Below are 71,439 nucleotides of genomic sequence, written 5' to 3'. Positions count from 1 at the left end.
CCACTTTGATTCAGATATAGAGAGCTCAATCTCCTACCAACACCCTCCACACCTAGTGATGCCTGTTCTTCTCGCTAAGAGCTCCATGCTTGATGTTGATGCCGTTGTTGCCGAGCTTGTGGTCAGGAATGTTGAGTATGACTTGTTGATGCACGAGGTTGGTGTCATGGAGAGGAGGTATTGTGAGTCCTCAAGAAAAAGTGAGCTACAAAAGAGCCTTCTTGAGGTGTTGGAATCTGAGAGGATCGTTCTGTTGAATGAGAATGCTAGTTTGAGTTACAGAATCAACACTTTGGTGGAAGAGAACAAAGAGCTGGCATCTGAATCAGTTTTTATCAAGAGAAAGGCTGGTGAGCTGGCAAAGTGTGTGCTGAAGATGAGGGAGGATCATAGGGTGTACATGCTACACAGGAAAATTGAAGATCTTCAAGCACAGATACATGGTTTGGAGAAGAGGAACAAGGAGTACTATGAGAAACTTCTTAGAAGAGATGGTCAAGATGGTAACAAAGGGAAGAGTGGGGAGGGGATAGCTTTGGAGGTTTGTGTTCAGATGGATAAGTTTAGGAGGTTCAAGTGGAAAGATGGTAATTCTTCTAGGAAGAGATTTGATGGGAAGAAATCCCCCAGTTTGTGGAAAAAGCTGAAGAACATGGATTTGTTATTGTGTGGCACTAATCCAACCTGTGCTTGATTAGTGTGATGACTGGTAGTTTTTTTGGAGTCCACAAAAGTTCTATCAAAATTTATATGCATACTTTTTGGCACTTTAAAGGTAGCAGCAGTAGCCTACTAGGTTTACTTATAAGCCAAGCCATGGTGTACATTCCAACATGAGGCCTTTCAACATAGAAATGCATGAGGATCCTCTAGCTGAATCCATGACAAACTAATTGTAGATCAGTTAACATCATCTTTGTAAAAGCTAGAGTGTGTCTGTACCTTTGCCTCCACTATTTAAGTTCATCAATTCTGCAATATTATGTTATTAGTTAACAAAAAGTATGAGATCCATCTTCCATCAATGGTGTAAGGAGTGATACAAGAGCTATATAATAGTTCAAGCACCAAACCAGCTTTGATGCCATTTTATTCATCATTTTACTTTTTCACTTTTCACACATTTAATAACTCCAACTTACAAGATGAAGAAGATCACAACACTAGTTTTACTTCAATAAATCAAACTTAAAACATGCATTCCATAACAAGTAACAACTGATGTATATCAGTGCACTTGAAACTCTTTAAAAATGGAAATTTGGTGTGTGCAAGGATAACCAAATTTCTTTAGTGGTTAGCTGGAAACATGCGTTGGATTGCGTCATTGAATTGTGTTTTGGCAAGTCTTTTAAGATGGTAGGGTCGTTTGCGTGTTTTGAAATTTGAAGTTGCTACTATACCTTGTTTTAGGCTTCATTTTCCAACAAAACGTCAATTTCAACTCTCACACAGTGCCCTACTTCAGTAAAATGTTATCATTTTCTATCAAACGTTTGTTTTGTAAGTATCTCTTTTTCAAATTTCAATTTGATCAAACCAAATCAAAACCAAATCAAAACCAATGACAGTTTCCATGCTAATGATAAGAGGCATATTTCTCACATACCCCACAATAATAATAAAAAATCACGTCACTCGTTACGTAATGAAAGTGAATAATGAAATTGTCTCCATTCATTTCTTCATAAGTCAGTCGTACAATCAGTATAATAGATTGGACTGAACAACGTAAAAAAAAAGAGTAAATTGAACAGATAAAATTAAAAGCGTATGAAAATCTTCTTATTTTTTTATTAACCAGTGAGCTTTATTACATTATCATCATGGATGCTTATGAAAAATAAATAAAGGTTAGACAGTTATCTTTTAGTCTTCGAAATATGATATTTGGATATTTTAAAATATTAAGAAAATATTTTAAACAAATATGATATTTAGAAGTAGATACTGGATAGGTGTTTCATACAATGGTTATGAAACTATAAGATATCTTGCACAAACAAACAAAATTATAATATGTAAACAATACTTTTTATAACTATTTTTATCATATCTATAATGTACAAAAAGTGTTGAATACTTTATCTGAAGTTATAATTTTTCTAACATGTTTTGTTAACTATCTAGACATTAACACGATATACGTGACTACCTAATTTGTGACATCAGAATGTTGTGAGACACCAATGTTTGGTGAATTATGTTATTTCTTATCCTATGCTCGTTTCTCATATTGTAGTCTCTTAACATTGAAAAGAAGAAAAGGAAAAACAAAAGATGGGTGTTGAGGCTTATAATTACTCCAGTGTAATCATGTTCTATCTTTTCCTCATAACCTCCTTCATTGTGCCTCATGCAAAGGGAGAAAATTACATTGTTGGTGACAGTTATGGTTGGATTGACTTCGTAGATTTCAACAACTGGTGTGATGGAAAAGAGTTTCATGTTGGTGATGTTCTAGGTAAGGGTAGAGTTTCACATTTCATAATAAGAAATATGACTAACATACTCTTTCACATGTTGTTCTATTATCATTCTTTTTATTCTTTTTTTACCAGCATTTTCTTTTTGTTAACATGTTCTTTTTACTGGTAACATTTAGGACATAATACAGAGAAGCAGAAAAGATTTTATTGTCACCAGTATGTTTGGTTATGCATAGGAAAACACCAATATATTTGCTTGATGTCTTTGAAAATAGTGTCAAACATGATTGTGACTTATGAGTGATTCATTGTTTAATGGAGTAAAAAGTCACTTTAATCTGAAAGAAACATTGGTATTACACTTTATGGTGACTTTTAGTAAGAAAAAATTATTGATTCATAACCACCGACACTCTTAATACTTTTGGTTTCATAAAAGTTTAAAAAGCCTCATGATTTTATTTTATATTTTTTGAGTTAATCTAAGAGCATAAATACCTACCTTTACCAATTACATGTTTAAAAGTTAGATTTATTAAAATTGTCAAGAAAACATAAATGACTGCATACAAACTAAAATCAAATTTGAAGAGTCAATAACATAATAATTTTGCAAAATAGAATACACACATTTTACCTACATCTTCGCATTCATAGCATATTATCCCGAAATATGGCATTTTTTTGTATATTTTATTACACGAAAGTTGAACATTTTCACTAGCAGTTATATTGAACAAAATATATATAAACATGTTGATACTTCTGTTACCAGTGTTCAATTATGACAGCAGCCAACATAATGTATTGCAAGTTGATTCCACAGTTTATGAGAGTTGCATAAAGGACTCATATATGAAAAAGTTGACCAGTGGCAACGACTCAATAGTTTTAGAGAAAGGTGGAGCATGGTTCATGTGTGGAGTTGATGATCACTGTGAAAATGGGCAGAAGCTCCACATCAATGTAACTCCTTAACTGATAATCATGTTTGATATTGGTGTTTTAGTCACTTTAATTGCTACTTTTCATAATATTTCACATTTTATGAATCTTCTTTGAATGGAATCATCATCGTGTTCAATCAACCAACTTCAGAATTTATTTTCTAAATATTGAAAAAAAAAATTATATAGTGATTTTTAAAGAATCTTATATTTTTGTTCTTGCCAGTATTATTTACCCAACAGAGTCCTTTTGGTTCGAGTAGATGATCATATCAGCTTTCTAAAAACAGATCATATAAAGAACGGAAAAGATAAAATGATGTAACCACCATACTTTCCCCCAACGTGGTTAATCTTATACAAAATAAAGTGGTAGTTAAGTTATCAGATCAAACCAAGCCATGATCATCATATTGTTCCTCCGTTAATCCTTGCATCAATGCACAAACACCGGATCTAGGATGTAATCAAACCATTGCTTAATTTATTTATTACTTGGTAGAACTAAAGTTATAATCATGGTTAAGAGAAGTTCTATGTCCCACTTAATCATTTTTAACTGACTATCAAAGAAAGATGCTTAAACACTTTTAATGAATTAGAGAACTTATAAAACAAGTTGATCTCAAGCAAGGTGACAGCTCTTTAGGAAGAATTGCAAGATAAATTCCAAAATTGAAAGCAACACTATTGTTGTAACCCACTTTGGAGAATGGTCAAAATAACTATCACAACATAGTGCTTACTAACTTAGTTCTTACTCCTATGGATGACCATCACAAGTTTCATTGCCAAAAACACTTGTTTGGTTAAGTTCTCTCCCATTATGAGTAACAAGTGACACTTTAGTGCATAAATATGATCAAAATGGATGTACATATATGATGTCCAAAACTAAAGAAGGGTTCTTCTCTCCCACAACTGAGAATGAAAAAGCTCACTGCTATCTATAAATAATGTAAGTACCCTTACAGATCAAGGGCGAGCACGTGGCGACATTTCGGCTAATCAACTGTTTTGTAGTCATCATTGTAAATTAGATTACTGTTCTTGTCCATAACGGCATTTAACTTCTTCCCCGTCTAAAAGCCTCTCCACGGCATCTGAAGGAAGGCCAATCATCTCTAATGTCTTCTCCCACACTTCATATGATGTTTGAACACTGTGTGCTTCTTCTGATGGATTTGCTGGACGACAATCTTGAGAAATAAAGGCACAAACGGGCCACTCGTCTGCTTTCAACATGTCACAATACTCCGGAACTTGAGGATCGGTGGCAGCAAAAAGAGCACTCCTTGCACCTGCATTGCAGCACAAGTGACATGTATTCAAAGTCAGTCTTGAACATCTTTTACTTCTGGAAAAACATTCCATCAAATATATGGTAGGACAGTTGATTATAGCATCGGATAATGTTTACATAATACTATGCTGCCAATAGTTAACTAAAGGAAAGGAAATGATTTCAAGAATACAAAAATGTCAGAACCAAAAGAGAAACGGAAAAGGGAAAGAGAGATCATAAGATTCATCATGTTTTCTAGAACAATGGGTTCCAAATCCAATCACAACTCAAATATTACAGGGAACAGTCATGGTAATTCGTGATGTCTTAAAAACTCAAGATTGTTAGGTTGTTATTGCTCTAGTTTGAATATATTGAAGAAATAGACCTTCTTGAGCACTAAAGATGAAGTAAGGGATCAAATGATACGCAGCTTGAACCAGTTTTGGAAGATCTCTTGCCTGAAATAGATAGAGTAGAAAATATAAGCAAAAACAAAAGCTTGATTTATAAAATGGCGCAGAAAGATCACGTAATCAATGACTGCATATATCCCATCATGCAACAAAGAAATTAAAAAGTCTCACTTAACTACAGAGTAATGGTAAAATGGAAGGATTGGGCTGAACAATCAGATAAAATGTACAGTTTCAGACTTTGAATTTTGAGCCCAAATTAACCCTAAAGCCTTTTCAGGCTTAGTCCTCTCAGCCCAAAACATTGGGCTTTCAACATGCTTGGACAACATTTAGAAGCCAAAACTGAAACCGGGACTTTTTGGCCCAGCCAACCCAAGCCAGCAGCTTTCATCAGGCTGAGTGGCCCATTTTTTCATCTCTATCAATTCCTGGGATTTACAATCAGCTATATTAATCCACAAATCACATGATAACAAATTATAGCCCTGAATTATCCAAACCAGATGAAATTATTTTTGGTCAATTCCAAGAGGACCCCAAGAGTGTACTTAACAAATCATTTCAGCTAACTTATTTCTCTGGCTTATACGTTTGTCAAAACCAAAATAAAGGTTTGGTAATTGAGCTTATCTTATTAACATATGGCGTTTTAGTGTTTTTTTAAAATATTACTTGAAGTAATGTTTGAGACTTCATCCTTATAGCTTATTATTAATTTTCTATACTTATCCACAATTTCATAAAATTCTTCATCTACCTGCTCCTTTAATGATAGGTAGATAATCAACACAACACATCTATGAGGATCATAGTTTATAAACCATTTATTTTCTACCTAATACCTTCTTAATCCGTTTTCCTATTGGCAAAGGACATGAGCAAATTAACAGGTAGCAAATTAACAGGGCAATTAATCTCTTGCAGAAGATGATTCTGAAGGTTTTCTGTAAAAGTTATATTCAATTTGACAGATATTTGTAAAAACAAAACTAGATATTGAAAGATTTAGAATAAAATCATACATGTTCCATCCAGATACATTCCAAGTTTTAAAAAGACTTACAACATTGGTCTGGACAATTCCAGGCGATACACACAATACACTGACGCCAGATTCAGCAGGGAGTCGTTTATTAAGAATACTACTAAACATAATCTGCAACAGAAAATGCCGAGTCTTGTTTCATTCACAACTTCAAGATGAGAGGTAAACCAAGCAATTCATCTTCTTCATGTGATTTTGCAACATTTATTAGTAAGAATAAATATTAGAAGTCAATATTAATAACCAGAATTTAAGAATCAACACAAAGGAAAAAACACAGGGAGAACATGGATTCCATCTATCAAAAACTAAACAAGACACAAATATACCAGGGTAAGAAGTGCTGAAAATTTATATTTTAAGTAGGCAATTTACCAGCATGTGATTTGTTGGCTAGTCCGGCTAAGAAATTATTCTTGTGAGTAAAAAGAAAATACCAAAGTCCTTGATTCTGAATGCATGTGTTTTCAGTGCTGCAATGTGTGTGTGTGTAAGGAAAAGACATTAATAAAACATTGCACATAAGTATATTTTACATTGATATTCATTTTATATAATCGGTTAATTAGTAATGTAATAGAATAATTTAATACAAAAAGAAATGCTCCACAATAAAAAGGGTATAAAAAATAGGAAAATAGGAAAGCCAAAGTGAGAAGATACAATACAGAAATATTCCCAAATGAATAAATACACCATCAATGTTACAAAAAAATTTTATTAATCCATAATTGTTTTGTACTCCAGTATCCTAAAATTAGTGTACATTATTATACACTACAATTTTTGAACACTTGTGTGTAAAATCATTTAATGGTGTGCTTATTTTTGTTTCAATTCTACAAAAATTAATATGCAAGATTGAGATTAGTAATAATGAAATGGTCAACATTACACACACAGAGAAAACATGCATTTAATTTGCATCAAGACCAGACACTATCAGTTGAATTGTGGACGACAAATAAGGCTGAGTATATATGATTTAGCAGTGACAAAAATAACTAGGGATAATTGTGCTAGTAAGTTCATTAAACGAAAAACTTATATATAAATTGTAAGCCATCAAATTGACAAAAACATTTAAACCAAGTGTACCTCTGCCAACTTGCTGCTTGAGTACCCTACCAAACTAGAAAATTTCCTTTTTCCAGATGTGACATTCATGTCATCGGTGTCGACAAAGCCAACATGATGCATCTACAGAAAAAGAGGGAAAAAGAAAAGAACGCACAATTTTGATTTTCTTAAGGTCAGAGAGTAGTAAAGGTTAAAAAATAAAAAATATCAAAGTTTATAACAACAAAATACTTTTTTTATTTTCCAGGAATTACTTCACCCACTGTGATGACAGCAGAAAAGTTATCAGCATTCAAAAGTTAAAGTTCATAGAACAGTTAAACAGAACAACAATAATATTACAGAGAATATTAAATCCCTGCCAAATATCAATCTACAGCCTTTACTTCTGCACTCATTACTTACTTGACATGTTTCCTTTATATTATGCATCCAATTTTTTAATTCTTTGGAATACACCAATTAATCGATTGTCAACAATTTTATAAGCCAAACTCATGTCCTGTTCTCTTTTTCAAGTGTTCAAATAAATGACTTATTCTATATTTGAATTTTTGGAATACAATTATTTCATCCAGCAAGGATCACACACATATACAAAGGGAAACCTCAGAAATAGCATTATATATTCACAACTAAACTGTTTATACTTTTGCATTGAATAGCAAGATACATTTGAGTAAGAGTATATAATGATATTGTTGTCTGAAGCTAATTAAAATGTCAAAAAAAGTTGATAATATACCAGAAGAAAATTCAGTAACTCGTTAATTTACTGAAAAAGTAAAAGAAAACGAACTACCTCAATTAATGAAACAGTACATATTGTAGGGTTACAAGTGTCTCATGGTTTTTACTCAAAATCAAATTTCACTGCCCCAAGAAAAACGCCTAAACAGAAGAAAGAAGATATCTTCCAAACTAACTTAACCTTTCATAATAAGTAATTTCTACTAGATTTGAATTCTAGAAATCATTAATCCTGAATTCCTCATCATTGCAAACAAAATAGCTCTAGATGATTGATTATGTGAAGATCAAGCATAAAAAACCAAAAGTAATAAATGTTGAATTAGTCAAACCAACCTCTAGCCAAAAAAAAATAAGTTTTCATGCATATTAGTATAGTACAAATCAAAGGCAATAACACTTAATGGATTATATGGCAGTCCCAAAGCCACAATGATGTGTTTATATGGCAGAATTTTGGCCTCCCATCCACCGCTGATAATAACTCAGGTTAAATCCTATGGGCTATGACATATAATAATATGCTCACAGAGTGAGAGACTTACTACGGAATTCACATTAACAATGCGACTAGGAGAACCCCTAATGAGGGATGGCAAAAGAAGTATAGAAAGCAACGCAGGAGCCAGATGATTCACTTGCAAGTGCTGTTCATAACCATCTTTCGAAAATTTTTGCGGCTCTGAATATGAACAAAAACAGTGGATGGATTAGTTACATTTGTGATCAATGAGAACCAATCAAGAAGATATTATAATTAATTCTAATAATTTTGTCACAACAGTTGATGAAAAAGAAAAGGAAAAGTATAATTACTTGAAAGTACTCAAACCATTAAAGGATTGTACCAATAGTTGGTGCTGTTTCCAGTTCAGAATGATTGACAACAGAAAGACCAAAATACAGGAACAGCTTTGATTGATCAGAAATACCAACCTCCAATGGAAAAAATTCCAGCATTATTGATGAGAACATGCAAGGGTACTGAGCGAGCATTCCATGCTTCAGCAAACCTCACAACAGAGTCCAACGAGAGAAGATCAACTTGCATTACCTTCATAAGCCAAAAGGAAATGTCAATGACGAGAAGTAATCCCAAAACACTTTGTTAATTAAGCTTATCTGGCATTTAAAACAAATATTCAACCAAAATCTTTCCTCAGAGCGTCATGTATAAAAGCTTGTAACAAAATAAGTTAATCCAAACACAGTTAAACACATAAGAAGATCCACGGATCATAATCATCATAGATGATTTACCAAAGCATGCTCAAGATTGCGGATTTAATGTTCCTCACACAATAATGAGTAATGGATATACAAGTTACCTCAACATTAAGAGGAATACTCAATCCTAAAGAGTCAATCTGCCACTTCTGGATCAACTCCTGGGCTGCTTTTGTGTTCCTGACGGCCATAACAACATGAGCACCTGACTGTGCCAATTGCCTGCACGATGTGAAGAACAACTAAATAAATGCATCACTCCATTTTTTCTGAACATAAAAGCTCACACTTCATAATGTCCAATCTAGAATTTAAACAAAAAAACCCATACACTTTACATAAGAGCCAGTTTAAGAAACTTCTGAAGAAGTACTTACAGAAAGAAAATAATTGAATTATGATAAATCAAACTTTACAGATAAATTAAAATCAATACAGATTTGTTATCCACTAGTTAGCGCATCTCCAATGATACATTTAAAGTGAAGGTTCATAACTCACTTTTAGCAGGTCTTAAATGTTTCACCAGATTTAAGAATTTTCTACTCCAATGATGAAATCATTTAAGCACTTGTCTCATTATTTCAGAAAACGATTTTTTTAAAGGTTAATATCTTCTGGTCTCTACATATGATAAATCAAACTTTACACATAAATTAAAATCAATACAGATTTGCTATCCACTAGTTAGCGCATCTCCAATGATACATTTGAGGTGAAGGTTCTTAAGTCACTTTTAGCAGGTCTTACATGTTTCACCAGATTTAAGAATTTTCTACTCCAATGATGAAATCATTTAAGCACTTGTCTCATTATTTCAGAAAACGATTTTTTTAAAGGTTAATATCTTCTGGTCTCTACATATGTGTCAACTTCAGTCTCTAAGAGCTTTACCATTAGGTCCCTGTACCAACCAATTTTTGCACTAGTCCCTGTTAGTGTTCTAGAAGTATTAAACTGACACAAAATGGAAACATAAGGACTAAAACATAAAAAAATTGGTAGTATATAAACTAAAATAGAGTTTTTTTTAATACAAAGATTGAAAAAGTTGGCACAAGTATAAGGACCAAAAGATTAATTAAACTATTTCTGGTCATAGGACCAGATTGCTTCTATAAGAACCAATTCTTACAATTGGAAGTCATGTCAGCCTCCTCCAAACGATCACCTGGTTCTCAAGTGAGAACCTTACAACAGGTGAAGGAGATTCTCCTGAAGAAACAATTGAAAACCTCTTATAAAACTACTGCAAGCTGGTCCACAGTGGGCCAAACAACCTAGCCATGGTAAATAAGGCTCACTTCGCACAGTAAGCAAAACGGTAAACATCATTTATAACCTATCTCCAAAACCAACAGCAAAGGTCCCTCCTTTAAAACCGCAACCACAAAACCAAGACAGACCCACTTCCCAAAACCACCCTTTCACCAATGATCACTCAACAACCGCCCACCCCAGACAACCCAAGTTCATCAAAATTCCAAAACCTCGAGTTTTTACACCCAAAAACAAAACCCCGTCATTTAAAAGCATGAAAATGTTTTTAAAGGGAAGTGAACCTTGCGATTTCGAGACCAATGCCACTGGTGGAGCCTGTGACAATGCAAGTAAGGTCGTTGACGGGAGGGAGCGGCATGGGGTTGTGCAAATGGCTGGCCATGATGCGCTGAAAGAGCATTTCATAGATCAAATAGAACCACCCTCTTAACCACTCTATCCAACCCAAACACTCCTTCTTCATATTCTTCGTCTCCGGCGCTTCATTGCTTGAAGACGACGTCGTAGTTGCCATCTCCCTCTCTCTCTCTCTCACTCTCTCTCTCTCTCTACGTTAGCGTACAGAATCTGAGATCTGTCTCTAGCAGGAGGAGACGATGATGTTACTTTTTGCTTCGATTCTATATTAGTGAGTGAGAGACGAGTTTCTGTTGACTTGGCTCGGTGAGTGGACTCACCCGAGTTCTAAAGTAACTCCGGTGCCGGCTTTTATAATTCGAGAAAAAGTAGTTCTTTTCCAACAATTACTGAAAATGGAAGATTTAAGTTTCGGTCTATAATTTTACTTTATAGTTTTTCATTATTTTAGTATTTAAAAGTAAAGAATTATAGTTTCAATCTAATTTTTAATTTTGCATTAAAATGGAAAATTGCATGTAGTCCTCCAAATTAACTTTCCCTAAGTGAACATTTTTATAAAATGTTGTTCTGTTTGATACTATATATATGTATATATATTTAGATAATGATATTTTGCAATATTTTTGACTATATTTTACATGAAATAATTTTGAATCAATTATAAAATGATAGATATGTAATGTTAAAATAATGTTAAAAAAAATGTTGTAAAAAAGTATCATTATCTTATATATTTCTTACACTTTTCTTTTAATTGGCGCATCCATCTTATTCTTTTACAATTAGCGTTTGACTTTTTTTTAATGCGTTAGGTAATAATAAGATATGACCAAACATTAATTTGGACCAGAATAAAAATGCTAATATTTTTTTTTTCTTTAAGAGAATGGAAAATTGTTAGATCAAAAGTTGAACAATGACATTTCAGAATTTTCATGGAGACAAATTAAGTTTGAGTTTCTTTTATAAGAGTTTTGATAAATTATGCTTGCAGTCTACAAGAGTAATAAGCTACAAATAGCTCAAAAAGTTATATAATTCACGTAATTTTTTCATTCTTTAATTTTTACAGTGTAATAGTGTGAAACTCGTGCAAAGGTACTGGGCGATTTTATTGTTTTAAACCTAAACCTTATAGTAAATATTATTGTTTTAAATCCTAAACCTTATATTTTTCAAAATGTGAACAAACAACTTACAAAAAATATTAAGGGATCAATTTTAGGATGTGATTTTTATGGAAATAGATTTACGAGAGAGTAACACATGGATTTGAAGTTAAAAAATTTATATATCTTTTAAGAGATTTAAAAATAAAAATGAATCTGATTTAAAAGTAAATTTTATGAAGTTTACGTAAATAAAAAATAAAAGTTTAATAAATTAAAATATAAAATTAATATTTTACCTTTATAGTTATAATTAATATACTATTATTATTGTTTATTATTTATTATTATTAATATTTAATATTATTAATATTATAATTTATTATTTATTATTATCATTATTATTACTATTTATTATAATAAGTTGCATGTGGAGTGACAACCGTATAAAATCGATTTCCTCAAAGTGAATAATCGATTCCAACAACATATAACTGATTCTCTTATATATTGAATTGATTTCAAGACATTCAAAACTATTCTCAACCTTCCAACATCCCACAGCACCATCCTTGTTGTTGAGGGTTTTTCACCATCAATCATACACTCAGAAAGCTTCTCTTCAGATGTTGGGACTAAAAGCATGATACAAAACAATGCATGCACTTGAAAATAACTTTCTTAAACGAGAGGTATTATAGTAAAAAGACATATATTACTTTCAAATATCTTCACCTTAAGCAGGATGAAACGTGGTGAACATCCTATAATATATGCCTTTCTTTGCTCACAAATCGCTAGAAAAAAAAAGACGTCTCTCTTAGTCTTTATGAACAGCTAATTCGCATATGAGAACAAAACATTAAGATCAATTTGAAAATTGACAAGTTTTTTTTCTTTCTTTCTCATGTTAGATTTTCATGGTAAATAAAAAACAAAAACAAAACATGATCTCTCTTCATAAGTTTTCTTTTTCTTTCACTTAAAAAAATTGACTTTATTAATAATCAATACTGCAAAAATATGTCAATAAAAATTGTTTTTTAGTGTTGGTAAAAGTGTTGTAGTATGATTTACTGACAGATTTTGTCCCTCAATGATTATCGATAGATATATTTGATTACTGATTATTTGGTTGTTCATTTCCAAATTTTGAATCTTTTTGTTCCAATTAAGAAATTGATTTTTATTGTTGTTCTTTATATATTCTCCTTAGTTAATTCATATTTTTCATCCCATAACAAGAATCATAAAAAAAGTAAAACATATGACATAAAATTAATTCACACATTCATAATTATAAAATAAAGTCAAGGAAGTTTCCATTACCATTCTTTAAGTCCATCAACTATCTTTGCCTCATGTTTTAAACCAAAAAGATTCACACAAATTATTTCCGGATTGTAACTTGTAAATCCAGCAAAATAAAATAACAAAATACAAAGAGTTATCTCCAACACTGTTCACCTACACAAATCCATGCTTCAACCAAAAATCAAAGATTCAATCATCTCCATCACTATTTGTCGCAACCAAAATCGCGACGGGACGACGATCCAAAAAGAAACGGGTTTTAAAAAAAGATTTTGGAGTCGCCACCATAGTTTATTCTGGAAAACTACGGAAAAATCATAAAATAATAAGACACGGTCCACGAAAACCAGATTCTGGGTTCGGGAGTCGGTTACGCGTAGGGAAGGTGTTAGCACCCTAACACGCCTGCCATAAGGCAGTACCTTTAACTAAATGCACAAATATGATGTGGTTTTCAAAATGTTTAACTATTCCCTAAAATAAAATTCTAAATAAACAAAATATATTTTTTTTGTTTTTTGGGCCCGACAAGGATTGACCTTGCTCCTACGTATTCTCATTCAAAATGAGAAATCAGGGTTACGTAGTTCTTTCTAAAAGATTGTTTGATGTTTGGAAAAGCAGATGTCTTTAATTTTTGGAGATTTTATGTTTTTTTTTATATTTTCGAGAAAAAGAAGGTAACGAGTACTAGGCCGACGCGAACGGTCGCACGAGTACTCATACCTTTTAAAATGATATTTAAATATTTTTAATTATTTTTGAAAAGAGAGATAACGATATTAAGCACTAGGACGATGCGAACGATCACACGAGCACTCATACCGTTATTTACTTATTTAGGATAACTTAAGAGTATTGAGTGCTAGGCTGATGCGGACGATCGCACGAGCACTCATACCCTCGTTTAATATAACATAAATAAGAGAGAAAGGTATTGAACACTAGGACGATGCGAGCGATCACACGAGTGTTCAACCTTTAAAACATATTTTTGAAATTTTATTTAAGAAGAAGAAAAGGTTTTTAGCACAAGGACGACGCGAGCGGTCACACGTGTGCTTAACCTTCAAAACGTATACTTTTTGTATATTTATTTAAGGAAGAAGAAGAGGTTTTTAGCACAAGGACGACGCGAGCGGTCACACGTGTGCTTAAACCTTTAAAACATATTTTTGAAATTTTATTTAAGAAAAGAAGAAAAGGTTTTTAGCACAAGGACGACGCGAGCGGTCACACGTGTGCTTAAACCTTTAAAACATATTTTTGAAATTTTATTTAAGAAAAGAAGAAAAGGTTTTTAGCACAAGGACGACGCGAGCGGTCACACGTGCGCTTAAACCATTAAAACTTTTCTTGTAAATTCTTTTTATTTAAACTATCAATATTGTATTATTAAATATATATTTTAGGATAAGTAAATGTCTAAAATAAATAGATAAAACAAAATAAAATAAGACAATAAAAGAAAATAAAATGAACAAACAAAAGAAATGGAAATGCCGAACGGACGCTGGGAAGAGATTCAGAATAACGAACGTTCGTTGGGGGAGAGGACGAACGTCCGTTGGGGAACATAACGGATGCACGTTTAGAAATGTGAGCTGAATGACGAGCGTTCGTCGAGAGAGATGACGAACGGACGTTAAGAATAAAGGCTGAATGACGAACGCTCGCTGAAGAGATGGCGAACGGACATTGAGAAATTGAGGCTGAGTGACGAGCGTTCATTGGGCAGATGGTGAACGGACGCTTTGAACGAAAGCAAAATAACGAGCGCTCATTGTGGGGAGATGGCGAACGAACGCTTTGAATGAAAGCAAAATGACGAGCGCTCATTGGTAATGGCGAACGGACGCTAAAATACGAAAGCTTGATAACGAGCGCTCGTTGTGGAAATGGCGAACGGACGCTAAAATACGAGCGTTCGCTGTGGAAGTGGCGAACGAGCGCTAAGTAACGAGCGTTCATTGTGGGGAGATGGCGAACGAGCGCTCGTTGGTGAGAATGTTGAACGAACGGTCAAAAAAGGCTTAAGGATAACGAGCGTTCGCTCGTTTGGATAACGAGCGCTCGTTCGTTTGGATAACGAACGCTCATTGGTTCACTACTAGGCTTGGCCCATAGGGGTAGTTTCTAACCTAGAATTTTCCTAGGGGTTCAGCCTTCCCATTCTCATTCACTCATTCACGCTGTTCTTCTCAGATGAGACCAATGTCTCCTTCTCTCTGATCAAAAGGGTTCACTCTGTCACTCAACGGCCACGTCTTCTTCCAATTGACCACCGCAGACCAGACTATCCACCGCAACGAAGGTGGCCACCGTATCACTGCCTCTACGGACCAGCTACCATGCCATCATCTCTCTCGATCTAGCCACCGCGCCATGCCACGCCACACCGCGCCACTGCTTCCTTGTTCTTATCTGCTCTCTCCGACACCGGCAACCCAGGGAGGGGTTCGTCTCTGCCAGTTCAAACACACGGGCCGCCGCTTCTTCGTCGAGCTCTCCGCTTTTCACTACCGAGACTGCTCTTCGTTTTTCGATTGTATAATGGGTTTTGGATTTTGGTTTGTTGAGATTGGCCGTGAGCGTGGGAGTTAGGACAGAGAGAGGAAACATGGTGAAACAGAGAATGAATGGAAGGGGAGATTGGTGATGAGGGAACTCATGATGTTCAGAGGAAAAGCATTCATGATGGAATAAGCATAAGAAGCAGTTATGCAGTAAGCGTTCACTATGGGTCTGGAAGCACAGTGACTTACCTGCTGCTACGGTGGCTGCTATCGTTCGCTGCGTAGCCGGCGACCTCTTCTCACCCTTCTCTTTCTCTGCCGGTGCCGGTGCCAATGACAGCTATGGATGATGATACCAGATAATCGTTCCTCGTGCGCCCTCCTTTTTCTTCTTTTTCTCTCCCTGATCCCACCAAAAACCTCTCCCTCTAACCACCTGGTCCCCCCTGCTGAGACACGCCTCCCACATACCCCTTTTCCACGTTTTTTTTATTTCCTTTTATTTTATTTATTTCAATTTTATTTTATCTTTTAATTATTTTCAGTTTTAATTTTATTTTTTCAAATTTTTAATTAATTCTATTAAAACAAATTGAAGATAAGAAAAATAGAAATTGAATTAAAAGCAAAAATCTAAATACATAAAAATAAAGTAAAACAAAAAGGTAAAATAAAATAAAAAAATAAATAAAAAAAACCAATAAAAACACATTTTTTTCAACCCGGACAAAATTGAGTGTTGACACTATTATACAAACAAAAAAACATTGAATAAACCACAAAGATATTGCTTTACGGTGGTTGTTCGAGATGTTAGGTCTATTGAAGATGAGGTTCACTGGAAAGATACAACACCAATGAGATATAAGCCTAATTACATAAGGAATTGACATCACTCTCTACCCAAAATCTTAAGACAATAGATTAATAGATCTTCACCTTTATATAGTGTTCTACTTTCTCATTTCTATCAAATGTAGGACTTAGACTGACACTTGGAATTCTAATAATATCTCCTTTCAAGGGTGAGTCCCTTTCATATTGGTATACTCCCCCTCTAGTGAAAGCATTCGAGTACCACTTTTCGTACAAACCATTGACTCTAATACCAATTGTTGGGTCTATCGATGAGGAGGTTCATCGGAGAGATACAACATCAATTGACACCACTCTCTACTCAAAACCTTTATATAGTATTGTACTTTTCATTCCTATCAAATGTGTGACTTAAACTCACTTTGAATTTTAACACAAGAGAAACCAACTGGGAAACAAACACTCACACAAGGATGAAGACGGAGATGGTGTCGGCGTGACCAACCGACACTGCTTTCGATCACGGAGAAGCCAATGGCGAAGGTGAGATGTTGTGTTAGAGGAGTTGAAATTCATGAAGAAAAAGAAACCATCGCGTTATGGAATAATAGGTAAAATAGGCAGCGACAACAAAGGGGATTAGGGTTTTGTGATTGTGCTACGACGATGCCTCATGAAGTGGAGAAAAGACAACATATAAATTAGAGTTTCTTGATGAAGAGAAGACAATTAGGATTTTCTGTGCTCGTGAACTTTTGTATTAGACTAGTCTTTCCTTTCCAAAACTATTATAACTTTATTATTATTAGTCCTTGGTATTTTAAATTTATAAATATTGAGTTTAAATAAATGGAATAAAATTATTGATAGATTTAATATATCAAATAATAATCACGAAATTTATACAAGAAATAAAACTATAGGAGTAATAATATGAATTAATTAATTAACACAAAATTTAAAAGAATAATAAAATATCAATGGTGAAAAAAATCTTATACTATAATGTTTTAAGATAAATGTTTTCCTATAATTAAAATTATTTTTATAAAAATAAATAAATAAATTAATTAACACAACAATTAAAAAAAGTAATAAAATATAAATAATTGATAGTGAGAAAATATTATACTATAAAAAATTTGAGATAAATGTTTTTCTATAATTAAAATTATTTTTATCAATAAAATTTAAATAAATTTTAATTCATTAATCCAAAAATTAAAAAAGAAAAAATATCAATAATTGATTGTGGAAAACATCTTATACTATAAAAGAAAAAAAAGGAGATATATGTTTCCATACAATTAAAATTAGTTTTATTAACAAAATTTAAATGAATTAATTAATTAATTAACATAAAAATTAAAAAAGTAATAAAATGTCAATGGGACAAAATATTATACTATAAAATGTTAAAATAAAATCGTTTACAAAACTTATATGTCTAAACGCTTTTGTATGCTTTAAATTTTAATCAAATAACATTAAACGAAATGAGAATATGAAGATGATATAATTAGAATAAAAGATAAACAGAAACATAAGTGTTAGGCTCAAAATCCCTAATCTTCACTGAAAAAACCTTAGAAAAACACTTAGACATAAATGAAATATAAAACAACCAAAGTTAAGGCATTCAGACGCAACATCAAACGACTTCCAAGTCAAAACGTCTATGAGAGTTAAACTAAACAAGAAATTTATATTATACTAAAATATATTTGTTGCATGCACGTCTACTTTATTTTATGCAAATAACCTACTACACACATCCACCTGCTATATTCGAAATATATCAGAAGTGGATGTTAGTGACAAAAAAATAATTCACGTAATGTTCTCTCCATTAGAAGTCGTGTCAGAAAATTAGTACAACCTACTTCTATCAAAGTACTGAAAAAGCAAGTATGCTCTGATAAGTTAACTTTAACCAACGACTGTTTCACATGAGAACGCAGAGAAGACATAAGATCCAAGGCAAGAGCTCAGTCTAACATATATCTGTAGAAGAGCCTTTAAATAAAAGATGATTCAAAGAAAGAATAAATATGATAACTTATAAAGAGAATATCATCATACGAAGAGAAGGAACATCGTTTAGAGAAAAAACACAGAGAAGCTCAAGCTCAAAGATAATATCTGAGAAGAGAAAAAAATAAGTTAAGAAACACTCTCAAGCATCATTGTAATATTAGCTTACGATTTGTAAGTGAAGAGAAAATAGAGAAACATTCATCGAGTCTGTAGACTGTATTATATTAAACATATATCCTCTCTATGAGAGTAACCGTCTAATGAATTGTAAGTAATCAATTGATGGCAAATTCTGAAGAGAATTAAAACACTTGTTGTTAACTAAAGCGGGTTAAGGATTACTAGGGAGCATATCAAGTTGATACCAGGATTGTCTAGTGGAAATCAAGAGTGGGTGAAACTTAACTAGACGATGTATCAGGGGATACCAACAACGTTTAGGGATAACAAAAATGGTGAAGAATACTACACAACTAGGAGTGGGTGAAACTCAATTAGGCAACGTATTAGGTTGATACCATGATTCTCTAGGGATACCAAGAATGAATTAAGGATTTAGTAATGATAAGTTTGCTTTTTATCAACTAATTAAATGAACTTCTATATACACATTTGCACCCCTTGCATTTTCAAATTCACTTTGCATTTCTCTATTTCTTAATCTCTTGTTTTGTGCATTCCGGTCGTGGTCTCGGTGGTGGTCCTAATGGTGATGGTGATGGCTGTCATTGGTGGTTTTATTTGTTGAGAAACCGACATTTGATGTAAGATTTACATTTGGAACCCTCAACCGTACTTTGAAATAGAGTTAAAGTCTCACCGACGTTCAAAAGTCGGTTGAGGCTTCTCGTATTTTGAAGTATGTCAAGGCCTTAACCAGCTTTCGAACGCTGGCGAGACCTTAACCATATTTCGAAGTTTGGTTAAGGCCTTTGAGCCTCATTTTACAACATTGCAGCACATACATGTTTGAATTTAATTCATACGATCCATCTAAATCAATTCATATAATGCATCTAATGCATACATTATAACAATGAATCCAAATTAGCAGAAGCCATTTAAATGAGTAGAAAGGTCCAAACAAAACATGAATGAGAAGAGGAGGAAGGAGATCAACATTTAATAACACAGAAAAAAAACACAAAGAGGAAAGGAGATCCATTATACTACCACCACTAATGAAGACCTGTAAAACCAAAACAAGAGAAAGAATGCACAAAAGAAAAGAAAGGAGAAAGTGTGGATGAGCCAGGAAGAATAGGGAGAGGGGAGGAGGCGCGAGAGAGAATAAAAGTGAAAGAGAAGACTGGAGAAGAAGTGAAAGTGAGAGAGAAAGCCTAAGATAGAAAAAAAGGATAAAAATGCAAAGACAAAGAATAAGAATGAAATAAATGGGTGGTTTCCATTTTTAAATTTGATATAAAATATTTTTTGGGTCCAATATTCTTACTCTATATAGAGTATATGAACGAGTAAAATTGATTTTTTTTAATAAAATTGGAGGTGTAGAATGAAGTGATGGAATTGCTACAAACTAGCATTACTACTTCTTACCATTATAAATACGGTACGGCCTTTTAAAAACCAATCAATATAAGCACACGTTGAACTTACGTGTCAGACAAACTAAAAACTTGACAGAAACTTAATTTATATTTATAATTGCAATAAAATTGATAAATCCCTTCCAAAAATATCAAGCACCGCATAAGACAAGTAAGGACTAAAATGTAATTCCACTTCACACCTCAAATATAAAAATCAAAACGGAGCATCGGCGACGACACCGTTTTTTGCGCTTCAAAACCACTAACGCATACACTCTCCCTACGAACAAACTCACCATTTCATAGTTGAGCTAGGGCACGCTTCTCTCTCTGCGGCCTCTTTTCTCCCTCGCCGCCGCTACAACAAAGGTTAATTTCTTCGCCAATTCCAATCTCCGATTCCGCAATTGCTATAATCCAACTCTCGATCGTTCTCATATTTATATATTTCGATTTTTTGTTCTTTATTCTTTCGATCGCTTATGGTTTCTCGCGCTGTCGGTAGTCGTCATCATTCCTTTTATTATTTTATGGTTCTTTTGTCTGGATTGATCGATTTAATGGTCATATACTGCTGTTAATGGGATATGATATGCCCTGATTTGTGATGCTTTAGAGGCATGCACGTGCGTGAATATATGTGTGTGTTAGTGTTAATTTGTGTTATTGCGAATCTGCGCTTGTGGTTCGTTCTATTTTAAAATTAGCGTCTTTGTTGTGAATTTTATGGTGTGAATATTTTATTTGCAAATTGGCACGAGGGAGAAGGTGAACATGGAGGAGAGTGAGAAGAAAAGTTGTTATCATTATTTTAATAATAATAATATTATTTTATTATGATTTAAATCTGTCTGAACCTCACATCTTAGTTTTTTTATTTGTTTCTGCTGCAACTTATGGGGAAAGTAGCGAATATATGGTGGGATTTGGAATTGTGAGTATATGAAAGTGCTTTCAAAAGACTGTTTGAATGTTAATATGATACGATTGTATGAGAACCTTTCGGCCGATTTGTGTGTCAAAAGAAATGAGTGGAATTTTGAGTCTACTTGTTGCTTTATTCATTAGTGGATTGTGTTTGGGGTTTTGTGAGTTTTCGGAGAAATGAAGGTGAGCTATGATAAATGGGATGAGGCCTTGGTGTTTTTTTTGTTTTGTTTTTGAAGTATTCCTATGTGGTTTGTTCGTATTTGTCCTTGGAACTGGTATATTCATCTTTATGCCTATTGACCCAAAGAAATGGATGTTTTGGCTTTTATCTATAAAGAAATGAATGTGACTTATTTGTTGTACTTTTATTTGTTTCAAGGTTTTTGGTTTATTATTGTTTGAAGATGGCTGACGGTCATGAGACTGATAAGAACATTGAGGTGTGGAAAATCAAGAAATTGATCAAAGCTCTTGAGGCTGCTAGAGGAAATGGGACAAGTATGATTTCACTTATTATGCCCCCGCGAGATCAAATATCTCGTGTCACTAAGATGCTTGGTGACGAGTTTGGAACTGCTTCAAACATCAAAAGCAGGGTGAACCGACAGTCAGTTCTAGGTGCTATAACTTCTGCTCAACAGAGGCTTAAGCTCTATAACAAGGTTCCTCCAAATGGGCTCGTGTTGTATACTGGCACAATTGTGACTGAAGATGGGAAGGAAAAGAAGGTCACCATTGATTTTGAGCCTTTCAGACCTATTAATGCATCTCTTTATCTCTGTGACAATAAGTTTCACACTGAAGCTTTGAATGAGCTCCTGGAGTCGGATGACAAGTTTGGATTTATTGTCATGGATGGTAATGGTACTTTGTTTGGGACATTGAGTGGTAACACAAGAGAGGTGCTTCATAAATTCAGTGTGGATCTCCCAAAGAAACATGGAAGAGGAGGGCAATCAGCTTTGCGTTTTGCCCGTCTTCGCATGGAGAAGCGTCATAACTATGTCAGGAAGACAGCAGAGCTTGCTACCCAGTTCTATATCAATCCTACCACCAGTCAACCCAATGTTTCTGGATTAATACTGGCTGGTTCTGCTGATTTCAAAACTGAGCTTAGTCAGTCAGACATGTTTGATCCTCGACTTCAGGCAAAAATACTTAATGTTGTTGATGTTTCATATGGAGGAGAAAATGGTTTTAATCAGGCTATTGAGTTGTCTGCTGAAATTCTTTCCAATGTAAAGTTTATCCAGGAGAAACGATTGATTGGAAAATACTTCGAGGAAATCAGCCAGGATACGGGAAAGTATGTTTTTGGGGTTGATGATACCCTGAAAGCGTTGGAGATGGGTGCTGTTGAGACACTTATTGTCTGGGAAAATCTGGATATGAACAGGTATACCTTGAAAAATGGTGCTACCGGAGAGATTGTCATTAAGCACTATAGCAAGGAACAGGAGGCCAACCAAAGCAATTTTCGGGATCCTGAAAGCTCTTCTGATTTTGAGGTTCAGGAGAAGTTGTCTCTTTTGGAGTGGTTTGCAAATGAATACAAACGGTTTGGTTGCACTCTTGAATTTGTCACCAATAAATCTCAAGAAGGTTCACAGTTTTGCAGAGGTTTTGGTGGGATAGGTGGAATCTTGCGTTACCAGCTTGATATGCGAACATTTGATGATTTCTCTGATGATGGAGGCGTCTATGACTCTGAATAGCAATCAATGAAATACTTCCTACTGCTGGTGCAGGGAAGGGGAGCCAAAATACCTGCACCAGTGTTGGAGGTGGTTGCACTCGCTGCTGCACCTCCTCCATATCTGTCCGTGGTGTTGCTTGGAATGTTTGATTGTGAATCAAGGTTTAATTTTATTACCCTTTTTCTGTTTCATTTTTGGAATAGGTTTTAGATTACTATATTGTTCTGTTGAAAATAAAGCAAGTTTCTCTAAGTCTTTTCTTAATATGGTTTTTTTAGATGCTTTGCCTCTGAAGTGCCTCTTTCTGATACGAGTTACTTTCTTGTTCTCCTATCTTGCACACTCTGGCTCCACAAATTTCTACAAAGCTTCTGGCAACACCTGGTGAAAATTTAGCATATCCTCTTACATGTAGTTTATTGCTATTATTTTTACTTAATGTGTGCATAATAATTTCTCTAAACATTGCTGGTTTTTGTTTTCTAGCTCCCCAGCTCTCTACTGCTTGCCCCCAGAAAAGCCAGAACAAAAATATGTTCCTCAGAGAAACACTGCCTGGAATCAAAGAAGGTCAGTACTCATCAACGAACATACAAAACCAAAAATCTTTTATTCCTTTGGACATTTAATTTTAAACTGCTGAAAAGCAGAATGTAGACGTTGAGCTGTTTCTCATGCTTTCAGATCCCTCACACTGGCCGCCATCTTTTTCATATTCTATGCTATGCTAATACACTTTTCTTGACCATAGATCCAGTGTGTCAAGAACTTATTTTTCTGGCTTAAGAATTGACCGACTGTTTCTTCATTGTTGGACATAATTGATGCCAATAACATTGTTTTGTAGAGACTGTATGTTAAAGATACATATTCTAGTTGGATTATTCAGTGAAGGATTTTTTTTATTTAAATACCGGATATCTAAATTTTAACCTTATCTTTTCGGTTGTCTTTTGAATTTGGAAACGTATTTTGTGGCTCTAGTTAATTTTGTCTTATTCTCCGAATATATATCTGAGCTTAGATTGCAATCTTTGACTATAGTTTTTTGTATTCTGGTGTATTCTTTTTTATGGTACAAGATTTCAAACAAATTGAAAGATTCTTTGCATTGTAGTTTTTGTTGAACTTCTAGCTGTCCAAAGTTTATATTTAGAACCTTACTTTTTAAGTTATTCTGCCTTAAGGTGCATTTTTACTTTTACATTTTTTAATTGAACATGATGGCACATACAATTCTTTGTTTTTGTTGAATAATACAATGTTTTTTTATTAATGATAAGGTGGCTAGTGGATTTTTTGGTGCTTTTCCTTTAAAATTTTCTACCAACATATTTTGTCTGCGGATATTGATTTCTAGTTGCCATGATTATGTGTTTTTTTTAATCTATATATATATATATATATATATATATATATATATATATATATATATATATATATATATATGAATGGCCGGTTGAGTGTTAATAATGATTAGCTAATAACGTCTTATGATTAATTTGTAGGATGGTTGACTAATATTCTTCTCATCCCTGCTCCATTTCCATTTCACATCAAGTCATTTTCGCATTGTCAATCTGTCTTCTGTTATGACTGGGGTCTACTACTTCATGCTTTGAGTGGCACTACCCCAGTCATTAGGATAATAGTCGGTGCATAAATGTCTTTTACTTCTCATATTTTCGCGTGCTGGCTGTGTCTTTGCATGGGGCTGCATATCTGCCATCACTCACTACTGCTGTGAGGGTTTTATTTGTTTCATGTTCTGAGTTGAGTAATGGTTTTGTAGGTGAACCCAGATGCTTCGCTGAACGCAGTGTTCTGAAGGATGCCCAGCATATAGGGCACCCGGAGTGCTCGAGTCTGTGACCATACCTTTCATGCATTATGATCTATCTTTCAAAACTTTACCCTGTTGAACTGATGTTAGTTTTGTTTTCCCGGTACTTGAAACATGTGATTCTAGTATGACTTGTATTTATTTATGGTACTACTTAATGGTATGGTGATGTGTTTTTTATGAAAATTTCAGTTTGTTAATATAAAATGGTATAAGCACCGATGCCCAATGATGCCACGTGTTTTATAAAGTGCTGGGTTTGGGTTGGGTACTTAATGGGCATGTTTGATTGTGCTTTCATAAAAGCACTATATATGGTTTTCGAAACGATATCCTTCTCTCTAAGTTGTGATATGTTTGTAGTTTTAGAACATTTAGGGCTGCTAATGTTTACCTAAACTACCATCTATCTGCATCGAAGGACAGAAGTTTTACTTGGGGTTTTCAGTTGACGCTGTAGCCACCTGCCCTTGATGAAGGTGGCTTTGCTAGGCAGTGAGTTTTAAAAAAGTAGTGCGTTGGTGGAGTAGTCCAAGTGTTTTTTTAGAATTGTTTTCTAGTTAAAATATATTTTGAATTGGTGTCTGCAGTGTAGGATCAAATGTTGCATGTCTGTGTTTGCTGTGTGGAAGCTTAGCACCAGTATTTTTGCATGTATAAAGAATCTGAAAATATAACTCTTTTTAATTTACTTTTTGATAACCAAACATTTAGGTGAAGGAGGGTTAGGTTTAAGATTAATAATATTTAATAAACCAAGGATTCCATCAGATTAGGCATTCCAAATGGTTTATTCGGTGGAATGATTTTTATTTAACAAGAACGGTTTATATAAATTGATTGTTAGTACAAATTGGTATGCTGTTTAAGGAAAGTTATGGTTTTGGATTGATATGTTTAAGCTTTGATTATTAGTTATATCAACTATTACCTACCATGTTGGGGAGTCTCGATTGGTTGCGAATAAGTTATGGTCTACCCGTTTCTTGGCCCAATCATGTATGCTAAGGTTTATTTGTCGATTCCTATAATGTTGGATTTAAAAAAATGTGCATATGTTGATCTTCTGCCTTTCTCCAATACTGTTTTCACACTGAGTTTAGTGTAGTTGTTCACACAAGTTTGGTAGGCTAAATTATCAAGAACCAATACATTGTTTTTTTAAATAAATACTTTTATGCTACAAATGTTCATACACATTTTCTTAAACAATATTTATGCATCATCAATTTTTGGATCTAATTAGTACGGCTCGAATAGCCATATACATAATCCAGGATTTCTCTATTCAATCTGTTATGGAATGCTCAATCATAGTCCTGTCCATTGGCTTATAAGAAAAATGATATAATTTTCTTTTATATTAAAAACTAGTAATTTTAGTTGGCTATTTTTCGCCACAGAGAAATCGAAGGAGAGGGGAAAATGATCCCTTTCCAAGCCTTAAACACGGTGCACTTTTTAGGGAGAGCCTACATCACCACTAAAGTTATAGACAATGTTTCTTTTTTATAGATCAAAGGATACACTTTAAACGCAATTGCTGTATGGTTTTGCTGCAACATCGTCATTGCAGATCCAATAAAATGGTTAGAAAATAGATAGAAAAAAAGCAATAATTGTTGTTCACTAACAAGCACAATTATCCAAGTTTCTTGCAATAGTTGTTCGTACTAAATAATACTTTTTCAGGGACATGCTACGTACATTCGATTATTCAGGAAATAAAAATGAGAATTTATTAAGAACATTTGTATATGAAAACACAACTAAGAATTTTTAGAAAATATTTGCTTGAAAGAATTAAATAACTAATACCTTTAAGTACTCGTTAATAAAACCTGACACGTATACTAATCCTCTTAAAAAAATTCAAACGAAGAATTTACAAATATGATTCAATAAATAATTAAGACAGATGATTGAAGAATAACAAATATTAATTTCTTTTAGGTAGGGAACAAGACCTTAGCTAAGTCATTTCTTTTAAAGTAATATAGCTACTATAATAGAGGATACTTAATTAGAAAGCAGAACAAAATTGTACTTATCCCAAATAATAAACACTGTTCTTCTTCTCCTTGGAGAGGGCCACCAAACTCAGCACAAATCCATATTTTATCAGTAACATCATGGAACCCTAGGACCACAATTATACGATTTCCAAGCATTGATTCCATGTACTGATCTCCACTTTTAAAACGAGTCAAAAAAATAATGTTTATGATATTTGAATTTCATGTTTTTGAAACATAACCAAATTGAATACTTCAAAGCTATGATGGTTGACCCGTTTGGGTGCAAGTACAGCAAGGCATGTTGCAATCAAAATCAAACAAATTTCAATATCATTGTTAAGTTGACATCTCAACTGTTCATCATGGCCCCCTCCCACATATAATTAACTGAACTTAATCAACAAAAGTTTCATTCAACATGCAAACCCATGATCAAGATATTTGGTCAAGTCCACATGAAATACAAGTGTATGTGCTACATCTTTGGTCCAACTTATAACTCAAATAGCAATCAATAATAATAATAAAAAGAATATGTTGAAGGTGCCTTGAAATTTCTTAGAAACAATAAAGTGCTATTAATCAAACATAAAAAAATATTCTTTGACACTTATAAATTTTTTACATTCATTTGATACTATCATTTCTTATTTTTTATTCTTCTTTTAAAAAAATACAAAAACTTAATTTTTATGATCATTTTATCTTATAGTGTGTCTCAATTAAATGTAAAAGTGTGTCATGATACCACTACTCAAACATATATATCCAACTTTTTTTTAGCTCCTAATAGATGAGGATGTAAGAGGGTATGAATATTAATAAGTTCTAAGTATTCAACCAAAACATGACATTTTTTTTTGAAACAATTGACATGAAACCGACAATATCATGTGCAAATTCGATTATCTATTGGATTGAAAATCACTTTTGATACTCACATATCCATCTCCCTTCTGTCTCATGTAAAATTGTGATGGAGATGTTTGAGGCCATCCATTCAGAATAATATATAATAAGAAGATGCCTTAACCTCTCTTCCTCCAATTTCTTTTGTTCCTTTTCATTTGTCCCATTCACTCACAATTTGAATGTTTAATTTCCCATTTTTTAGATGCTTCCATCAACTTTGAATTACCCTTTTTCCATTAAAAAAAAGAAGCTAATAAACATATAACGAAACGCGTAGAAGATGGGGTACACACCAATATAATACACAAATCCTTTTGAGAATTGAGGGCATCATCACAATATGAAAGTTTATACTTTGAAAGTGATGCTTTTATGGAACATTTGGAAAGTTTGAATTTAGGGTAACATTATAGTTAGGTAATATATAAGAGAATCCCACCCAACTCTCAAACCATAGCATGTTGTACAAGTTATTCAATTTCATTATGAAACTTAGATTAAATATACTTTTTCATCACTCAACTTTGAACCTTTTTTTTTCTTCTCCAAACCCAAAATTGATATATCTCTGTAGTTTCTATAATTGAAAAAAAGTTTGTTTTTTTTTTAATTTTTACATCCAAACTATGTCAAAATATATATACCCTTTGGAAGAAAAACACACATGCCATGGACTTTTCAATGAAAAAAAATATATTTCTCATGTAAATAGTCTTGTCACAAGAACAATTTTTGAAATAAAGGTGGGAATTTTCCTAAAGAAAGAGGAAGTACAACAAGAATAAAGATGAGTGTGGAGGCCCAAAGATTGGCCAAGGAAAGTGACATTTATGGCTTCACTTTGAAGAAGCAATTCAGGTGCCATAAGCTTTAATCCGAAGCTATATAAATACACATAAATTTGATCATTCTTCCATGACTGTAAATTAGAAAAGTATCTATATATACTAAGCTTGATATTTTATGAAATATAAATTGGTTATAATCTTAAACTTAAAGTTAAGGCATGAACTATGTACAGTGGTTAGTGGTTGGATTTGGCCCTACCCACTTTGAGTATGTATGTATTTATTGATGGCATGTGTTAGTGGATAAAATTTCCTTTTAGGTACCGAAAAAAATGGCTTTTGTCCTCTGCCTTTAACCCACCTAATAACGACAGGGCTGTGCAAATGCTTTTTCATTCTTTTTTCTACATTTAATTCTTTGTTTATGGCTACACATGCATCTATTACAATCAATAATAACATTCATAATTCACAAACAATACCATCAAATATCATCAATCTTCCAAGAAGAATTAATCATGGAGATTCAATAATAACAACCAAATTTTTTACTTAAACCTAAGATGTTAAAATGGATTAAAATACATTATTTTTCTTTGGGTTAAATATGATTTTATTTCTTTAACTTTAAGTAAAATTTAGTCTTTTTTCAAAATTTTAGATAAGTTTAGTTTTTCATTTTCAAAACTATGTAAATTTAGTCTTTTTAATCAAATTTTATTAAGTTTATTTGATATTTCAAATACGTTTTTTAATTAACATTGAAACAAAAATGTGTCAAAATAAATCAAATACTATCATGAAACATGTTTAAAAAAATCAAATAAACCTAAAACAATTTAGTTAAAATTAAATCCACAAATTTTTAAAATTCGAGAACTAAATTTGATCAAAATTTTGAGAAGAGACTATTTTCAATTTTTATTGAAAATTAAGAAACTAAAAAATATTTAACTTTTTTTATTATAATTTTTTATCTGAGATATTATTTAAGTGATTTGAGCTAAATTCCATTTGAACTATAAGGGAATGTTAGTTTATAGAAGTATGTAATTTTCTAGATAACCTTTTCTGGAAAATGTATTGTTTTTAATAGCTTTTAAATTAGTATATTTAATTATAGGGTTTCTAAAATAAAAATTGGAGACTGTGCTTATGACTGGGAAATGGTACATGGTATTCATACAACAATTGAACATTGAACATCCAACTTAGCTACTTTTTTTCTTTTAATTTGTTTTTAGTAATTGAGACATCCTATCTTTCCAAATAATGAGGGTCTGAATGTGGTTAATTTCTTTATGAGACCCTGCATGGAAGCAAACCTATAGATGAACCTCATGGCCTAAACATAAAGGTAAGGCCAAATTAACCAAAATCTTGTACCATGAACATTAGCTAATTTAGCAATATATGCAGAAAGTTAGGAAGAAATTGCTGGTTTAAAGGGTCAACTGTAACAGTTGAAGCCTCATCCACTATTCTGTATTATCTTTGTCAGTCACTCTGCACATAGTAAGACACCAACATGTATCACCAACTCATTCATTCTTCTTATTCATATATCCTTTTCACATCAAATTTCTGCTTAAACATTGTTTTTCATGATGGAGCTTCTACATTGAAGTTTTTGTGAAATAGTTTCATTAATGATTGAGCAAATTAAAATGACTGAGAAGGTTAAGGTAATAACTTGCATGTTATGTCTTATACTGTTTTGTCTGTGATCTTTATCTACCCTAATGATCACCAAAATCAATCTTGGGTTTTGAACTTAGGTGGGTAATGGAATTTGGTAAGTGGTTTATAGTATGGTATTGTTGAAGGCTATGAATGGAGACATAGTGAGAGGAAGGTAGGTAGGTTAATTGTGGTAAGAAATAAGAATGGAGTTGTTGCCACCAATGATCTTTATTGGTGGTCTCCACCAGGCGGCGTCTTGCCTCTTTCATTTACAAATCCATCTCTCTTCATCTCATTTCTCAGTTTTTCTTTCTCTCTGTTCAATTCATGCTACATCAAATGCACCCTCTTCTTCCTTTTTTAACTTCAATAATGACAAAAATAAGTAGTGAAATCTATGGGAATATGGGTCCCAAAGTTTGGAAGCATTGGTCTTTGGTTCACTCTATATTTTTTATTGCACATGTACAAATAACAAAAATAAACAACTTATAAAAAAAATACATATAAACTCATTGCTTTGAGGTTTAGGTTAAAAGTGATGTTAATTTTTATATGGGTTGTGTTGAAATCATATATATATATATATATATTCATTCCAAAACCAAACTTTACAAAAATAAAAAATCAATCAATTGTTAGAAGTCTTAATTATATTGATCAAAGATATGACTAATTTAAAGTATATTTAAAGTATATATACATGGTGCAAATTTCACTTTATAAGTCAGTTTTATGGAGTTGAATTAGACTTAAAATTTATTTTTTAATGTTATATTAAAGTCAGGGTTAAAACCTATACTAACAAAATTTATGTTTATTAAGCCTATCATTTGATTCATTATCGAACTCTTATCATTTGACCACAATTAATATCTAATCTTACAGACTTTATATGTAAAAGTGACTCAACCAATTTCCTATTATTAAATTTACACCCATCATCTTTATCTCTAATTGACGTGAATGTTCAACACACTTTTCTTGTTTAAAAACATGTAGGTATCATATATGAATATAAACATTAATGATAATTAATAAATTAAGTTAGTTAGTAAACTTAAACATATTTTCATTTTGACACCTCTATTTACATTAGACTGTATCATCCATTTCTCTCTCTATATATATAACATTGGGTGGCATGCAAGATAAGTAGGTAGGTCAGTGATGAATATTTTTTAGGACGGCACACACTTTTGAGGGAATGTATGTGTGTGCATGCACTTTTGTTCTCATAATGGCACCATGCTTACCTTCTCAATTACTCTTTCTTCCACTCAGTTCCTGCACTTTCTCACTTGCTACTCATATATATATATATATATATATATATATATATATATATATATATATATATATATATATATATATATATATATATATATATATCACTATCACAAATACTGTGCTGTGTAAGAAGACCATTCTCTGAACATCTAGAGGATAATATACAATTTTTCGAAGTGGGAAGAGAATTATAATGTAGGAAATTTGTTTAGAAGTTGAATGTCCATATTAAATAAGATTAAGAAAATTGAGTGAAAAAAAAATTAAGACCCACAAAGATTAAGTTTTAAGATTTTATGTTAGAGTTGATGTAAGAATTTTTTTCTTATATTTTATATAAAAAATGATAAATTTCTTTTCTTTTTAGAAATTCTAAGAACGGTATTTCTATCTTACCATCTTTCTAAAATAAGTAAAAATGTAAAATTCATAAAAATTATGCTTCAAGAATTTATGTTGAATGTAATGTTATGATCTTTTATATAAAATCTTTTACATTAGAAGTAGTATATTTCTTTAAGACCATCTTACTAAAATCTCCTAAAAGTGGTATCAAGGAGTTTGTTAAACATTGACTTTCTAAATTACTCTTAATTTTAAGTATTCATACTATTCCTAATAAATATAACCAAAGATGTTTTTTTTAGAATAAAACCAAATAATTAAAATCATTATACTGAAATTAAGTACTTTTATGTATTTTTAAGCATAAAAAGAGTATTAAACCTTTTTGAATTGGGCTTTTTCGACTATGTTGATACCGAAGTTATTTATGATAATTCTACAATACTAAAACATGTCTATTTTAGTGTTTTGCTAGTTCAAGTACAAAGTTAATATAATGTTAATAATTGAGTTTTATATGAAACTTTGAATCTTCAAGATCTTATCATTGTTTTTTATATAAAATAAGATGGATTATTTGGGAGTATAAAACATTTAACCCTTTTATTAGATTGTAAAAGTAGACTTAATATCTAATTTTCAAATTTTTAATTTTTCATAGTTACTAAAAATATAAATTAATTGTTGTTGGTTCAATAATTTAATCTATGATATTTAATTAAAAAAGTTTATAGATCAAGTTATTGGAAATGCAAGTGTGAGTCCAAGTGTCATATTAGATAAAACTGAAAAAATAATAAAACATTATATAAAAGGGAAAGACCTATTAATCCATTGTCTTTTGGGGATAGAGAGTAATATTAATTCCTTATATGATTTGGTTAAATCCTCTCACCTTAGTTATTAAAATAAATAAAAAATTTGAAAATATTTAATGACAAAAAGAAAAAAAAAACTTATGCATATAAAATATTGGACAATAGTATGAATGAATAATGAAAAGTGAAAACCAATACGTTTTTGGTTAACATGAAAGATGAAATTGTTACATCCAATATTAATTATAAGCAGTTTATCACATGAAAAAAAAATCGTGAATTAAAAAACCCTTTGGGACAATAGCAAATAATAATTTCCCTAACTTTTATGCAGAATAGTTTAGTGTATTCTAATTACGATTAGTGAATAATTAAAAGCTATGCGAAAAGTAGACGTTAAAGAGAGTGAATAAGAAGATCTCTACATGTATTAAGCTGTCGTTTTCTCTTTGCCACTTCCATTTCTATATTTTAAGAACCTCCAAGCTTCTGATGAATTTCGTATCATATTTTTATTGAATCTGAATTTTTTAATGATTATGGGTTTGAATTAACTTCAATATGATGATGACAGATAACAAGTAGTCTGCATGGTATTTGTTGTTATTTTAATGTCGGTATTAAGAGATATTTGACTAGGATTAATAAAATAAATAGTAGATGATAAACTTCTACATAATCTTTAATCATAGTAATAATAAATTGACACTTTTGTATGTGTCAAGTGTCACTGACTCACCTAATGAATCTTTGCCTTTAAGTATTAGCAAAAGGCCGTGTAATTAGTTCATAAAGTATATATTTTTGTTTAAGTTTTGGATAAAATTAATTTTGAATCATTCAACGTAACTGAGATATGTATTCAAATTAATTTCAGTTTTCAATTTATATTTGAACTAGGCTAAAACAACTTTGAATATATACTCCTATGAACCTATTTCCAATTTGACACGAAATATGTATTTCGGCTGAATACATATAAATTTTTTTTAAAATATTTGTGATGATTTATTTTAAATTATATATAACAAATAAACTGTTGATGAATTTAATCAAATTATTAGACCGTTTAATAGAAGGGGACAAAAGATTGTTTATTACTATTAAGATTAGTATTGATTTTTTTTTTCCTTGAGAAGGTTTATTAAAAAAAGATTATGTAAGTTCAAGTAAGTATGGTCATCATTTTTAACTTAAAATTTTATGTAATAAATTTGTAGATTTTTTTATTATATAATATTTAATTTTCTTGTGTTTTATCTAATGTGTGATTTAAATTTATTTTTGAATTATTTTCAATAATAATTTTTTAATAGTGAGTTCGTATATTTTTTTCATAATAAATTTTGTTTATTATTATTATGGTTATGGTATTATGTGTTGTTATAATTGATCTCCAAAACGAACTATGAACTCTAAATCATTGATAGATTTTTTTATTTAAAAATCAATTAAAAAATATCAAAGTTTAATCCATATAGATATGATGCTATTTTCAAACTAAAATCTTAAAATAATAAATTTACAATTACTTTCTTATAAAATTTTTAACTTTTTCAAATTTTAATTAAATTTTCCTTTTAGATTATTCCAACGAGATTATCTAATACACATGTCTTGTAATGTGTTGTAATCGTTTTAACAGATTTATCTCTTATATTTTTAGTTTATGTTCTATCCATTGAGATCTTTATGAGCTTAGATATACTATTTTATGTTAGATTCTTTGTGTATAAAAATGTTTTATTTCAATTTTGTTCTTATGTTTTCTTTTTTCCTTTTTAATAGTTGAAAACTCCAAAATATTTATTACACGAGAGAAAGAAGCACTTGCCTATTTTGAATTATGTTTTTTACAAATAGATGTGATAATTTTGTTAGTGATAAAACAAAACAATTGATGACAACTTTGTTAATAATTAATGTAATTAACTTAGTTACTGGTTTCTATGTACAAACTTTAGTGGAAAGCATACATATGCATAATACAACCATTCATATTTTATAGTTTGCTGCGTAGTTTTTTATCCACATGAAAGCATTCGACTGAAAAACTAATGATTTTGGTTGGAAAACTTGTCCCAACATAAAATTAAATAAATACACACTTGGAAAGCCTCGATATATGCACTAAATGAAATTACATTTGTGAAACTTCTGTATAATAGGAAATAAACGCGATAAAAATTTACAAAAATAAATAATATTTTTGTTTCTTTAGTTTCATATGTTTTAAAAAGAAAGGTTTTTATATATGTAAACTTAATTAATTTTTAAATATTTTATAAATTTAAATATTTTTAATTGAGCTTATATTAAATATTTTATTTTATTAAATGTTTAAAATTATTTTTATTTTCTTTATAGGTAGTTTATGTTTTTTTATTTTATTTTTTTAAAGTTTCCATTAATTTATGTTTTTCTTTGGATCTCAAGTTTGTCAAGAAACATTTTTAGAGTGAATTATTGTATATTAGATGTATGGTTCATTTTAGAAGGTGAATGAATGAATGAACATTTAAATTGTATTTGCATCGATTCTTAAAGTGATGTGAGACTATTGAGTGTGATAGGAACATAAACTTCTTAATCAAGGTCTAAGAAAAATGACTCAATAGAGGATTTATTGGACTGAATGTTATGTTTTCCGTTCATGGTGGGTGTCAAATAATCTTACCAAGATCTTAAGCGTGAATTTATGAACAAATGATAAGATTATAGTAGTGGCTTAATAGTTATTGTTGATTAGAATGAAACTTAAAGAAAGAGATCCACGGTCATCAATAAGGAAATTTAAGATTTTTATAAATATAGTAAATATGAATAATTATAAAATGAATATTTCTTAAAGAATACTAATTATATTTATGAGATCTACATGGATCGTTGACCTATGTTTCTTGATTATGTTCTTTAGTATGTTTAGTAGACCGAGTAAAAACACTTATCAATTTCTTTTAACTTTTAGATCAATTCATTTTTATTAAAAAAAAAGTTAGTTACCAAGTTAAAATAAGATTAAAAAAGAAATGAAAATAATAATTACATCATTATGTTGAAAAAATCAAACAACAAAATAATTAAATAAAAATAAAGTTATTTTAATCACTCAATAAAATAAAGTTTTAGTATAATTATTTGTGGACTTAATTCTTTCTAATTTTACAAAACAATGAACTACCAGAAAAATAAAATAAAATCCACCCATTGTTACAAATTTGAAGGTCAAATTCATAAGAAAAAAAAAATGTAAGAACCTTTCCATATAAACAAACATATGTAATGCAAAAGTTAGGTAAAGAAGTATAACTTTAGCAAATTAACATCTTGGTCAAGAATTCTAGGAAGATACTCAAACAGAAGATATTCTAAAAGAAGAAACAAAAAGTCAAGAAGCAAGAAATGCTGAAAATTCATTCTTCAAAACCTTATCTCCTTTTCTGTTTCGATTGACATATAATAAATCGAATTTACTTATTAGTAATTAATGTTTTGAATTATTAACAAGTAATTTTAGTTGGAGGTGATACTATAATTTTTTTTATATAGTTTGTCTCATGTTTTGTTGGTACTAAATTTTTATTGGTGTATCTCCTTGAAAAAATATCTAACATAATAAACATGTATTTACTTATATAAAAATGTAAATAAGATTGAAACTTAGGACCAGCCTAATCATGACCCCAATGTTTTTTTACTATATCTTGATGCTTTCTCGAAAGGATTACACTTAAATTGCATATTTTATAACAATTGGATGCACCAAATTAATGATGTTTTTTTTATGCATCCCTATGTTATAGATTGAATAGAACATTCTAATGCAAAGTTAAATCATTGATTGCAGTTGAATTCACTATTTATTATTACACCTAACATCAATTTAGAATCCCGTGAAGAGGATTAACTTAACCACCCATTATTCTATGTATAATTTTTTTTCTTTTTCCTTTTTCACCAATCATTGAACTATTTTATTTCAGCCTCTCAATGGCCAAGTTTACAATAAAAATAATTAGGGACACTTTTTCCCAAAACAATAAAAAAAAGTGCAAGTTGTTCTCACAGCAGTATTTTGGCTTTTGATCGAACCCTGTTATGCAATAATTTGTTAGATTTAGGTATTTATCAGTTTTCGAACAGTAATTTCACATAAATGGTCTTCAAAGTTTGACATTTTGAAGCATTTTTTGGTTTGTGAAAGTGAATGATATGATGATTGATCTTGTTTGAAACAGTCGTGATATATTGTGGACTTTCTCTGTTCAACTTTTCTTGTTCGTCCTATCATCAGATCTCTTACGTAGTTCCGTACACATTTTTCTTTTCTTTTTCTTTCGTTTAAGTATAATGCTTTAGAGACTTTCTACTGTTATTGTTTCTTTATATGTAATATTATTTTTTATTCATAAGGTAAAGTTTATTTATTACAAAGAGAGCTTAAGTATGACTTATATCATACAATTAACAAAATTAGATTATAAAGTTAGAATTGTTCTTTCTATATTCTATAAATTGATTTTATTTTTCATTGATAGGATATTTTTAACAATTTTTCTTATATTCAATACATCATTAAATATTTTTAGATGATTTCATAGTAATTTTATAATAAGTAATATAATAAAATCAATCAATTTCGTTAAAACATGTTTTGATATTATATTAATAAATCACAAGTCTAAACCATTTTTATAAAATATATTGTAATGTTAGAATAGTCTTACTAATACTATAAATTGTTTTTATTTTTATTTAACATTAAATTTTGAATAAAATTAATTTTTGTATTCTACGAATATAAAAAAAATGCAACAATTTATATTTTGATGTAATATATCTAAACTTAATAATTTGATGTCATAATTTAATACCAGCTTAATCTTATTAATATACAATTTATTGAAAAATTAGTTCTTAATTATTAAGTTTAATAATAAAGCCGCGTTTCATAAGCATACATGAGTTTGAGTTTTCTTTTTCTTTTAGAAACTAATTTGAAACTCGTGTGCATAAGCCTTTTCTTTTTATTTAAAAGAAATATATTAAAATTAGATACTATTATTTTTATATTAATTTATTTTTTGTAAAGTAATGAAATGTAAATAATAATCATTAGAATTGGATACTAATGACAATATTGTTATGCAAATAAATAAATAGATTTTGAATTTGAAGATATATTATATTAAATTCAATATTTTGAATCAGTAAATCAATATTATGTTATAGAACTTTTTATTTGTTAGTACGATAATATATTTAGCTGGTTAGAAAATAATATACATAGTTAATGTTATAGGAATGATTTGAAGAGACTAAATTAATGTTCTTGTTCTTTTATGAAAATAATAGTGATTATTTTCATATTCAGTGATCAAAATGATTATCTAACCATAATTATTCATAGGAAACAATTTTTCTTTATTCTTCAAATGTTGCATAAATTAGTTGCAGAAGCTTACATTCATTGGATGAATGTTGTATGGATGGAGTTAACTTTAAATATTCAAAGTTATAATTATTTTTTATAGTTCAATTAATGGAATAAAACAATGTATGTGCACCTAACGTATTTTTATTAGAAAACATGGAATAATGCATATCCTAAAATACTGTTTAAGTTTCTTCAGACAAATGCTTTTGACAACTCACAAATCGTACACTTAACTCTCTCTGTATTTCGAACATACTATTTGGTAGACATAATTTAGCTATGATTCATTAAATACTTGAATTATTATTCAAAAATGGAAAATATTTTTTCTTTCGACAAACTAATAGTTACACATTAAATAATGATGTTTTAAGTGTTAAAATGTTTACACATTAAGGGGTTATACTAAAATTAACTTATCAAAATTAAATTTTGAATTATTGAATGTAAGTAATTGTATGTCTAAATGCATCTTAATGATAATTTTTACTTTTAAATACATTTTTGATATAATAATTTTTTTTTACATTCATTCGATATTATTTTTTTTATTTTTATTTTTAAAAATATAAAAAATTATTTTTTATGAATATTTTTTTTATAATGTATGTTAAATGTAAATGTATATTATTTTATTATTAGTTTAATTTTTATGTTAGAAGTATGAAAGTGTTAAAAGATGTATAATAAAAACAACATTTCTTTTACTAGTACCAAGTAAACATGTGACAATTTTGAAACACGAAAAAGTTGGACAAAACAAAGTGTATTACATGTTGGTTAATCTATACTAAGAGTAGCAAAAAAAAGTGATTAGTAAACTTTATACTTACAAAAACTTGTACAGTAACTAATAAATTAAAAGAATTGAAGAAATAGAAACAATGTAACCAAATTTAAACACATGCATATGAATAATAAAGAAAATTAAAAAATATTGACTCGTGAATCTTATCCAACAATTAATTAACATACTAAAAATATGGTCTTAAAAAAATGAAATAAATTATTGGAATTTAACTTCATTAAATTTTCTAACATAGAATCACCATATTCACTTATAACAAGATTATGTCATCGTCAACCTATAAATTTATTCAAAACATTAACAATCTCTTCTTTTCAACAAAAGAGTCTAAGTTCCTTGAGTTTCTTGAATTAGTGTAGCTAAAATACTTTGTATTTAGCAAAAAAGTTTGAGTTGTTACCAACCTTCTTTGCCATATATCTCTTGACATAGAAATGATTGATTTGTCTTCTCTAATTTTCTCTAATTTGTAACTCAATAATTTTCGGATTATGAATAATATCATACAATTAGTTCAATTTTTTAATTTGGTCATCACAAACATTAGATATTAAAAAATAATAACACTCTTAATTGAATAACAAAAAGACAAACTAATAAATTGGTATCCTCTTTGGTTGAGAAAAAAAAAATATCTAACACGATATATAAATCTCTCGTATATGGGATTAGATATGGTTGGTCTCATAACAAAAAGATAATGTAAACTCAGCAAATTCTATTAAGATAGGTTTTGATATTATATTAAAATGTAAATTTAAATATGGATCATTCTTAAAAATTTAGTTATAAAGTCGTATTTTTCCGTACTTACATAATATAAATTGAATTTAATTTTTATCGATGTCCAATTTTGTACATAAAAAAGAAAAATCTAAAGTCTTAGTTTTTAGTAGGAGCATATTAGAAATAAGGACTAACTAGTTATCAAATGATTGTAGTTAAAATACTCCAAAATGAATGTATAATCAACAATTATAATTTTTTTAATATTCTTCATTTAATATTTATTTTATTTTATTTTATTAATTTATATGTTCAAATTAGTAAGTAAACACTTAATGAGAAAAACATTTAAATAAGATAAAATTATAACGTGAACACACAAAAAAAAATATATTCTTATAAAGTATTTCTTGATTGAGTATAATTTCAATACTTTTTTTTATCAAATAAACATTCTTCCATAGTTATATTTTTTATACACATAAAATCGTTGAGAACACAGGCACACCCACCAGTTATTAATATAAAATAAAGACGATAACAATAAGTTGCTGATGTCAATTGGCATTAATTTAACATTTTTGAAAGAATATTTTGTGTAACTGCAATATTATCGTGGCATACTTATCACTCTTATTTTGTTAATCAACAATCTTTCCTAATTATATATATATATATATATATTGTACTGATAGGTCCTCCCGGCATAAAGAAGCGCCCGCCCAGTAGTCCGGACGTCCGCCAAATAGTCTAGGATCGTCCGTCCTTGGAAACCGGACGACCATCCAAGGACGTCCGCCCAGGAATCAGGACCGAACGAGCGGCCAACCATCTGAGAGGTGGACTTCCGCCCAAGGAGTAGGACGTTCGCCCAAGGACTGGGTCCGCCAGTGAGGAGCGTCCGCCCAGTGTGAAGCGTCCGCCCAATGTGGTAAGTCCGCCCAATACGGAACGTCCGCCCAAGGAGTGGACGTTCGCCCAAAGAAGTAGGACGTTCGCCCAAGGACTGGGTCCGCCAATGAGGAGCGTCCGCCCAGTGTGAAGCGTCCGCCCAATGTGGAGCGTCCGCCACTGGAACATCCGCCCAATATGGGACGACCGCCACCCAAGGAGTGGACGATCGCCCAAGAGCTGGACGTCCGCCCAAGAAGTAGCACGTCCGCCGCCCAAAGAGAGGACATCCGCCCAGAGCTGGACGTTCGCCCAAGGAATTGACGTCCGCCCAAGAGCTGGACGCCCACCTAGGGTAACATCTCTGACCGACCATCATTCCCAACCGACGCACTTCGCTGATTACACGGTTAAATGCTAATGACACATTAAGTCCTTAATAGAGATTAAGGTATTATTGGGCCGTTTAAAGGCCCCCAAAAGGTAAAAGCCCATTACGATCAGTATAAATAAAGGTCTCAGGTATGATTTCTGGACAGATTGCTTAGAACGCAACACATGCATGCATTATTCAACGCCTTGTCATATTACTGACTTGAGCGTCGGAGTGCCTTTAGCAGGTACCCGGCCCCTCCCCACTGGGAGGGTGAAGCAGCGCTAAGGAGAGGAAGGACGCCCGTCCAGTTTGGAGCTGAATGCTAAGGATCACCCGCCAGGAGGGGAGGACGTCCGCCCAGTTTGGGGCACAGAGTGATCGTTCATCTTGGTGCCGCCCGTCAGTGAAGCTTGCTTTGGTTCGTGACCACTCATCCGCCCGGCTCCAGCATTCACCATCAGTCGCCCGTCTTCTCATCCGCCCGGCAGTGCGTCTTCGTCGTTCGCCGGCTCGTCTTCGAGTGTCCGTTCGCCCGCCCTCAACATTCGACGTCCGCCCGTCTGCCTTCAACAGTAAGCTCGTGTGTTTTTGCAGGGTCCGCCCGGACACAGTCGAAACATTTGGCGCCCACCGTGGGGCCGTGTAACTTCGGTTACCCAAAGGTGACCACGAGAAATGAGCACGGACCACCCCATCACCAGTACTTCATAGCCGCATGACATATGTCCTCGGTCGTTCGACCTCCACATATTTAAGAACGTCCGGTCTCAGCATTGTCTCGGCCGTTCGGCCTCAGCCTATCTTCGGCCGTTCGGCCTCGTCATGATTTCGGCCATTCGGCCTCCACATATTTAAGAACGTCCGGCCTCAGCATAGTCTCGGCCGTTCGACCTCCTCATATTTAAGGACGCTCGGTCTCAGCATTGTCTCGACTGTTCGGCCTCAGCATAATCTCGGACGTTCGGCCTCAACCTATTCGCGGCCCTTCGGACACATATTTTCGATCTTACCAGGTACGAACACACCCTTTAAGCTAGAAATACGATCATGTTTCCCTTATACTGCAGGTGACCAACCAAGCCGGACTGAAGCGTTCGTCCAACCCGGACCTAACCGCTCGTCCGCCCGGATTCAAAGAGCGTTCGTCCAAATCTGGACTCAAGCGCTTGTCCGTCCAGCTTCAAAGAGCGCCCATCCACTTGGCTGAAGCGCTCGTCCATCACGCCTCATCAGGCGCTTGTCCATAAGGCCTTAACTCTCGGCCTCAACATATTATCGGCCCGCTCGGCCTCAGCGTATTGTTGACCGTTCAGACTCCGTATTTAAGGACGCTCGGTCTCAGCATTGTCTCGGCCGTTCGGCCTCAGCCTATCTTCGGCCGTTCGGCCTCGTCATGATTTCGGCCATTCGGCCTCCACATATTTAAGGACGTTCGGCCTCAGCAGTCTCGGCCGTTCGGCCTCCTCATATTTAAGGACGCTCGGTCTAAGAACTATTTCGGCCGTTCGGCATAGTCATATTTTCGGCCTCGGCCTATTTCGTCATTCGGCCTCCACCTGATTAAGAGCGTTCGGCCTCAGTACAGTCTCGGTCGTTCGGCCTCAACCTTTTCTCGGCCATTTGGCCATAGCATATTTTCGGCCTTACAAGGTACGGACACATCTTTCGTTAAACTTGAAATTCGCTATGTTCCCTTCATGGTGCAGGTAACCGGCAACGATGGCGACAAAGCGAAAGACCGTCCGCCCTACCAAAGTCCAAGCTGGTGAAAAAGTGTTCCAACGAGAACAACTCTCAGCTTGGTTGGGCGACGGAGCGAAAGACCGTCCGCCCTACTAAACTCCAAGCTGGTGAAAAAGAGTGTTCCAACGAGAACAACTCTCAGCTTGGTTGGACGACGGAGCGAAGGACCGTCCACCCCAGTAAGACCAAGCTGGTGCAAAAGAGTGTTCCAACGAGAACAACTCTCAGCTTGGCCGGGCAAGAAAGCAAAGAGCCGGTCATCCGTAACTTAGCCAAATCTGGCATTAAGCAAAGAGCCGGTCATTCGTAACTTAGCCAAATCTGGCATTCATCGATCAACCGGCCGTCTATAACTTAGCCAAATCTAGCATTCATCGATCAACCGGCCGTCTATAACTTAGCCAAATCTGGCATTCATCGATCAACCGGCCGTCTATAACTTAGCCAAATCTGGCATTCATCGATCAACCGGCCGTCCATAACTTAGCCAAATCTGGCATTCATCGATCAACCGACCGTCCATAACTTAGCCAAATCTGACATTCATCGATCAGCCGGCCATCCATAACTTAGCCGAATCTGGCATTCAGCAAAGAGCCGGCCATCCGTAACTTAGCCAAATCTGGCATTAAGCAAAGAGCCGGCCATTCGTAACTTAGCCAAATCTGGCATTCATCGATCAACCGGCCGTCTATAACTTAGCCAAATCTGGCATTCATCGATCAACCGGCCGTCCATAACTTAGCCAAATCTGGCATTCATCGATCAACCGGCCGTCCATAACTTAGCCAAATCTGGCATTCATCGATCAGCCGGCCATCCATAACTTAGCCGAATCTGGCATTCAGCAAAGAGCCGACCATCCGTAACTCAGCCGAATCTGGCATTTAACACTAAATCTGAAGTAGGAGGACGTCAATCAGCCATCCGGCCATTTGTCCTCCAAGGTACGCCAAGACAACCACCACATGGACCCAACAATTCGGGGACCATCTAAAAAATCCCTTCGCACAATCAAATTACGCTCGGGCTTGGGGGGCTTACTGATAAGTCCTCCCAGCATAGACCGAGCGAACGGTTAACAAGGCCACCCCCCAAAATGGCAATCAGGACCAAGGCCGCTCGAACGCCACAAGGCCGAGCGTTCACCCCTGTCTAGTACCAAAGCCGAGCGCCCACCCTGGATGACTCGCATAACACAAAAACCGGACGTCTATATAAAGTAGCACGTCCGCCCAAATATTGAACGAGCGCCCAATCACTGAAAAAGGCACGTCCAAGATGGAACGTCCGTCCAGAATGAGATGACCGCCCAAAAATGGAAAACAGGACGATCGTCCCCAAGATGGCATGTCCGTTCAAAATGACGAGCGGCCACCCATGTCAAGCAACCAAGACCGAACGCCCAAATAAACATTAGTCCGAGTTTGCATGGATCCAGCGGTTTTCCAAAATGACGCCCATCCAGGCACGGACAACCCCTTCGCACAAATAAAATTATGGTCGGGCTTCGGGGGCTTATGTACTGATAGGTCCTCCCGGCATAAAGAAGCGCCCGCCCAGTAGTCCGGACGTCCGCCAAATAGTCTAGGATCGTCCGTCCTTGGAAACCGGACGACCATCCAAGGACGTCCGCCCAGGAATCAGGACCGAACGAGCGGCCAACCATCTGAGAGGTGGACTTCCGCCCAAGGAGTAGGACGTTCGCCCAAGGACTGGGTCCGCCAGTGAGGAGCGTCCGCCCAGTGTGAAGCGTCCGCCCAATGTGGTAAGTCCGCCCAATACGGAACGTCCGCCCAAGGAGTGGACGTTCGCCCAAAGAAGTAGGACGTTCGCCCAAGGACTGGGTCCGCCAATGAGGAGCGTCCGCCCAGTGTGAAGCGTCCGCCCAATGTGGAGCGTCCGCCACTGGAACATCCGCCCAATATGGGACGACCGCCACCCAAGGAGTGGACGATCGCCCAAGAGCTGGACGTCCGCCCAAGAAGTAGCACGTCCGCCGCCCAAAGAGAGGACATCCGCCCAGAGCTGGACGTTCGCCCAAGGAATTGACGTCCGCCCAAGAGCTGGACGCCCACCTAGGGTAACATCTCTGACCGACCATCATTCCCAACCGACGCACTTCGCTGATTACACGGTTAAATGCTAATGACACATTAAGTCCTTAATAGAGATTAAGGTATTATTGGGCCGTTTAAAGGCCCCCAAAAGGTAAAAGCCCATTACGATCAGTATAAATAAAGGTCTCAGGTATGATTTCTGGACAGATTGCTTAGAACGCAACACATGCATGCATTATTCAACGCCTTGTCATATTACTGACTTGAGCGTCGGAGTGCCTTTAGCAGGTACCCGGCCCCTCCCCACTGGGAGGGTGAAGCAGCGCTAAGGAGAGGAAGGACGCCCGTCCAGTTTGGAGCTGAATGCTAAGGATCACCCGCCAGGAGGGGAGGACGTCCGCCCAGTTTGGGGCACAGAGTGATCGTTCATCTTGGTGCCGCCCGTCAGTGAAGCTTGCTTTGGTTCGTGACCACTCATCCGCCCGGCTCCAGCATTCACCATCAGTCGCCCGTCTTCTCATCCGCCCGGCAGTGCGTCTTCGTCGTTCGCCGGCTCGTCTTCGAGTGTCCGTTCGCCCGCCATCGGTCGTCCGCCCGCCCTCAACATTCGACGTCCGCCCGTCTGCCTTCAACAGTAAGCTCGTGTGTTTTTGCAGGGTCCGCCCGGACACAGTCGAAACATATATATATATATATATATATATATTCATGTATAAAAATCCTGAATTTAAAACTGTTTTATAAATAACGAAGCAAGCTCAGTCTGACTGAAATCAAGAAATTATTAGTATCTAGAAAAGATTTAAAATTAACAATAATTTGTAAAAGCTAACCTTGAAAAGAAAAAGTATAGAAGAAAAAAAAAGAATGCACGAAAGAAAAATTGTAGAAAAGGAAGAAAAAGAGAGAAAGGAAGTGAGTGAGCAATGAGAGAGAATGTTAAAAAAGAAGAGAAAGAGGGTGAGAAGTGAGAAAGAGTAATTGATTTGATGTAATTGTTGGGATGTTGTTAGCATGATGAAGGAAGGTGTAGGATGACTTTGCTATAAAGACGAAAGTTGTAGCTGAAATTTGAAAACTGAGGTTGAAGAAAAAGGTGTTGTTGTTATGATGATTATGAGAGTTTGGTTTAAGAAAAAGGGTGCTGCATGGTTATGATTAGCAGACATTTAAGCTACGAAAGAGGAAGAGAGAGAGAAAGAGAAAAAGGAGAAAAGATGAGTGTAGTGTGTAGAAACAAGTTGGGCTGAGTCGGTGTGTGGCTGCTTCCCTAGGGTAAGACAACTGACCCCATTCCACACCCATGCTAAGTCCCAACAAAATATGTTACTGTACAATTTTTATATCCTACTAATTTAATTATTCCTTTTTTCTAAATATTTATCTTTCAATGTCAAATATATAAAAATCTTTTAATCGAGAATGAATTATGTTGGAAGTTTCACGTTGACTTAAAATAAGATCAAATTATAATATATAAGTGAATGTAAACCTTATCTTACACATCAATTTTATGAAAAAAAACATGAATATCTTGATATACTTAGATCTATTGAAAACAAATACTAAAAGACATTGACGATAGTATTTTTCGACCTTTAACTTTCTTAGTCAATAAAATCTTTCTCTTAAAACTTGATACGATACAAAAATTGACATCATAATATACATTTTTCATGTTAATCATCATCGGAAATAATAATATTCGACATCAATTAACATATATTAACGTGGAATATATATTTAGGTTTCACTTATAAAGTGTTGTCGAAAATATGATCACTTTCAAAATAAAAATTAACTCAGCATGTTTTGTTTTTGTTTATCATGAAATTGACTAGATTTTATGCACACATGCATAGATATTGATATTGCATAACACGCGTGCTGCAACTTGCAATGCTGCACCATGTTGGTAATTTCTTTTTATTAACATTATGCTATTATCTAGGTGTACTCTGTGAGGTGATGGATTTATCATAAAATGAAAATAGCTTCTTTATAAACATTTATAAATTGTTACTCAATTATAGGTTTTGTGGTGCACAGTAACATTCATAACTTTTGAAGTGTACAACAATGATAATAATGTTTGGATTTGGATCCTGACGTCTTGAGTTGTGGACTCTAATTGGTTCATATTTTTTTTTGTTAACATATGAATGCAATAGAAATATGTTGAAAATCTTATTAAGTGGAAAATAAAATAAAATTTCTTTAAATTAATTGTATACGATTAAATTAACTTATACTTTATTACTTTAATATGATATTATATCACTTAACACCGGATTTTCATTCAGCATAAAAGTGGTGATCAAAGTTTGGTTCGATATTTTGATCCGTCAACTTTTTCACATATAAATTAATATATAAATAAACAAGAAAAAAATATTTTTAAAATTTAATATATTTTATATATTCAGTATCCAAAATTTTTGTACATCTGTTTTAACACTTTCAAAATGCTTTTTGAAGATATGCTATCAATAAAGAAGTATGTTTGGAAATCTTACATTTAATAATTAATCTATAATATGTAAGAGTGAGACAATAAAGAAAAAGAAAGTTATTGTTGATTAGACTTAATTGAGGAAACCATGAAAATGAAATCTATATGTTTGACTCAATTATTTTAGGAAATGTTAGAGATAATTACAAAGAAACTTTATATATATTTATGGTCATATCATATCATGTTGATACATATCAATGTTGGGTATCGTCACTGAGAAAGAAAACCCTCAAGTACTATCATGGAACCAAGTCATATGTTGAATTTTATTACTTAAAAAGAAAATCCAACGTCAAGATTATCACATAGTATAATGGAGATTGTTTGAATAATGCATGTGAGAAAGTTCTTTTATGATATTTTTTAGTTTTTGAAAATTCAGTTTACAATTTTTTAACGAAAAGGTTCTTTTTTAAAATTTGTCTAACTAATTTTATTGATCTTTTGTTCAATTTTTTAATCAAAAGTGATTGTATGAAAAGGAAAAAGTCCAATGACACTTATCTGACCATGCAAAGTAAGTGAAGATATTTATGGTTGTTTTTTCTTTTTTTGAAAAGATATTTATTTTTCATATTATCCATGGTGTTGATAGGTGACTGTTTATGACTCTGTTATAACCATAATAATTCAATATGTGTGAAAGGACAATCACTTAATTCCATGATTTATGGTGAAATATAATATTAATTGCAAGATTTCTTATTGATATTTTTTGTGTGCTTTTCTTCTACTAAATAATGTGTTGTTGAGAATATACTTATATAATTTTTACCTAATAAGAACTCGTGATTTAAAAAAAAAAATAAACTTTTTCTATCAACAATTTGAAGAATAAAATAAATAAACAAAACCAACAATTGAAAAGATACTGATTTGACAGTTTTTATTTTTCGCTTTGTTATTGGTATAAATTCAAAACATTGCTTAATGGAACAAGTTAAGGATTATTACCAAGTGGAATGTTGAGTTTAAGTAATAATAATAATAATTAGCTAACAGTTTTTTTCACAAATATTTATTATTGTATTTCTTTTTTGGAAAAGTTCAAAAGATAAGAATGCTAAGATTGCGTTTGCACGAAACATATTAAAATATCAAAATTTAAGAATGATTTGACTGTTTTATTTTTTTTAATATATTGTTAGGATAAAGTAATTCAACTTTTATTCTTTTAGAAAATAATAAAATTCAACCAATCTATTTCTAGCAATAAATTGGCACAGATAGAGGGTACTTTAACGTGGATATAAAGCAAATTTTCGAAATAAATATAAGAAATGCATGTTGAAGAATTATTAATATCATCATAAATAAGTATATAATATAATTAATTTTTGGAGTAAATATGTTTTTTCTAAATACTTTTAAAAATTGTGTTTGGTTCCTAAACCTACTCATTCATCGTTTTACTTAATGAAAATAATATAATTTTTTTAATAAATGATATTTTCGATGTTATATTATAATCACACTGAAACTTGGTATGTTATTTACATATTATTTGTTAGAGATTATAATTTATACTATTTCTAAAAATACTTTAGAGTTAAAACGTAATTTCAAAAAATATTTGAAAACGAAACACATAATTAATCTATAATTTTTATATCAACTATATTAATTTTGTAACAATTAAATTTTTTAGAAATTGTAGATATAATGATTAAAATTAAGGTAATAATTTGTGATGTAAACATGCAGCATGTAGTGTTATGGTTAGTTGAGGAGCTTTATCTGAGTGGTGCCAAAAGTTGTAATCACCACCTCCGCAAATTGTGGCCACCGCCGCTCAAGGCAGCTACCACTTTAATTCAGATTACTTAATTTACCTTCAAATATTGCTTACATTTCTTAAAATAAAATAAACCTTGCTAACAACTAACCTAATTATGGTTAATTAACTAATACTAAATGTACCATTTCCACCCAAATTCAACCCTTTACTTTTTCTTGACTTTTCAAATCTGAAAATATATCCAAACATTTTGTTTTTTTTCATAAAACAATAGTTAAAGTTTAGGTGGTTCTATTCTATCTCTGGCACCTCCTATATAGCAATGAGTGAAGGTGAGAGTGCAAAAGTTATCATCTTTCTCATACCCTTTTCACTGTTTTTGAAGAATCTGACGGTGGGGAATTCATCAGACAGTGTATTTGGTTGGGAATGAAAAATGGTTGGGAATTCATAGATAGATGGTGTTCATTTAAAATCTCAGCTTGGTTCATTCATGTGGTCCTCTACCACTCTATGACCACCCTGCCTACCCAGTACTGATGGAATTTTTGTTGGTTCTGCTGCTAACTACAGCACCTGAAACAGTGAAATTTGAAAGCTCTCTTTCTTTAAAAGCCTTCTTTCTTTCTCTGTACTCTAGAGACTAGAGTGGACTCAAGTTCTGGCCAGCTTCGTCTCAATACATTGTCTTCAGTTTTTCTTTTTTCTTTCTGTTTCTTTCTCTTCTGTTTCATCACCTTTCAAGGATCTGCAGTCATTCACCACAAATCTTGCTTCCTCTCCGTGATGAAAAACTTTCAGAATTTGGTTTCCATACACAAACCTCAGTTTCAGAAAAGCTCCTTTCTTTTGTTTTTCCTCTGAAGAACTGGTGCTTGTTTATGTCTATGTACTAGTTGGTAAATTCCCCCACCCACCTAGAAGTTTTTACTTCTGGGTCTTATTCTTCTCATTTTTTTTTCTAAGCAGAAGGGTCCTTTCTTTTGCCTTGTTTCTTTGAATCTGCGTGTTGTTGTGAAGAGTGATTATTAGTAGTGCTGCCTGCAACATGTCAGCGATGGATCTTTTTCAAAAACCATCTTCTCTCAAGTCAAACAGATTTGAAACAGCCATGTGGGCTGCAAAGCTTGTGCTCATGTCCATGGGGGTTGTCTCCACTCTTGTTTTGTTTAAAGTGGCAGTAGTCCCATACACATTCCACCTTCTTCTCTCCACTCTTCCTCAGTTTTGGGTCTCAGTTAGAAGCCGGCTAACACTCCCATTCCTTTACATCATTGTCAACTTCATCATCGTCATCATTGCAGCTTCCTCCAACTTCCACCCCAAAAGCAATAGCCACCCCAAACCCTTCTCTGATTCTTCTGCATCCTCTGATCCCAAGCACGCAACCACCATTTCAGACACTGCCAGCCACCCAACCGAGCCAGAGAGCCAAACAAATGAACCCAAGGAAGAAGAAAAGGAGGTTGAAGAAGAACAAGAGCTAGAGCAAAAGCAAGAGCAAGAGCAAAAGGTGCTTGAAGAGAATGATTTTTCCTATGACAGAATCGTGCTCCACCCTTTGCTAGAAAATTGCACCAATGATTATCTATTGCCGGATTCCGGTGGTGATGACACGCTGGAAGCCACGTGGAAGGCTATCATGGAGGGGCAGGGGGAAACGATGAGGCCACAGCTGAAGAAGAGCGACACATGGGGCGCAAGGATTGCCAAGGCAGAGCCATTTCGTCGCAATGGAGAGGGTGATGATGATGACGACCCTGTGGCTTGGGCTCAGAAGGAGCTCAAAAAGTCAGACACTTTCAACGATAGAGCTTCCTTGAGAAGGGAAAAATCCATGAGTCTAGAGGAACTGAATCGCAGGGCAGAAGCTTTCATTAAGAAATTCAACCATCAAATGAAGTTGCAGAGGCTGGAATCTATCCAGCGTTTCAAGGAAATGGTAAATCGCCGTGTCTGATGTGGCTAGCTATTCTCTTTCTTTTTCACCAGTCACAGTGAAAATTTAGCCAAGTGATGAGAATCTATGGAACTTTGTTGACCATTTTGAAGGTACTTATCACATATGCTTATTTAAGTTCTCACTGCATTCGGCAGCACATTACTAATTCCATGTGTTATGCAGAATTTCACTGTCGGATATGTGTGTAATCATATGTATATGTAACATATTTGTTGTTATTAAGCCCTTCAGTAATTTTTCGCCAAACCACTTATGCTTGTAGAACGGTTAGTCTTGTCATATGCTAGATGACAACTGTTCACATATTAGTGTTTGGATTAGCAATAGTAGTTAAATACAGCACTTTCGTATGGAATCTTTTTATACCTAAATTAAACATAAATGTCTGTTGAACTTTTTATCCTTTTTCCTACGAGGTATGACCTCAGGAAGGACTATGTAGAGCTTCTTATATACTCAAATATATGTATTTTTGTGACTGAAAAAGTGACACTGCCATTCTATGGTGCATATATCTATGCATCTAATTATATTCTTGAAGCATTAGGCATTCAACACATGGCGAAACATAAGTAGTGGTTGGAGAAATTAAATGAATCTAGCTTTGATTAGACTGTTCCACCTACCAAACACTTGATTGAAGAGTAGGAAAATTATAATCCACATTATTAGTACGTAATATATATAAAAAAATCCCACATACAAGTTCGAATTGTCGGTTTCCGTATGTTGACTCTTTCTTCTCCATTGGCAGGACTTGCTGTGTACATATTTTTGCTGCTGAGACTGTGAAGAAGCCAAGACAAGTATCAGACATGGTGTACTTTTTCCCTTGTCAAGTTTCTTGTGACATGGTGGGCATAAGTTGGTTTCTCCCAATCTGTTGTGCTCTTTCTTTGCTCCAGATCTTTGCTCTACATGTTCTACTAAACTATTCAGAAGTTTAGTTTTTCTCATATCATCTAATGTTTGTATTGATTATGTAGTTTGGACCTAGGTAGCACTATGAGGCGATTGTTTAATATCGAATGTACAATTTCTGCTATTTTATGCAGACTTAATAATTTACCAATTAATCCAGCTTCAAAATGCTTGGTGAGCGAAAAAGTACTATGTTGGTCTGAGTGGAGTTGGATCAAAGTGGGTTTGAGTTTGGCAGATGAATAAACATGGTTTTAAAAAATAAAAAGGCTACGTCGTAGATTCTATTTGCTGAATGGTTGTCCCTTTTTACTTTTATAATTACAAGAGAACCGACACAGAAGGAATGGGGAACAAACTTGGATACATACCATTTGAACCAAATCATATACACCTAACATTAACAAGTGACAACCGTACTCATCATGCAAGGAGTTGATATATAGCAGCTCGTGTACATAGGTAGACCAGACCCTTTGGCGTATTATAGGGCAAGAAAGGAACTGAGCCTTTTATTTTATTAATTTTTCTTTTGGGTACATGGATTGAAGTACATGAAAGAAGATAAATTGAATGTAGTGTGAGGAGTGAGTTGTCCTTTCAACTGTGCATGGTTGCATGTGACCATCAATGGAGATAAGTTGGCTTAAGCAGATTGGTTATGCTGTCAAAGTCTACAAAAGCACAATTAGTTTTGGATGAAATTATGGGATTATGGCAGTAAACTTGGTGAACGGAAGCACATGGTGAGTATCTGTCAGCATGGAATAGATCATTATAGATCTAGTGGGACTTGCTGTTTCTTTAAGCCTTCATTTTAATTATGACACCCTTAGGTCGGAAAGCACGTTGCCCCCTTACATGCCAGTGAAAATTGAAGCAGAAAGAGCCCCATGTCTATTGTTGTGTCATGAAGTATAAGTGCAGAACTTCATAAAGAAGTAGGACCTTTGTACAATTGAAAATGTAAGTGGATCCAAGTTGTGAGAGTCTTTTATTTGTGAGAAACCAAACCAAACCACAGACACGGACCCCCATCTTCTGCCTGCAAAATACCTTTAGCTTCATTTGGGAAAGTTCAGTTTTTTATTATAATACTGCCTTCTCCTTCTATTTTGACGCTTTCTACTTTTGTCAATGAATTCTGCTGCCATCAAAGTGGTCAAGTATAATTCAACAGGTAGGGTTATTTTCTTCTTGTAGAAATTTGAATTATCAGTGACTGGCACTACTGACGGGTGTGACAATGCATAACCGCTGCTTATGGTAATAATTATGTGTAAATATTGATTACGAAGAGGGTATAAACTACAGGACCTAAGAATAAGACCCACTGTTCGCCATTATCAAAGACTGGTCCTTTTCTCATTAGCCACTAATGGAAACCACCAAGAAAATCCTTGTACACGTTGTCATGGCACAAGGAAGCTGTGGACCCAGAGAAGAATCTGGACAAACATATTCACAAGAAGAAATAAATATATATCTTACTTAAAATGAATCTATGAATAAACTAATTTTAGTTTACAAAAGAAATGGCCGTAGATTAAGAATGTATTGAAAGCTGCTAATTTGCATTTAGCTTGAAGAAGCAGCACTCAAAAATGGCCCTGATGTAGACTTGTAACTTCTAGCGGCTACTATTATTCCTTCTGTAGGTCCACGAGGACACCATCCATGTATTCATACAAAGTCTAAATATCAGTACCTATGACAATTTAATTACAAACAATCAGCATTATCATCGTCGTCAATTATTTGAAACTTCAACCTTCCTTTTTGCTGGGTTTGGAATTTAATGATGGTATTCTAAAGGGCTAAGCAATATGGTAATATGGACGCCGCCCGATCATCACGCAACACGAATGCCTTGGCATCTTGTAGACAAAAGCGATAAGAAATTGCTGGTGTTAAAGGCCCAACCCACAACAGTTTGGCCTTGGATTAGCAAGGTTCAGTTTTTGTTAAAGACCTTTCAAAGATTGTGGAAAGAAAATAACATTTCCCAGCTTCTAATAATACATATTGTCTCTAATAATACATGTTGATATAGCATTAGTAATAGTCACCTTCGTCATTGAGATAGGAAATGCAATTAAAAATCTAGGGACCTAGTTAACTAAATCCAAAATTTTATATTTTATATTTTTAAAATTTTGTTTATCGAGTTATTCTGTTCCTTTTTTCTTAATGAATATGTATAGTTAATGAAAAATGTATTTTAAATATTAAAATTACGTTATCATAAATTTTATTAATTTACAAATTAAAATTTTATTCTATAACTTTTAAATTTATTATAAATTGTTAAATTATATAAAATATGATATATATGCGTGTGTATTAACATAACTAAGATTAATTAATGTAATCAGTAATTAATAATTTCACTATTGTTGGAATTAAAGATGACGTCAATTTTCAAAACCCTTTTTTACTTATCTAATTTACATACATCCCGTTTTATTATTCACAGACAGAACATTAACCAAGTGAAAAAACAAATTTATAACCACAGAAAATATTCAGTTTGAATATGCATGCAGAGCTGCAACTAGTACTTTACAAGAAAGGAAAGTACATACCATGCATCCCGAGAAATATTCACATTGAATCCGCACAAAGCATACTCATTATTCAATTTCAAACCGACACATTCATATATGCCCTGAGCAATAGGCCGAGGTAAAACTAAAATGCAGCAAGCTAGCAATTTAAACGCATGAGATGAAAACGGAGGCGTGGAAAAGCGAAGAAGGAGCGCGGGCGAAAGCGAGCACGATTACGAGCGTAATTAACGGCACCACCCCAAAACGCTCGTCTGCACCGGAACAGTCGCAGGGTGAGGGCTCATCTGCAGGAGGTTGTTCGACACCGTGAGGCGGGGGAGAAGGAGGCCGAGGAGGGGAACGAGGCTGCGGAGGAGAAGGAGGCGGAGGAGAAGAGGTGGTGCTGCCGGGGCCTTGGTTTTGATCGTCGTTGCTTCCGTTGTTGGACTGGGCTAGAACTTGGACCTGGAGTTTAAGGCCCTGTTGACAGTGGCCCATTCTGCCACACACGAAGTATCGTGTTCCCGCTCCGCCTAAGTGAATCACGGTTTCTCCATTATCATACGTGGCAAGGGCGTTGGTTATCGTACACGTGTCGTAACCTAGTTGGTTTACCTCCACCACATCGTGAACTGGCGTGTACGAGAATACTGCCAACCAAACCACACCAAAACTTTTATTATTTTAGTTTGCTCACAGTTTAATATTATTTCAAATTCTGTTCAGCTTTGATATTTTAAAATATCATTTTTGTTTCTCTATTTTTTCTTTCTGAATTTATTTCCTTATTTTCAAGATTCATAAACTGAATCATTAATCTCATATAAGTTTTATTTTTACTTTTTGTGTAATTAAACTTTAAATCTCACATATGTATTGAAAATACCACAAAAATAATTTAAGTAATAAAAACTTAAAAAATACACAAAAAAATGAAGAATTAGATAAAAACATATTCTAAAATGTAAAGATAAAAATCTGAAAAATAAATCAAAATTGTATTAGAAAAATAAAGAGCAAAATAAATTTTAATTAAACCATTAATAAAAAAATATATAATCCGTTATGCCGAAAATGCCCTTGGCTGCGTCTTCGTTTTCGTTTCACTTCGCTAAACTAGCTTCCAGATAAACGAAAACGTACACAAGAAAACGTGTTTGTTTTCAACGATTCTGATAAAAAACATTCAAAATAGAACTTAAACTAATTAACTATTACTCTGCTGTTAATTACATTACACCTGATAGATTTAAACCATCTGAAACTCGAAGGTTTGCAGAACACGTTATGCTTGGCAGAAATTATTTTCTCGTAAGAGATAAATGCTTTCGTGCGTGCGTGCATACATGAATGGATTAATTAAGATGAAGATATATATGTATGTGTGTGTGTGGTGCACGCTGGCATGGATTAATGAAGATGAACATACATATGGATACGTACCGAGATCGTCTCCGATATTAAACGTCGTCGTAGACGACCAGGCCTGGATGTTGGAACGGAGATCCCAGCCTGAGGCTCCGCCGACGGTATGATTCTCGCCGCAGACGCATCGGAAAAGAATCGAAGTGAAAAGGATGACGATGATTGCCTTGACAGCCCACGCTGGCCTGAGTTTCTCCATTTTTCTTGGAATCAAACAAGAAAAGGAAAACTCAGAGCTAACTAACTGACAATAGAATTGCGCAATACAGAATTGGAAGTCTAGCTCTGAAAACGCTGGATGCAGTTGTCAACAATCGAAATCTGAAACTTAATTAATGTGACAACTAAGAAGTTATTAATACGCGAGTTCAATTTCTGAGGCGAACGAAAGAGAAAATACGAGGCATACCGAGTTGAGCTTCGCACAAAGAGGAGATGGCCTCTCAACAGAAGAAATTGAAGCTACCGCAAATTTAGAAAGTGAATTTCTGAAAGCATTGAAGAAGAGTGCGGAGGGAGAGAGAGTGCGGTAGAGTCTGAAGCTACGTATTGCGGTGGTGAGTTTGATAGCCGAGGGAGAAATTCTGTGTTTCCCGCCTTTATACGTTAAGAGAGATAGAGAGGTTCATACTCACAGATTTTGATTTTGCGGAGGGCAAACTACAATGCGAGCAGCCTCACCGTGACGATTTTGCACCCATTGATATATTTTTATGTTGTGATGGAAATATGTAAAGGGAGAAAAAGTTACCTATTTTTTATTTATATTAGATATTTTATTCAGCTTTGATTTTTTAAAATATCATTAAATTATTTTCACCATATTAAAGGCTTATTTATTACGACGTTAATATTCACGCTTTAAAAATTAGGTTCTTCTATTACCAATTGCTCACGATCATACCACCTTTCTAAGCCGAAAACTTTAACTAAAATTGTGATTTTTTTTTAAGAAAGTTATAATATGTAATTAGTAAATAGAAAAACTTTTTCAATTGTATTTTTTACGTTTAAAAGAGACCATAGTAAATATTATGATTTTATCTTCCATTTATTATATTATCAATTTTTTTGAATAACTAATACAATTCAGTCCAAGCAACGAAAAGTTGTATATTTGTTATCTATTCAGAGTCAAGAAAGACACAATCAATATGAAACATTATGTGTATGGTAATTATAAAATTATTATTCACCACTTATTATAAAGCTATTTAAACTAATGTAATTTTAACTATTGTTAAACCATTATATTTCCTTACCTGCTTAGAAAGATTATAGCCTGCACGGTAATGGCACTGCAAGATTTTCAGTTTCAAGGCAACTAAGATAAAGCTTCTGGCCATATGAACCATTGATAAGCAACCCAGAATCCAATGAAGAAAGTTAAGATTGCTATGTATGTTCACTGATGAATTAAAGAAAAGGGTGCACTAGAAAAGACCAAAATTAGGCTGGGGCATATGACAGCATCTCCGGTCACAGACTCTGGAACTGACACTGATAAGAAAAGAACTGTTATTTACTTCGGTCTTTTCATAACCTCAATCAATGGCTGTAAGGAAAAAGTGACAGAAACTACAGTACTGATCAAACCATTTTATGAACGACCATAGGCTGTGTGATACATCAACACCAAAGTAGTGCAAACGTGCACAGAATTTATATCCTGCTGCAGTGTGTTTGATTGCAAACGTTGTTATCAAACCTGTGAGGAAACATAATCTTCAATATAAATTGTTTTCAAGATATAAGCCATGTATCAAATTATGCACGTGAGACCAATCTCTTGCACTAAAACTAAGAAAGTTGGAAGCATGGTTATCTCAAATGTTTATCAACATGCAAAACTGGTTATCTCAAATGATGGAAGCATTGTATTGTATAAAGATGCACTTTGAGCTCAGTTCAACTATTTCAGGCAGTTCTACAGACACAGACCATGACAAATCTCATGATTTCAGTAAAATATATAAAAATATAAGGATCATCTGAGAATGAAAACAAAGAAAAACATCAAATCAACATTGTAATAGTTGGAAAAGAGAAGTACACACCAGATCAATGCAGCTCAAAGTTCATGCAACATTACAAGACCTTCAACTACAATGCTGTGGCATCTACACAAAGAGCTAGCTCAACAATCTACAAACATACCTCATAAGCCTTCTCCTGCAAACATGAATATTGATTTAATAATTTTATAATCCATCTTATTAGTTCCAATACGAAGTGTGCCAGGATATTGAACAAAAAATGTGCAATAAAAGTATTTCCGTCTTACAATCAAACGTTATCCAGCTAGGAGGTGTAGTTGAGAATTCCTGTTTAGCATTAGGGGCGGAAAACAAGCCAAAATGGTCAACAGTACCATTGTTCTTCATTCTGGAGTTGTCAAAATCAAATGATGCAGATGGCCTCCTTACTGGTAGAGGTGAAAGCTTGTTTTTCAAATCAGGAGACAGCTGAATTACAAAAGATAAACTTTTATCGGCTTTTTGTGATGTAGTAAATATTGGGAGGCAAACAAATCTTTTGAGTAGAGCACTAAGAGAATATTATGGAAAAAAATATTTCACAAAGAGGACATTGAATTCAATAAGATATCATTTTGATCACAGTATCTAATAGTAAACTAGGTAAAGTGTAAATGGCCACCCATATGCAGGGTAAACCATATAAAAGTCTCCCTTACCTTCTCAACAAAATTGCATGTGATTAGTTCTTTAAAAGATCCAATGTATAGGTATCAGTACAAGAAAATTCTTTATCAAGGATTGAACTTGAGATTAAACATGAATACCTCCTGAGATCCTGGTGTCGGAGATCTTATCGGAGGCGGAACATGGTTCATATGTTTCACAAAAATGCTTTCCTCAAGAGACAATCTCCTATTCTTCTGAATAGCACTCTTGGCCCCAGCAGCTGGTGACTCATTCCGGTTAAAGATTATTTCAGCTGACTTTGAAGCTGGTAGTAGTTCACCCTTTGAAGCCCATCTTTTCTCCACATACCTGGAAGATTTTAAGCAAGTTGACAGCATCAAAATATGGTAAATTAGATGGAAATTTAAGCTTATGCAAACAAGCAATGTTGTTCACAATAATTCCTTAAAAGCTTGAACTCACTTCGAACGAATAAATCTCTCGATTCCATATCCATTTCTGTCAAAATTTGGTGGTAACTCTGCCTCCCAGTGCTTATTTGACCTCGCATTACCCATTACTGCATAATATACAACAAATCAATAGATGAGCTAGGTACACATTCTGCAGACAACCAAAGTACTAAATGAATTCAGCTGCAAGAGAATTCAAGAGCCCAGTATTTTTTTCTAACAATTATCCTATCTTCTCTGAGTATCTAGTTTCACCAACAAATTAAATGGATATTACCTAATCTAATATAAATGATATATCTGCATACATATATATGGAATGTTCCATACCACTTACATGATTTACTAATACAATTTTGACAGACCAACGTCTAACCTTTCTGACATAACTAGTTAATTCCCTTGTTCTGAAAAGGCAACCGAGTTACTCACAGTATCTAACTATTTACTATCTCATAATATGCTTAAAAAAGAATTTCACTCAGAAATATAGAACCAAATTTTGTAGTTTCTTACATTGCATAAAAGAAACTTGATCGGGCAACCAAGTATCCAAAGTTGTGGATCGCACCTAGCAGCAAAATCAGAAGGCTTAGCCAATTGTCGATTTGAACACTGAAACAGAAAAAGAGATGTATATAAACCTGTGATATATGTACTCCAAGACTCCGGTGAATTCCTGAACATTGCAGGCAAATGAATATTCCTAAGTTCACACTTGCCCATCGAGGTGCCCTGAAATATTAAAATATATTCTTAAAAACCATGAAAGAAACCTAATCAATTTCAAAGTAAATAATCAGTGCTAAAACCCAAGTTGGTCCCAAAATCAAAGGATATGAACAAAGTGAATAAAAAGGAAAACTTTGAACTAAGCACAAACACAAATACTTTTGGATATAACACAAGTGCATATAACACAAGTACCCAAAATTGTTTAATACTCCCCCCCCTCCCCAAAAGAGACTTACTATAGTTGAAGATTAGCAAACTACACTGCCACTCCGATAGTTTCTTGGATTTTCACTCAATACCCCTTCTATGGTATTTCCTTAACTATTTTTGTACCATCAGAGATTTTTCTCATCCCGCTAATTCCTTAACACATTGCATTGTGTATTTTTTTAATCAAGTCATCACAGGTGCTAATTGTTTAAAAAGCAATGACTTAGGGGTCTTCTATCTTGCAAATAAGGTACAAATCTCAGAAACGATACCCTTATTTCCACGTCTCTCGACTACTTTATCTCATGTGAATTTTTCAGAAACAACATGAAGTGCCTATGTAATTTCCAGCAAACATGAAATATATACTCAACATAAACAATGTGTTATGGAAATAATGCACGTACTTTGTCCCGCAATCTGCACATTCCCTGTTGTCAGGTAGCTTAACAAGTGCCTCTAATATCTGCATCCATTCAAAAAACAAAGTAAAAGAAGTTGTTGCTAGCTTCACACGACCCAATACACAAAAACACATTGTCAAAAACATTATGATAAAGAAAAAAATCAACGTCAACCCAATTAGTCGATAGTTGATAGCACTCAACATCATCATCACCCAGATGAAGTGGCTGAGAAAAAATGAAAAGGTGTGGGAAAAGATTGCACCTTTGTGTGCTTGGCATGGAGTTCCTTGGAGACGGAGGCTTTAGCACTCATGTTTGCAAAACCTTCACCGTTTGTTGATGTGTCACAGCGAAGGAAGAGCAAACGGAAAAAGGGAGCGAAGAAAGGGGAAGTGGGTGGAGGAAACAATGGCCCAAAAGAGTGTCCTTCAGTTTTCAGCTCATCATTCATGCTTTAATGAGGGGTTTGGTTTGGTTCATTTGTGGCTCCAAAAGATCAGAGGGAAATACGGTTTGCGATGGAATTGAAAGGAGGAAAACACGCAATTCCGTTCGTTCCTTTAAATGCTAAAATCATCAGTTCCTAGATTTGGTGATTGATTCCAATAATCAACTTTGGAATTTGGGTGGCTTATAGAAACCACCATAGAGGCATGCATATAAGGTCAACAATGACTGCTATATATAACAACCACGTTGTTTGAGAAGTTCTCTTGATTTTTTTTTTTAAATCTTAACTATATTTTTAGTAAAATTAAAATTAGAAAGAATTGATTTTGACCGATATATTTTTTTATTTGCCTTTGTAGGATCAGAAATATTTGTTTGTACTTAGTGACTTTTTATTCTAATATTAATAAATATAATTTTTTTAAAATTTCGTAACACTGTTTTTTTTGGTCATTTTTAATATTCACTTGAAAACTACTGAATGACATTTATTTTATGAATTTTAAGAAAAATTATATTAGAAGTTTTTTGATATACCATAACACTAATTTGTGTTATTTAACCTTTTGTTTAATTTTAGAGAAACTAGAAGAGAAATTATAAAATCAAAATAAAGACTTACTCCTTTATAACAATTACAAACCTATTTTGGCATTTTATTTTATTTTTTAAAAATATAGAAAACGAAATTTTGATATTTTAATTATTCGATAATGTATTAGAAATTATCTTTAGTATATAATCATTCTAACTCTCTCTCTCTCTATATATATATATATAATATAATATAATATAATATGATAACTGGCTTTTAAAAAAAATTAAAATTATCATAAATTGTAATTTATTGACGTTTCAATCAAGTCGACATAATCAACTCCAATAAAAAAAATATATAGCTGTTTCAATTTAGTATTGAATTAAAAGAATAGTTTTAAAACTTCTTTAAAATTCCCGAATAATATAAGGATGAACTTAGTTAACTTTTTCTGTGTACAATATATAAAAGTTGAACACCCCAATTTAGACATTTTTTAAGGGGCAGTTTAAAATTTAAATATTTCATAAATTCTGTGTCTAACATTCTTTTTTATCCAAATGTGGATTAAGAACAAACTTATTTTAGATAATTTATATACCATACATCTGTGTATGAATGAGTTTAAATGAGTATTATGCCTTTTAATATCTCATTCAAAATAATTTAAGAAAATGTTGGTGAAATATGTTCAAACTTTTTTGTTAAAAGAAATATGGGATCATCCAAAAATGTCTTTAATTTGAATGTAAATAAAATATAACTTAATCCTTTAAAAGAATGTCTAAGCAACTTAAAATTTAACCATAGTTCAACAGATTAGTTTCCACACTTTTACCAACTTCCCCATGGGTGATAGCTCACAACCTCGTCTTGCTTCTGATGCAATTTGGATGATTGTCAATGGTGATTTTTTCAGTTTTTGAGTGGACTAAAAGGATTTGTCCTTTCAGATTTACTACATTTTACTATGAAAACCAAAACAGAGAACCTAACTGTTGTCGAGAAAATTAGGTGATTGAATAGGAAATTGATAACTTTATAGATGCAAAAGTATGGAAAAGGTATACTTTCACTATGGCATTATTAAAACATTTACCATTATATTTTTCCTTCAAAGGATATTGTACTCTTCTATTAAAGATTGATTGTTGTAAGCTAACTATCATCTTAATACGTAAAAAGTAAAACTCCAGAAATCATCTAACCGAAACCCAAATTGAATAAAATTACAAGGACTTAATTAAATATTTGTGAAGATCTATTTGGTGGCTCACTCTCTTGACTAAGCATTTTATATTCATCTCTATCATTACAGTGCACATCAAACAAGAAATCAATGCTGAAAAATCCGACATTAGCAGAAGACAATGACAAGTTCCCTTAACAACAAAAAAAGTCAAGTTCTATTCGTACAGTTCAAGAACATTAAATGTCCAAGTTGAAGGTAATGTTGAATGTTGCCACGTTCATCTTCAAACCTTTTTAAGTTCTATTAAATCATATAACTAACTTCCAAGTATATCGGGGTGACAAAATTGACGATGAGAAAACAAAACACTGATGCACACTCTTATTAAGACAAAATACGGGACAGCACTCGTTAACTTTTGACAAGGGTATGCCGAAGGGTCTTGTCCCAACGTCCTATGTTGAATCCCGTAACTGAATCTGAATGGAACTGGACAAAAAATTTTCACATGAAATCATAATCATCCAGAGCATCATATCGATCAGCAGGTATAAAATCCTCATCAGGCTTATCAACATTAAGTTGCTTTTTCTTTCCACCTGCAGTATAAAACAACGAAAACACCCAAATGAAATGAGACAAAATCAACAAAAATAGAAAAGAAATAAAGGACATCAAATATGAACTTACCTGTCTTCTTTTTACCAGCATTGGCATCTTTTTCTGCCTTGATCTTCTCATTTGCAATGGCAGTTACTGAAGATGCAATATCTTTGGCATCCGCCCCTTTTAGAGAAGTCATTGATAGTCTCATTACTGCCTTCAGCAAGCCAATATAATGAAAACTTTTCTGCATTTCGGAAAAGCAAATTAGAATGCCCTTTTGACACATATTTAAGGAACGAAGAAAGCAGGAGTATTTAACTGACCTCAAAAGAACGAAGCTTGTGTGAGATGAGCTCTGCATACTCCAAGAAATCACTTTCAGATTTCGGTATGAAAGTGTCAAGGTTCTTTTCATCTTTTCCCCCACCAAACAATTCCTTAGTGGACTTATAATCTGCTTCTTCAACTAATCTGTGATAAAATAAATAGGAAACTAGATAAAATTGCATTGTCTAAGTTAGTGATCTGCCTTTTTCTAAATGTTGTAGTCAATATGCCTTGCTTCCAATTAGTGGCTGACTTTCTTTATCAGAGCTAGATGACACAAACCCCTTAGATATCTTTATGTAAATACTGCAACTACTAAAAGTAAACCTATATATCATTGCACTTAAACAAAGTAGTTTAAGTAAAAGTCAAAGGAGATATAGCCCTAACAAAGCGAAATTGTACTTAAACAACACAATTAAGTGATATTTAGTAGACCATTTTATCATGCAAACAAAGCCAAATTGCATTAAGAGTAACTGAAACCAACTATGAAAATTCAGTGTTATGGCCTGCCTTGTTACAATTTTCCCTTGTTCACAATCATATTTTCCTAACCATACCTACACACTTTTACATGTGAAGTTCAGTAGCAAATTACACCTGTCAGTGTACTCATAACAAACATCATAAAAACAACGTCTGAATGATCAAATTGGATAAAAGACAATATACCTTTGTTGGCGAAGTTTTTCAGCCATGGCATCCAATGGTTCTTCCTTTACGGGTTCTATTGTCTTACCCTTCTTATCAGCAGCTTTATCAGAGGATTTTTTTGAAGCCTTTTCAGTAGGTTTTACAGCAGGTGCCGCAGGTGCCACAGGTGCCTGACAACATTATTCAAAGTAACCAAAAAATCTGGCAATTAACAACTACGGAGAAAACAGAAGAATAATTATTAGAAATACCAAATCAAAACTGAAGTAATCACGAAACTACCTGCAACTTTTTTAGTTTTATACAACCCCCTCTATAGAAGACAATGGACAGATAAACAAATATAAAAGAAATATAACGGCAGACTCTAGAAAATATGCATTTTACTTAATAATTACTAATGAATTATAAATCATATTGGCTAATAACTATAGTAACAGAAGTTGCATTGGCATAGCATAGCAGTAGTATAAAAGGTGTGTTAATCGCCAACAGGAATGTTATTTGACAGGAATAGGAAATGACCATCTTACTTCCCAGATCACACACAAGTACAATCATACACAAACGATCATTTGCTGTTACAGGAATGTTCAATTGTTCATACCGGAGCAGGTTCGTCTTCATCCTCCCATGATTCCTTCACATCATTATCATCCACATCCTCATCATCCCATTTGCTTTTAACTGGATCTTTTAATGTAAGATCAAGAGATGCAATTTGCTCATCCTCTGCAACAAACACTCTCAAATTAACAGGCTACAAAAGATAGTAGAAGAAACATAATATACAGACTCACAAACATATATTGTGTTTGAAATTAAAATAAAAGAGAACTGAATTGATTAATAGATGGAATCTTCTTTTCTAGGAACCACCAAAATAAGAATTCATTTTATTTTATTTTTAGTTGGACAGATTTAAAAATCAGTAAGAAGTGTCTGACTTTGAGTAATGTGATTCGCTTACAGTTTTCATAATTCATATTTACAATTGAGAATTTCCTTATAGGTTTAGCCATTTTAACTACTATTAAAAACAATAGAACCCAACTGTTAAAGTAATGGGCTTATTTAATCTTTACTGATTCAAACATGAATCAATATTACAAACATTTTTTGTTATGACGAAGTTCATAGATACAAATTGATAGCTTAACCAAATCCCATCCATACCTTATAAATTATTCAAAACATAGTGACAATGAACCAAAATATGAGCACCAAGCAGATTCATAGATAGTTTTCTCTAGTAATTTGTGAAACCTACAAATCTAATATCCTGATCCTCCTTTAGAAGAAAGGTTCAAAAATAACAATAAAAAGATGATGAGAAGAGAAAACGTCAAATATGTCTGGACACTGAAGGTAAAAAGTACAAAAAAGACTAATACATACTGAATGAAAATAATGAAACTTTTTACATACCATATAATTAAAGAATTTAATAAAAGAAAGCAAGATTCCAGTCATTACATTAACATCAAACTAACTTATGTGGATGTAAAAACAAAAAGTGAAGCCAATATATTATTTACCCCAATCATCCATTGTCTGAACTTCCTCAATAAAACAAAATACCAGAGTTCCCACCAACTGACTGCATAAAAAATAAACATCATTAGATATCTTAATTGAATCAACGGAAACAATGAACAATCAAAGTCCATCACGTCCTCAACCCACCTAAAATGGACTAAAAAAGTAAAACTGTAGATACACATCAAAATCATAAGTAACAACTAGTTTTACAGTTGTAACCTTAAATCTCATTCAATTAATTAGTCTTCCAACGTCACAACATTGACATACAACTTTCTGATAACACTGCCGACGTGACATTCATTAAATTTCAAAACACCACCTCTACACTCATGAATAAATCAAAAAATTAATCCACCACGGTTTTCAAAATTCCAAAAAGAGTACAGTAAACCAATTAGTCTTAGACAAAATTTGTGAAGATTAAAAAATTCACTAGAGTAAAAGACACATTAATCATATAGTCGCACAATTCCTATCAATTCAGAATCCTGAAATTCTCATATAGAACTCGCAGCAGCATTTTCAATAAGTAAAAACTTGTTCTTTCAAGGAAAAAACAGGCCCATTGAAAAAAAAAATTCAAAAAACTGAACCCATATCAAAGATGGAAAACACTAGCATCAAAGTTCAATCAAATATAAACGCATGCAAACATTGCAGTCAACAAAAGGGCAAAAAAAAATTATTTTGGAGGGTTTAGAAACAAAGAAGCTTCTAGAACTGCTACTTTACCGAATTTCCCTAATTTCGGCCCCAAAATGACAGATCCACATCATTATTTTTTGGAGAAAACCCTCAAAAATGGACGAAAGATGTGATGAAGTACCTGCAAAGACGCTGATCGGAATTAAGGACTGGGTCGATGGAGAGTGAAGTTCCGATTTAAGGAATTAGGGCACAAAGGATTTGATTTGTGAGTAGCCTCACTGGAGAATATAAACTGCCGTCAAAGTGAAACTTTAGGAATAGGAAGGGTTTTCTGTAACTCTGTATGGAGTGGTGATGATAAAAATCACTCACAACAAAAAAAAATCAATATATATCATTACAGTTCATCTATATAAAAAAAAACCTATAAAATTGTTTTATGTTTTATTCGTAATTAAAAACCCATTAGTGGATTTATAATTTTCTTGCTAAATTTAATCAATAATAATTTTTTTAACAAATATATTATATCTATACTTAATACATTTTCATTTTCATGTGTCACATTTTAAATATATTGAAATATATAGTTTTAAAAGTATATATAACTTTACATTTTACTATTTTTATAATTTTATCAGACTAACTAATAAATGCAATTTTTCTTTTTTGTGTATATAATTTTTACATATAACTTTATATTTTACTATTTTTATAATTTTATCAGACTAACTAATAAAGGTAATTCTTTTTTGTGTATATAATTTTTACATATAACTTTATATTTTACTATTTTTATAATTTTATTATAACAACTAATAAAGGTAATTTTTCTTTTTTGTGTATATAATTTTTTTCCATTTTTATCTTTTTAGTAATTAATTTTTTAAATTTACATATTATGTATGATAAAAAATATTTACAAAATAAAATAATCATCTATAGTAAATTTTTTAAAAAATATTACTTTTATAATAATCCATTTTGCAAAAATTATTCTATAGTTTATTAATAATTTTTATTTAAATAATTAAAAATCATTCTATAGTTTAATAAAGTGTTTGTTGAGAAAAAGTTGTACACACGTTTCCACTGGTTTTATATTTTTTCTTAATTTTTACAAGTAATTAAAATAATATCTAATTTCATAAAAATAATATTAAAAAATTTATATAATTTTTAATTTTTTAAATTTCTTCAGTTATTTCAAATAAATTATATAATTATTCGTAAGAAAAGTTAAAAGAAAAAAAATAGATAAGTAACATTAAAATATAGATAGTTTACCATTTTAAAGAAATGAAAATAAATTAGTGAATGTATGAAACTTTAACATTGTTTAATCTAAATGAATAAAAAAGAGAAATAAAATTTAAATAAAAATAGATAGAGACTAAAAAACATTGGAAATATATTTTTACCCTAATTAATTGTGTATATTATATCCCATCAATTAAAAGAAAAGAAGGAGGGGTAAAATATATTTTGTTCTATTAAAAATAACAAAATGCTATTATTAAACACACACACAAGAACAAGATTAAAAAAAAAATGAACATGCGATTTTATCCTGATTGTTTTTGTCTATATATACTAAGAAAGGGAGAAGCTAGCCAAACCAAATTGATTATAAACCATGATCACAGAAATTTAAACTACGAATTAGTGAAAGCTAGGCCACTCATTTTTCTTTACTGTTTGTGTTTAAACATTCATTTACCATTAATACAATCACAAATGCATTTTTTTATATGAAAACTCTCTTTTCTATCACAATTTCAACAAAGTTTCAGAATAAATCAAGTTGACAGTTTTCTTTAAACCAACGGCCAAAAATCATTCAGGTTAAAAGCACTTTTTTATAGGTAAATTAACCATACAAGGTATGCTAACTAAAACTTTTATCCACAAATAACATCATTACAACAATGATAACACAATTATATTTTGATTAGAAACAAAAAGTTACTTCAATGAATCGTGATGTCCAAAATTTAATCCAAATATGGTATTCATGCTTGCTTAGGGCAAAGATGGTGCGTCAATATGCAAAATCAAGGCGAAAATTTCATATTATAATTGTTATCTATTCCATCATTCAATCACTTCCACTAAAAATCCTAGTATCGAAATTCAATTTCCCTATTCTCCATCATAAAGGAGGGGTTGCCACCATCTTTATAGTTGATACTTCTATGAATCAAATCCACCGAGACATCCACCCAGCAAAGTTGAATGAAACTGAAAAGGAAAGTAAATAAAAGTCAATAAGCAAAAGCAGTTCAAATAAATCAGTCCCACTAATCATTTCAAAATTTAAAACAAAATTTTTGAAGTGACACACAGCAATTTAACAAGTAATAGTAGGAAGAAAACCAGACAGACTTTTAAATGTTTTGGCCTAATATCAGCATAAAAATATTACAGAAATAGGTTGATTGACAGCTTCCATCCTCCTTTTGGTCATACTGTTATCACTGATCCGATGTCTTTCCTTACATATTTATTGTTTGTGAGAAGTTACAAAGAACAACCCTGTAAGCACTTCTTTTGGAAAAACCGTTGACAAAAATATCAAAAAGTTTGACAGAAGCTCCTCAGATTTATACTTTCTTCTACATTATTAAGAAAAATTAACTAATCTTCAGGAATTGGAACGATGGAATAAGAAGTTTTATGGCATCAGGTTAATTCATCATAGGAGCTTTAGTCAGATTCCATCAATGGCATTATAGAAGAAAATGTGTCAAACTAAAATAACCTTTATAAACTCAGCTTTCATAGACTTGAATCTTAAATTTGTAAGACTTACCTAATTTAAAAAATAATTTTAAAAAACCTCGAATAACATATATGCATAAACATAATACTGTTAATACAACAATAATTCAATATTTCAACTTCACAACAAAGCAAAGAAACAAAACCACAGAGAACTATATCTACCAACGGGGCATAATGAAATGAAAGTCACACACAGGATCAAGACCGCAAAGATTAGACCAAAATCAGACTCATACAAGTGGATGAGCTCAACGGGTCAGTGTGACAGAAGAAGGAGCTTTTGCCTATTGCAAATAGCACAGGAAGTGGCAACTTCAATACAGCCAAGAGAGAGATGCAACTTTGTCACAGAAGGAGAGACAGGCATCAGAAGGGGAGAGATGACTTCAACACAAGATGGTTCTGTTTTTTCAATTTGACAGAACAAAAACTGAACTCTGTTTCGTGAGAATCAAGCAACAGAGAGACATAAGAGAGCTGAGCCCTAATCGTTTGAGTCCAGCCATAACTCGTCATTGCTTTGCTGAAAATCAGAGCAGTTATTAACTCACGAAATTGGACTTCAGCTCATGGTTTTGAACAAACCCACCCAATTAGTGAGCAATTCCATCAAGAAACTGTTCCAGAAACAAGTGAGGGCAATTTGGAGAGGTAAGCTCTTAAACTCAGACGAATTTATTTTTGAACACCCGGGGTTTGACAGCCACACATGGAATTGTGGAAACTCATTGAAAGCAATCAAAGCATCAAAGAAAAAAAATGCCAAGATTTACCACCATTTCTCCAAATCTTGACAGACATGATACATATTTGACCGGTGAATGAAGTAAACTAAGATATGCTACTAAATTTCAAGCTAAAGCTATTAAATCAGTGGTCACCACTAATTTTAATCGTAGTTCCAGCCAGTTGCAGTCTCATTACTATCCTTGATTTTGCAACATATAACGAACAAAGACAGCAAAAGTCGCAGCATGACAACCCAAAACACATTATAAGCAACAGCTACTTCAGCCAAACATCAAGGATTTTGAGATCATAATTGCAGCCACATTAAATGTATTTTTCTGCAATTTCCCACAATATCAAGTATCACCAATAGACCGTAACCGAAATTTAGAAGCTTAGTGTTGTGGTACCAAGCATTTTCTATATATTGACCAATAAAGAAAAAAAATGAAATAAATTTATCTAGGAGTAAAAATTAACTCAACCATAATATAATCTGCTAGTTTTAAATTAATTTAAATTTATAAACAGATTAATTTTCCTACTTCAGTTTTTCCTTCACATTTTCTTCTTATATATACAGTCATGTACAAATTAATCCTAACAGGTTCTACCTAATCCTTGATCTATTCTATACTCAGTTTGCAACTAAATTTTCCAGTAGGATTCAAAACCCAGCAGGAAGAACCCGATTGGGCAAACAAGTCCAAAACAATGGGAAGATAGAAGCTTCAAACTCACATCCGAAAAGTTTCAAGCTTCCGCAACGCGTCATTTAGACGAACTTGTTTCGTTGGGCGTCTTGGCGACAATGGAGAGGGCGTGCAGGCCGGACTGAAGCTCGTCGGCGAGGAGGTCATAGACGAGACGGTGTCGTTTCACGAGGCTCTGACCCTCGAACTTGGACGAAACGATCTTCACGTTGAAGTGGGTCTCCTTGTCGGAACTTCCCCTCACGGCAGCATGACCCGCGTGCTGGTGCGACACGTCGTCCACCTCTAAAACGGTGGCTTCCAGCGCAGACTGAAGCTTCGTTCTTATCCTGTTTGCTCTCGATAGCACCACAGTGGCTCCTCTCGAACCCATTGGAAAATATGAGAATGCTGTCAATTTAGGGTTCTGATTTGGGAACGGAGGAGTTTGCAGACGAAAACAGGAACAAATACTGGAGAAGGTACATAGCAAATGATACACTATCAAAATCAATCACTAAGCTAAAAGGTCTTTTAATTATTCTTAATATTTGATTTTATGCTGAACGACTTATTTGTATAACAATTTATTTATTTATTTCAAGTTAGTTTCACTGTTATTAAAAGGTTTTAATTAAGTCTGTTCTTTTTTAGGAGTAGGTTATTTCTTTTTCTTCAAATTTATTCATATAAATATTGTTTTAATTTGTTTCAATCTATAGATAATTTTATGTTGATTAGATATATATACAAATAATATTTTAGTTTTTTAAATTGAATATAAAAAATAACAACATATTTATCTGTCTTATTTTTATTGTCGACAAAAAAATAAAAATTATTACTTCAGAAATAATAATGAAATGCTTAACTTCATATTCATCCGACATCATTCTATTGAAAAAAATATATTATTATTATTTGATTTTATAGGAATTCATCGAAAAGTATTAGTAGATATTTTTGTGTATATTTATAAGATATTATTAATATATTTAATATATTTATAGGTATTATTTTATAATATAATAATTTATTTTTTATTATAATATAAGAATTGATGATATAACATTTTTAAGATATAATATTTAGTTATTTTTAAGTAATAAAATTTATATAATATATTCATTTGTTTCTGGAAGTTTGTAAACATAATGTAA

At 33.0% G+C, this 71,439-nt stretch overlaps 8 protein-coding genes and 1 long non-coding RNA gene across 16 annotated transcripts in view; 4 read left to right on the top strand and 5 right to left on the bottom strand.

Moving 5' to 3' along the window:
- Nucleotides 1-941, top strand: part of LOC108343739 (kinase-interacting family protein) — a 4,241-nt gene extending 3,300 nt beyond the window's left edge. For all 4 annotated transcript variants that reach the window (XM_017582087.2, XM_017582086.2, XM_017582089.2 and 1 more), the window contains one exon: nt 1-941. This exon is cut by the window's left edge and continues 265 nt beyond it. In XM_017582087.2, coding sequence (XP_017437576.1) covers nt 1-694 — 694 coding nt within the window. In that variant the 3' untranslated portion in view covers nt 695-941.
- Nucleotides 942-2,266: 1,325 nt separating this feature from the next.
- Nucleotides 2,267-3,442, top strand: LOC108344033 (mavicyanin). Its single transcript, XM_017582493.2, has 2 exons — nt 2,267-2,464; nt 3,205-3,442. The coding sequence occupies exons 1-2, from the start codon at nt 2,281-2,283 to the stop codon at nt 3,405-3,407; spliced, it is 387 nt and encodes a 128-aa protein (XP_017437982.1). The 5' UTR covers nt 2,267-2,280; the 3' UTR covers nt 3,408-3,442.
- A 638-nt stretch (nt 3,443-4,080) lies between these two features.
- LOC108346062 (dehydrogenase/reductase SDR family member FEY) lies at nt 4,081-11,185 on the bottom strand. Its single transcript, XM_017585005.2, has 8 exons — nt 10,745-11,185; nt 9,284-9,404; nt 8,892-9,009; nt 8,501-8,637; nt 7,224-7,325; nt 6,144-6,236; nt 5,050-5,122; nt 4,081-4,677 (listed from the first exon to the last, which is right to left on the bottom strand). Exons 1-8 carry the CDS (start codon nt 10,975-10,977, stop codon nt 4,418-4,420), a joined length of 1,137 nt encoding a protein of 378 aa, XP_017440494.1. The 5' UTR covers nt 10,978-11,185; the 3' UTR covers nt 4,081-4,417.
- Nucleotides 11,186-20,384: 9,199 nt separating this feature from the next.
- On the top strand, nt 20,385-24,821 carry LOC108345790 (eukaryotic peptide chain release factor subunit 1-3). Of its 2 annotated transcripts, XR_008244718.1 has the most exons (5): nt 20,385-20,534; nt 21,475-22,953; nt 23,071-23,176; nt 23,279-23,362; nt 24,585-24,821. XR_008244718.1 is itself a non-coding variant. In XM_052866873.1 (2 exons), the coding sequence occupies exon 2, from the start codon at nt 21,500-21,502 to the stop codon at nt 22,808-22,810; it is 1,311 nt and encodes a 436-aa protein (XP_052722833.1). In that variant the 5' UTR covers nt 20,385-20,534; nt 21,475-21,499; the 3' UTR covers nt 22,811-23,152. The 2 variants fall into 2 exon arrangements, 1 of the variants encoding a protein (XP_052722833.1); XM_052866873.1 differs by lacking the exons at nt 23,279-23,362; nt 24,585-24,821 and having other exon boundaries at nt 21,475-23,152.
- A 24,280-nt stretch (nt 24,822-49,101) lies between these two features.
- Nucleotides 49,102-51,934, top strand: LOC108345049 (uncharacterized). The gene is made up of 2 exons (XM_052867727.1): nt 49,102-50,835; nt 51,501-51,934. The coding sequence occupies exon 1, from the start codon at nt 49,832-49,834 to the stop codon at nt 50,741-50,743; it is 912 nt and encodes a 303-aa protein (XP_052723687.1). The 5' UTR covers nt 49,102-49,831; the 3' UTR covers nt 50,744-50,835; nt 51,501-51,934.
- Nucleotides 51,935-54,190: 2,256 nt separating this feature from the next.
- LOC108345283 (uclacyanin-3) lies at nt 54,191-56,355 on the bottom strand. The gene is made up of 3 exons (XM_017583873.2): nt 56,051-56,355; nt 55,660-55,844; nt 54,191-54,866 (listed from the first exon to the last, which is right to left on the bottom strand). The coding sequence occupies exons 2-3, from the start codon at nt 55,838-55,840 to the stop codon at nt 54,382-54,384; spliced, it is 666 nt and encodes a 221-aa protein (XP_017439362.1). The 5' UTR covers nt 55,841-55,844; nt 56,051-56,355; the 3' UTR covers nt 54,191-54,381.
- A 614-nt stretch (nt 56,356-56,969) lies between these two features.
- LOC108345164 (probable ADP-ribosylation factor GTPase-activating protein AGD15) lies at nt 56,970-60,747 on the bottom strand. 3 transcript variants are annotated; one of them, XM_017583745.2, is made up of 10 exons: nt 60,374-60,747; nt 60,112-60,170; nt 59,404-59,494; nt 59,276-59,330; nt 58,770-58,866; nt 58,445-58,655; nt 57,926-58,106; nt 57,699-57,813; nt 57,238-57,349; nt 56,970-57,141 (listed from the first exon to the last, which is right to left on the bottom strand). In XM_017583745.2, coding segments are annotated over exons 1-8 (885 nt in total). In that variant the 5' UTR covers nt 60,563-60,747; the 3' UTR covers nt 56,970-57,141; nt 57,238-57,349; nt 57,699-57,811. The 3 variants fall into 3 exon arrangements, with proteins under 3 accessions (XP_017439234.1, XP_017439233.1, XP_052723136.1); XM_017583744.2 differs by having other exon boundaries at nt 56,970-57,349; XM_052867176.1 differs by having other exon boundaries at nt 56,970-57,349; nt 57,699-57,810.
- A 1,709-nt stretch (nt 60,748-62,456) lies between these two features.
- LOC108344650 (uncharacterized) lies at nt 62,457-66,454 on the bottom strand. 2 transcript variants are annotated; one of them, XM_017583088.2, is made up of 7 exons: nt 66,253-66,454; nt 65,420-65,481; nt 64,489-64,613; nt 63,900-64,051; nt 63,221-63,368; nt 62,982-63,141; nt 62,457-62,890 (listed from the first exon to the last, which is right to left on the bottom strand). In XM_017583088.2, exons 2-7 carry the CDS (start codon nt 65,430-65,432, stop codon nt 62,796-62,798), a joined length of 693 nt encoding a protein of 230 aa, XP_017438577.1. In that variant the 5' UTR covers nt 65,433-65,481; nt 66,253-66,454; the 3' UTR covers nt 62,457-62,795. The 2 variants fall into 2 exon arrangements, with proteins under 2 accessions (XP_017438577.1, XP_017438579.1); XM_017583090.2 differs by having other exon boundaries at nt 65,420-65,477; nt 66,253-66,434.
- A 1,565-nt stretch (nt 66,455-68,019) lies between these two features.
- On the bottom strand, nt 68,020-70,809 carry LOC108344935 (uncharacterized). Its single transcript, XR_001833598.2, has 2 exons — nt 70,329-70,809; nt 68,020-68,315 (listed from the first exon to the last, which is right to left on the bottom strand). It is a non-coding gene; the product is annotated as an uncharacterized LOC108344935 (long non-coding RNA).
- Between the last annotated feature and the right edge of the window lie 630 nt (nt 70,810-71,439).

The sequence above is a fragment of the Vigna angularis genome, chromosome 8 (assembly GCF_016808095.1).
Source record: "Vigna angularis cultivar LongXiaoDou No.4 chromosome 8, ASM1680809v1, whole genome shotgun sequence".
Taxonomy (NCBI): domain Eukaryota; kingdom Viridiplantae; phylum Streptophyta; class Magnoliopsida; order Fabales; family Fabaceae; genus Vigna; species Vigna angularis.
Note: the sequence above shows the minus strand (reverse complement) of the source record. Positions and strands in the feature narration are given on the sequence as shown.

Coding starts and splice junctions, on each gene's coding strand:
- LOC108345283 (XM_017583873.2), bottom strand. CDS start 55,840: ATGGAGAAACTCAGGCCAGCGTGGGCTGTCAAGGCAATCATCGTCATC. Junction 54,867..55,659: donor TAATATCGGAGACGATCTCG/GTACGTATCCAT, acceptor TTTGGTTGGCAG/TATTCTCGTACACGCCAGTT.
- LOC108344650 (XM_017583088.2), bottom strand. Junction 63,369..63,899: donor GAAAAACTTCGCCAACAAAG/GTATATTGTCTT, acceptor ATTTTATCACAG/ATTAGTTGAAGAAGCAGATT. Junction 62,891..62,981: donor TGCTGGTAAAAAGAAGACAG/GTAAGTTCATAT, acceptor TTTATACTGCAG/GTGGAAAGAAAAAGCAACTT.
- LOC108345164 (XM_017583744.2), bottom strand. CDS start 60,562: ATGAATGATGAGCTGAAAACTGAAGGACACTCTTTTGGGCCATTGTTT. Junction 60,171..60,373: donor TCCATGCCAAGCACACAAAG/GTGCAATCTTTT, acceptor GAATGGATGCAG/ATATTAGAGGCACTTGTTAA. Junction 58,656..58,769: donor GAGAGATTTATTCGTTCGAA/GTGAGTTCAAGC, acceptor AAAATCTTCCAG/GTATGTGGAGAAAAGATGGG.
- LOC108344033 (XM_017582493.2), top strand. CDS start 2,281: ATGGGTGTTGAGGCTTATAATTACTCCAGTGTAATCATGTTCTATCTT. Junction 2,465..3,204: donor TCATGTTGGTGATGTTCTAG/GTAAGGGTAGAG, acceptor TTCTGTTACCAG/TGTTCAATTATGACAGCAGC.
- LOC108346062 (XM_017585005.2), bottom strand. CDS start 10,977: ATGGCAACTACGACGTCGTCTTCAAGCAATGAAGCGCCGGAGACGAAG. Junction 9,405..10,744: donor ATTGGTCTCGAAATCGCAAG/GTTCACTTCCCT, acceptor CACATCGTGCAG/GCAATTGGCACAGTCAGGTG. Junction 8,638..8,891: donor TGGAATTTTTTCCATTGGAG/GTTGGTATTTCT, acceptor GTTCATATTCAG/AGCCGCAAAAATTTTCGAAA.
- LOC108345790 (XM_052866873.1), top strand. CDS start 21,500: ATGGCTGACGGTCATGAGACTGATAAGAACATTGAGGTGTGGAAAATC.
- LOC108345049 (XM_052867727.1), top strand. CDS start 49,832: ATGTCAGCGATGGATCTTTTTCAAAAACCATCTTCTCTCAAGTCAAAC.